At 38.3% G+C, this 72,089-nt stretch overlaps 1 protein-coding gene across 1 annotated transcript; it reads left to right on the forward strand.

Annotated features, from left to right (window-relative positions):
• The first annotated feature begins 35,443 nt into the window (after window positions 1-35,443).
• LOC306662070 (uncharacterized protein) lies at window positions 35,444-45,911 on the forward strand. The gene is made up of 4 exons (XM_079141551.1): window positions 35,444-35,637; window positions 42,225-42,258; window positions 43,186-43,458; window positions 45,829-45,911. The coding sequence occupies exons 1-4, from the start codon at window positions 35,623-35,625 to the stop codon at window positions 45,837-45,839; spliced, it is 333 nt and encodes a 110-aa protein (XP_078997677.1). The 5' UTR covers window positions 35,444-35,622; the 3' UTR covers window positions 45,840-45,911.
• The last annotated feature ends 26,178 nt before the right edge of the window (window positions 45,912-72,089 follow it).

Raw genomic sequence — 72,089 nt, forward strand, 5'->3', positions numbered from 1 at the left:
CCTGTGGTTTAGAAGGGCACACTGCAGAGGGTAAAGGGGAGGGAGGAAAGGTTCTAAGGACAGGGCGGCAGAGGTTTTATGAACACTATGTGAGACTACTTATGGCCCTGTTTTATGTCAGGGTTTTAGAAATTCAGGTAAAATTGGAAAATCCCCCAAATTTTTCAACCAGTAGCATGGAAGATAAATTTCACAATTGAGAAAAGACCACTTTATATTGACAGTGATGTAAGGAAGGTAAGACTGACACAGGGAAGCCAGTTGTGGAGACGTTATTGTACTCCATGCAGACAGGCTGAGGGGTTCCTGGCTGCACAGTTGATGCTGGACAGAGGAAGGAGAAATCCACTCCTAAACTAAAAATCCAGAAACTAAACTGGACTCTGTCTTTACAGAGGAAGGTAAATATCGGGACCCAATTTCTCATTTATTTCTGACTTACATCCAGTACATTATGAGCTGTGTGCATGAGGTTTATCACTGAATGTAAAAGTTCATTGTAGGTTTCCATACTTTAAAAACCATGTGAATAGAAGCAAAGGGTTTAAAAATGAAAGAGATTAAAAATACATAATATTCAAATGCAATATTGAAATACCCAGAATACTTATCAAGTATTAATCATAAGATTTTGGAGATGCTAGTGAGGAAGAAAACAGTTTTCATATTTTCACCTAAGGGGAGAGACTAACCACAGCCTCCACCAGGCCATTTTAACACATCTTCCTCCTTTTTCATCAGCATCACACAGCGTGCCTGGTATTTCACTTGGGGGGTGTCCAGATTGTGGGCAGACACCTTTCCCAATAGGACTTGAGTGAGCCTTGAGATTGGTGACTAACTTTTCACTTCATCCTGTTCTTATTTCCTAGAGGTCATCTATGAGGACCCTTCCTCTGTATCAACAGGTGAGGCCCAGTTCATCCTTAGTGAACCTTCTCCTCCTTTTCCTTAGGAATGCTCATTTCTGCAATGTCTCATTACCATCACTCTTATTGTTAAGAATTGATGAAGGTCAGTTCCCCTACTGATATTAACAAACTACCCCAACCTTGATTCTGGGCAGTATAAGCAGGAATGCCATAATGAGCTTCAATGTTAACAGGAACAGTTTGGTGTAGCCCCAGTGATAGACAGATGCTGAGAGGTGATAGACAAATACAAAGGTCCTAACTCTGACTCCTCAGTGGTAATGAGAGTCATTCAATGGTTTCTTAATCCTCAATATTCCTCTCTCCAATCATATGACTCTTTGGTACAATATGTGTCTGTGGCCAGTTTCTCTGTGTTTCTTCATTTAGCTGAGCCTTGGTAGCTGATAAATACATGCCACAGGTAATGAGTGAATTTCCTGTGGGCCAACACCTTGTTTTCTCTACACACTGTCACATTTTATCAACATGGGTCTAGGACACTGAGCAACTATGCTTGATTCAACATCTTGCTGAGGTGTCTGACTTGGATTCACCTGCAACAAGTTATGACTGGTTCCTCAGATAAAAGTGGTTTTCATGTGGAGAGAGAGGAAATTAGGGTGGTAGGCTATTGAGAAATGAATTTGGCAAAAAAGGGTCTATGTGTGCCAAGGTGAGAGAGGTGCACACTACGGAGGTTCTTCTACCATGCATCCCATCTACTCTTGTGCTGTACCCACACAGAGGCTGAGGACCCAAGTCAGAGCTCTGAACAAGGCCCTCAGAGACCACCTCCTGGAGGACGCCCACCCAGACCCCCTGCTGATGGTGGAGATGAGAATGGAGATGAAGAGGAAGATGATGATTCAGAACAGGGACCACCACAAGGAGGCAATCAGCAGCATCCTCGCCCTCCTCATCCTGGACACCAGCAGGGACCACCCCAACAAGGAGGCCAGCAGCAGCAGTAGCAGAAGTCAAATGGCTCCCCTGGAAATCAACAAGAACCACCCCAGTCAGAAGGTAATTGGGAGCCTCCACCCCATGTGATCATGCAAAACCCTGGGATCCTCAGGAACTTTCCAAGTGGACAAACACATCCTCAGCCTAATCTCCCCCAGTTCTAGAATTCAATAGCAGCTGAGATTTGAGCTCACTCTCCAGCAAAGGCCCTAATTCTTGTGCTTCTCAAAATCAAGGTGCTAACAAATCATCTGGGAACATGTTGAAAGTACATGGTCTTGGAACCCATTTCTAAGTGTTTATGTCCAGGTATTCTTGGTAGTACAGGATGACCCTTCTAGCTCACAAGATTATTCTGACATTCAGTCATTCTACACCAAGTCCTTTTTCCAGTGTTTACTGGGAGTTGTGACTTAGTGGAGGTGAACCAGTGACCCCCACCCCTTGGTCCTATGCCTCCTTGCTCAGATTCAAATGATTTCCCATTCACTATCCCCACCTAACCATGACAAGTCAGTAATATCTCACACTGGGCCTCTCAGTCCATAATCCCTGGATATGATTTAAGATTTGTGCTCCTAAATGTAAACTAGATTTTTATGCCCTCTTTGAAAATTAATTTATTCTTGTGCTCTAAAATTCAACTGAGAAGAAAGTTATGAAACTAAATCAGGAAAGATTTTGTCATTTTCACCCCACATATACCCTGATATAGGTCTATATCATTAACTTTTTGTGTATATTCTTGGACACAAATATACACATATAAACACATTACTCTATTCTACAATTGGTACCATCAATTTGAAGCAAACCACTATATTGTTCACATCAAGTACCATATTTTACAACACCTTCAGATAAGTTCATGAGATCACACATCATTCCACTATCTTCTCTCCTTTCCTTCCTTTCTTCTTCTCTGTAAACAAATTCTCTCTTAATTTTTGTATTTCTTAATCTCTTACTATCTAAAACTCCTCCTCCACTTCCATTCCCTCTGCACCTTCTCTATTATTTTGTAGTTATGAAGTATTCCATGACCTTACTGTTCCAATATTTCTCTCATCAAGCCCTATTAATTCACATGTTGATTTTAAAACCTCTATTATAGTTCAAAGCTGAAGCCATTCTCTTTGTGAATATAATTTTGATTATTTTCAATAGCATTCCCAAAATGCATAATCTAGAAATAATATTTTTAAATATTTATTGAAACATCATAATGTGTTGTTAAAGATCAAACAGCCATACCTCCCCTTCCAGGAAAAATCTTTATTTCCTCATCTATAAGTGATGATGTAGAGCACAGTAGGTGCTACCTGCCTAACCTGAGTGAAGGAGAAAGAAATCAGGAAGGGAAGGGTGGAAGGAGAAGCAGCAGACCAGAGGAGGTGGGCTCTCCCCGCAGGGCTTCAGTGATTCTAGCCAGGTATTAGAAACCTCCTGCATGTCATGTCTTCCCTACACCTTCCCCTCTTTGTTTGTTTCAGAGAGTGAATAAGAAGATGATGTCCTTCAGAAAGTTCTGCCATTGGAACAATACAGTCATAGCCGTGTATTCTCTAGACCAATAAAATAATCAGCATGCATTTCTGATCGCTGTCTCTCTTTTTGGGGTGGGAGAGGGTGGCATCTGAGGGTCAGGCACACAGTGTAAGGACATCCTGGACTCCTCTCAGGGATGCTTCCAGAAAGCTTCCCTTTCTCTTCACCCACAAGTCAGGTGAAATCACTTCAGTGTTCCCAGCATTCTTACATTTTATAAGACAAGTACTAGCTTTAAAACTATTTCAGATATATGTTCTAAGACTTGAAAATTTGTGGAAAGAAGGACTATAGAACAACACTGAGAAATTTGCACAGGCTGAGGAATTCTACACATTTCCAAAATCATTGACCCTGGTTTCCATGGATGTAAATATGGGTTCAGACTTGTTCTCCCTAGAACCCAACGTAATCCCTTCCCTCTCTAGATTCCCACCTTTCTTCATCCAAACTTACGTGAATTTGGTAAATAGGCAGTAGGATCAATTTTCAGAGACATGAAACTTGAAGACCTTCAGACATAATTTCCATTTTTTTTTTTTTGCATTGACTAGACTATCACCAGCTTATAGAATACAACTGTGGCTGATTATAGTGCACTACAATGTATCAGGTGTGTGGGAATTTCATACATTTTCATGAACACATACCAATCATATATATTTATATATTTCTACAAAGTTGAAATGTCATCTTATTTTCTATGAAATAATAACATATTGAAATATCGTAAGTATTTTATATATTTATTTATTTTATACATCTATTTATTATTTAATGTAGGGTCTTGCTATGTTGGCGAGGCTGACCTTGAACTCAAACTCCTCCTACTTCATATTCCCAAGTAGCAGGGATTAAAGTTGTGGGGCCCCAGGCCCTGTCAATCCTAATTGATTTCACCAAACTGGGGGGAGGATGTTTCTTCCAGTTTGTTCGTTTGTTTGTTTGTTTGTTTGAAGAGGAAATAACTTGAGATATTCCAAAGTCCTCTATAATCTCTCAAAATTATATAAAGTTCAAAAGTTCTTGAGTGAGAATTTGATTTTTGGATGCGTTCAAACATATCGAAAGGTTTTAAAACACAAATAAATAGAATCACAGCTCAATTTCAAACTATCCCAAAGTGTCAAAATATTATGCAAATACATTAATGAGGTAGTTCTAAGATGAAAACTGAGGTTGTAATATTGAGAAGACTCACATTTCTTAAGAAGTCAAGGTCCTCATAAATCACAACTTGAAGCATATGGAAAGTATCTTGGTGAGCAAAAATTTTGCTTCCTGGAACTTTCACATGAAAGAAAAGGAATACTCTTTACATTTTAAGATCAATATTCACAGAGAATTTTAACATTTCAACAGAATTCAAACCTGCTTCTTTTTTTCTTCCAATAGCCATATGATATTGAAGTGTAAACCAGTTTAAATTATAAGTCTTGAATAAATGCATTCAAATCTTGAACAGGTTATCTATACATATATTTTGTTTTTCAACATTCCCATTGCAGAGAACTTCTGTGAATCAATTCATATTTTGTCCTATACTTTTTGTTCTCTGATGTGAAGCCATTGAGTAATCCTAATTTGGGACAAGAATTATTCTCATTTTCCTTCACAAAAACAAATCTTTCATAGCCCATAAATTCACTTGGTGGAAACATGATTTATTTTCCAATATACAGAGCTGTTGTTTTCCATATTTTGACTTCTGGACTGAATTTCTTTAATTTTATAAGGTTGTGCTTAGTCCTGTTATAACTATTTAATGTGCCACAGAATGAAATTATTAGCATATTGAGTAGTATTTCATTTTTATATAATAAGCCAAAAGTAGATACATTTCGGTTTGCAGTTAGCAAGTAATATTATCTTATGTAATCTAATTTAGTAAAGATGTAGATATATAAAATATAGTTATTAATAAGAGTTAAAGGTCTGACAACTGGAAAATAATTTAAACAGACATTTTATAAATAAAATAATGACTGAAATTCATTTATGTACTTGTATCTTTCCTGCACATATTCATTTGTTATCAACAATTATGTTTAGATTACTCATGAAAATTTCATCATGCTTGACAAAGCTAGCCATCGTCTCATGTTATTCTGTGTAGCTTTCACCTGTCAGGCCTTCCTCATCAGAGTGAGACTCCTATAAAAGTTAAGTACATGGACTTCTGTTGTTTTAATTTTGCCTTTGAGAATTAAGTTATTGTTTGTATGCTTTTCCCTGAGCATAAACTTCAAGTCTTAGATAACAAGCATGTAGTATTTCCTGACATGAAGGGATGTCTTTCACATGGAAATTTTACAACTTCCTTTAAGGAAAAGAAGGAGGTTCAAAGAGTCTGTTTATAGTTTACACTGGTGTCAACCTCTGTGATGACAGAAGTGTAGATTTATTTTTTTTAATTCATTTTTATTGTAAAAAATGGGATACATCTTGTTTCTCTGTTTCTACATGAAGTAGAGGTACACCATCTGTGTAATCATACATTTGCCTAGGGTAATAGTTTTTGATTCATTCTGCTATTTTTTTTCTCCCCCCACCCCTCCAGCCCCTCTTTTCCCTCTATAGAGTCCCTCCTTCCTCCATTCTTGCCACCTTCCTACCCCCTATATGTGTCATCATTTGCTTATCAGTGAGATCATTCGTCTTTTGGTTTTTTGAGATTGGCTTATCTCACTTAGCATGATATTCTCCAATTTCATCCATTTGCCTAAAAATGCCATAATTTTATTATTCTTTATGGCTGAGTAATATTCCATGGTATATATATACCACAGTTTCTTTATCCATTCATCAATTGAAGGGCATCTAGGTTGGTTCCACAATCTGGCTATTGTGAATTGAGCAGCTGTGAACATTGTTGTGGCTGTATCTCTGTAGTATGCTGATTTTAAGTCCTTTGGGTATAGGCCAAGGAGTGGGATAGCTGGGTCAAATGGTGGTTCCATTTCAAGCTTTCTGAGGAATCTCCATACTGCTTTCCAGAGTGGCTGCACTAATTTGCAACCCCACCAGCAATGTATGAGTGTACCTTTTCCCCCACATCCTCTCCAACACCTATTGTTGCTTGTGTTCTTGATAATTGCCATTCTAATTGGGGTGAGATGGAATCTTAGGGTAGTTTTTATTTGCATTTCTCTTATTACTAAAGATATTGAACATTTTTTCATATGTTTGTTGATTGCTTATAGATCTTCTTCTGTGAAGTGTCTGTTCATATCCTTAGCCCATTTGTTGATTGGGATATTTGTAGAGTTATTTTTAATAAAGAATTACTATTCTGTTTTTGAGCAGAAATTAGGAAGTCAAGGAGGATGCAAGTTATATGCAGCCAATACATAAAGTTGCAGAGTAAACATTTCAATTACAAAAGGGAAGACTAGGGAAACAAGAAGAAGGGTTGGCACAAAAATAAGACTAAACCCCAGCAGGATAGGCATTTGGTTCAGTAATTCCACATTCAGTATTTGGGACATAGGGTGATGAGGTTTGGCTTGGGCAATCCCGCCCCTAAGCCCTTGCCAGTTGCAGTCCACCTGAACCCTCTCTTAAACTGACTCTGTTCACAACCAACAGCTTTCTTTGGCACACATATCATGTTACTGGCATATCTTAAATCTGGTGTTTTCCATCCCAGCTTTAGTTTTACCTCACAGCTTCATACATCACCCTCGTGGGGCTGCATGCAGGAATTCTAACCCTGACACTCTTTGCTTGACCTCTCAGGCCTTCCTTGGAAATCTCCGTGGAAGCATTAATGCCCCTTTAACTCCAGCATGCTGCATTCCTGCAGAATAAGCTCCACATGGAGGACACCAGTATGGTGCCAGTTGAGCACTATCCGGGCCCCCTTGGGACAGGGCTCTAGAAACCTCTTAGTGCCTAGATGATGGAGCATGGGGAAACAAATTCTAGAGAAACAACTTCCTAGAAAAGGGTGTCCCCAAGTTCTCTTAAAAGGTTTTTACTTTTACACCTCTGAGCCTGAGTGGATGAGTTCTTACTGCTTCACGAGATGCTCTCCAGGCATCTTTCTTATTCTCTCAGTACAAAGTACTCAGTTTCTAATTAGTGGTGGTAATCTCAGCAACCATGACATCCTTGGTCCCTGTATTACCATTATTTCGTATTTTTGCCAAAGTGTTATCGTTTTAAGTCTTTTCTCCTTGCTTTTTGCTCCTGATTCTCATAGTAAACCTGAATGAATGTTTTCAACAACACCAATGCCACTACCTGAATGCTATGCTGCCTTGAAATTTCCTCTGCTAGATTAGTCCATCATCTTTAAATTTACCTCACAGAAAGTATCAGGACAAGGGCAAAATGTAGACAACTTCTTTGCCAGATTGTAACATAAACTGCCTCTATTCTAATTTCCAACAGAAAATTGATTCTCCTAAAAATTTCATGAGCACAGTCCTTACTATTCTCATTCCTAACTGCATTCTGATTACCAAAGTCTCAACAGAATCACTCATTAAACTCTGCTTACAACATTTGAAGCCTTCTTCAGCCTTCATCTCCAAACTTTTCCAAACTTCTCCCACCAACTAGCTCCAAAAACTTCTGAACAACCTGGTCAGGTTACTTACAGCTATGATCCCACTTCTTGGTTTCAACTTTGGTGTTACTCAGGTTTTCATCTCTGTGACAGTGACACTAACAAGAGCAACTTAGAGAATAAAAAGTTATTTTGACTCTTGGCTTCTGAGGTTCAGTCCATGGTTGGCTGATGCCTTTTCTTTAGGCATAAATTGACCAGAATTTCATGGCAGAGGGCAAGCTGGATGAAAGCTACTCAGGTCGTTGCAGCTGGGAAATAGCACAAGGACCCTGGCACAAAATATATAATCCTAAAAGTATGACCTAGTGACACACTTTCTCTAGCCACACTCCTCCTGCCTAGAGTTACCACCCAGGAATACATTCAAATTATTTATCCATTAAACAGAGTAATCTACTGATTAGGTTATGGCTCTCATAATCTAATCATTTCACCGCCTGCATGAACACAGAAACTTTTTGGGCATTCCTCAGAGCAAAATCATAACTGGCGTTATCTTCCCATTACTATTTGACATACAAGAAGTAATGATTCTGCCTTTCTAATCACACATGTATTATTGAACACAGAGTTGTGTTATCTTCACATTCATTAGAGATGTAAAATCCAAGGAAGACAAAATGTTTCACTCATATCATCCTAAATTCTGACTGGTTATACCAGTAGACAGTTTTATTAAATCAAAATATCAAGCTTGTCCTATTTGCTAAAGATTTATTTGGTCACATAAACTTGAAAATCCTTCCTGGTCATTTCAAAACTTGTGAGAGACATTATTCAGTTTATATAAGGACTTACTTTTTTAAATAATTGATTAGAGTCATCAGTTCTTTTTTTAACAAAGCAGTCAAAAAATACTGCATATTCAAACAGTTATTTGAATATATATATATCTCCAAGCAGAACTGATATTTTAACATTTTAAAATAACAAGAAACATATCACTTTTATGAGAATTTTGATTTTTTCCAATATATTGAAGAGAAAATCAATATATATGTATATCTTTTTTTCCTTTTCATACTGGAGATTGAACCTAGAGTTGGTCTACTACTGAGTTACAACTCCTGTTCTTTTCATTTTTTTTTAATTTTGACACAGTTCTAGGTTACTTAGGGGCCTTGTTAAGTTGCTTAGGATGACTTTGAACTTGACATCTTTCTGCCTCAGTCTCCCAAGTCACTGGAATTACAAGCATGTACCACCATGGCTGTCTATGATATTTTTTCCTTTTTTAAAAATTTATTCTAATTAGTTATACATTACAGTAGAATGCATTTTGACATGTCATACTTAAATGGAGTATAACTTCTCATTCTTCTGGTTGTCCATGTTGTAGAATCACAATGGTCTTGTAATCATTTATGTACATGGAGTAATAATGCCTGATTCACTCAAGCATCTTCCTACATGCAAACCCCCTCCCCTCCATTCACTGCCCTCTGTGTAATCCAAAATACCTCTATTTTTCCCTATCCAACCCCTTTATTATGAATTAGTATACACATGTCAGAGCAAGCACTCAGCTTTTGGTTTTTGGGAATGGCTTATTTCGCTTAGCATGGTATTCTTCTGTTCCATCCATTTACCTGCAAATGCCATAATTTCATTGTTCTTTAAGACTGAGTAAGAGTCCATTGTTAAATGTACCACTTTCTTTATCCAGTCATCTGTTGATGGACATGTTGGTTGGTTCCATAGTTTGGTTATTGTGAATTAAGCAGAAAGCAGTATGGAGATTCTTCAGAAAACTTGAAATGGCTACGATACTTTTAAGGTTGAAAACTCCTCTCAATGGCCATGGTAGTCTCCATATTTTAATTAGTTTATCAATTCTTTAGAAATTCCAGTTTCTACAATGTAAGAGAAACAGATACCCTGGATTGAAAAGTACCAATTATTTGCTGTCTCTTTGACTTCTCCTACCTGAAGCCTCTTTTTTTTTTTTTGATTTTTTTTTAAATTTTATTGTAAACAAATGGGATACATGTTGTTTCTCTGTTTGTACATGGCATAAAGGCATACCATTTGTGTAATCATAAATTTACATAGAGTAATGTTGTTTGATTCATTCTGTTATTTTTCCCTTCCCCCCACCACTCCCACCCCTCTTTTCCCTCTATACACTGCTTCCTTCCTCCATACTTGCCCCACTCCCTAACCCTAACTCTAACCCTAACACTAACCCTTCCCTCCCCCCATTATGTGTCATCATCCACTTATTAGCGATATCATTCATCCTTTGGCTTTTTGAGATTGGCTTCTCTCACTTAGCATAATATTCTCCAATTTCATTCATTTGCCTGCAAATGCCATAATTTTATCATTCTTTATGGCTGAGTAATATTCCATTGTATATATATACCACAGTTTCTTTATCCACTCATCAATTGAAGGGCATCTAGGTTGGTTCCACAGTCTGGCTATTGTGAATTGTACAGCTATGAACATTGATGTGGCTGTATCTCTGTAGTATGCTGATTTTAAGTCCTTTGGGTATAGGCCAAGGAGTGGGATAGCTGGGTCAAATGGAGGGTCCATTCCAAGTTTTCTAAGGAATCTCCACACTGCTTTCCAGAGTGGCTGCACTAATTTGCAGCCCCACCAGCAATGTATGAGTGTACCTTTCTCCCCACATCCTCGCCAACACCTGTTGTTGCTCGTATTCTTGATAATCGCCATTCTAATTGGGGTGAGATGGAATCTTAGGGTGGTTTTGATTTGCATTTCTCTTATTACTAGAGATGTTGAACATTTTTCCATATGTTTGTTGATTGCTTGTAGATCTTCTTCTGTGAAGTGTCTATTCATTTCCTTAGCCCATTTGTCGACTGGATTATTTGTATTCTTGGAGTAGAGTTTTTTGAGTTCTTTATAGATTCTGGAGATTAGTGCTCTATCTGAAGTATGATTGGCAAAGATATTCTCCCACTCTGTAGGCTCTTTCTTTGCATTGCTGATAGTTTCCTTTGCTGAGAGAAAGCTTTTTAGTTTGAATCTATCCCAGTGGTTGATTCTAGCTTTTATTTCTTGTGCTATGGGAGTCCTGTTAAGGAAGTCTGATCCTAGACCAACAAGGTGAAGATTTGGACCTACTTTTTCTTCTATAATCTGCAGGGTCTCTGGAAAGATCTTCCATGTTCTTGGATAGGAAGAATTAATATTGTCAAAATGGCCATACTACACTAAAGTGCTATACAAATTCAATGCAATTCCAATTAAAATCCCAATGACGTACCTGAAGCCTCTTTAATGACCTAGTTCATTTCCTCTAAAAATTCTGAAGTGGAAACCAGAAACAGAATTTAAAATGGTCAAACGAATACAAGCTACTTGGCAAAAGTGTTGGATTCATACTTGAAAAACATCTCAGTTGCTACCTTTGCTATGGTTGGGTAGGATTAGAGTCTGCCAAGGCTTCATGGGTTGAAATTTAATCCTTCTAATATAGTAAGTGGATGAGATCTTTATCTAAGACCTACCAGTGATGACCTTTAAGTGTTCATGAGAAGCAGTGAGCTCAGGGCTCCACTTGGTTCCTAAGCTTGTTTGTGTATTTCTTGTGGTCATTATTTGGGATCTCCGTGAAATTGCAATTTTGCTATTAAAACAGTTTAAATATAATTTTGACATGAAGTTGTAAAGTGTGCTTTTTTACCTCTAAATCTTAGTCCTATGTGTGTTCATAGAGTTTCTCATAACAAACACATATTTGAGTTGTTTTATTAATCCATTTGATGAGAATGTGTCTTTTAAATGAAGACTTTAACCATTTATAGTCAAGGTAATTTTCAATAGGTAGGACTTAATAAAGCAAATTTTTAAATTTGTTTGTCATTTTTTGTCATTTTTTTGGTTCTTCCTTTTCTTCTTACAGTCTTCTGTTGTGCTTAAGTGACTTCTCTAGTAGTGTCTTTTGATGTTTCATTTATGACTTTGAGTTTGTCAATTATTGACTTTTGCTTGAACCTTTCCAAAATACATATTGACTTCAATAAGCAATTTTGAAATGATAGCACCATAATATTATCTTAAACATAAGATGGAAAAAATAAAATATAATGTATTCTAATGAAACACTCTGGGCTTGCAAGCCCTCCTCCCCACATTTTGAATTTTTGATATCCCATTTAATATCTCCCCATTGTCTTTGATAACATACTGTTTTAGTTATTATTCTTAACTGGTTTTTATTTCAATGTCATAGTAAAGACATGAGTGGCTTACACACTGTGTTTTCAACATCAGAATTTTCTATTTTCCTTTGTAGCTACTCTAACCAGTGAGTTTCATGGCTTCTCATGTTCTCTTCTGACTCATTGAGGTTCCAATCATTCAGTTTGAGGAAATCCATTTAGCGTCTCTTATAGGATGTGTCTGGTAGTGATACATCAGGTGAGCTTTTATTTCTCTTAGAATGTCTTTATTTCTTCTTGAACCTCAGTAGCTAGAATATTTGCTTTTAATTCTGTTCCATATTTCCCACAGGATTTTTTCATTCTGCTTTATTATTTTTCCTTCATTATCCACTAACTTTGCATTTTCAAAGTCCCTATTCAAAATCATTAATTCTCCATTTTGTTTGACATACTGTGGTAGATTCTTCCTGTTCTGTTTTCAGCTCAAGAATTTCAGTGGGAGTTTTAATTGCTTCCATCTTTCTATTTCTGCTATCTTATTAAATCATTTCTCTGTGTTCTCTTGATGCTTCCTGGGTTTCCTTAAATCAGGTGTGTTAATTTCTCTATTCACAAATTTACCCATGCTGGATGTATTCTGGTCAGTATGTTTTACTTTACATTAACCTATAGAATAGGCCCTGATTCCCTGAAAGTTCTTGAAGCTTATTGGTAAGGAAGATACACTGCATATTCAAGGAGAGGTACTTATATTAGTCTACGAGACATGAAAATATTATGTCTGCTTTGCCATAAATCCAAGAAAGCTGTTTTTTTCTCTGAAGCTATATTCACTTCTGCTATTTTAGCACCTAAGTATAGGTGTGCTATGGGTTGGCTTTTGGTGTGTTGTCACTATTGGGGCAGTAGAGGCCAATCCAAGACCAACTTGCCCCTGGTCTGTTTGGTGTGTTTCATACCAACAGGAAGAGCAAATCAGAATGTCACTCTGTCCCTCCAAGCTTCTCCCTGGATCTGGATTTTGAAATGATAGCACCATAATATTATCTTAAACATAAGATGGAAAAGACTCCTCATCAACGGTCACCTGCCTGTGATCCACCACTGCTTAATTCAGTTCTACTCTGTAAAGGATCATCTGGGAGCGATCAGTTCCAGGACTCTGCCAGTCTGTGGCCATACACACTTAATGCTGTTCCATTCAGAGTTCGAGGTCCTCTGAGATTAGTGAAACATTGGGTAGGAAAGACAACTCCCCTGTTGATTGCCACTTACTATGTAATCCTGAGCCAAGACTACTGCAACCAGCTGTAGGTCACATGGGATAGAAGAGAAGTCTGTTAGGTTGGGGTCATTTGTCTCTCCCTTGTACCAGATTTGCTTCAGAGGCTCAAGCATGGGCACTAGTATGGATGTGTGGGTTTTTAGAATCTGCCCACTGTTAGGATGAACCAGACTGGTCCTGAGTTCCAAGTATTATGCCCAGTCCTCTCTCTTATCCTCAGGAAATAAAGTTTTACTCCACACTATGACAACTAAATTTTTAATAATGTTGGTGTAGGCAGTACCTTGGCTTCCAGGTCATGATTAACTAACTCACAACTGAGTGTCAAGGCTGCAGGTTTATGCAGTATCCAGGGTTTGACTATGAGCCAACCCCACTCCAAATTTAGAAATAATGCAGGTCAAAACTCAATTCAGTCCAGCTGGTAAGAGTATATCTTCCTAATGGCAGATAGATCTCAAGGTTCTCTCACACAATACCTGTCCTAGGAATACCAGCCTTTCGTGTCTGCCCAGTCGTGGGTCTCTCCATGATGCACACTTAGCTTCTGGACAGAAGCCTTTCTTATATTTCATGCCCTGTTTTCCAGTAGTGGACTCTTACATGCCCTCTTCCAAGGTGGGTAAGGAGTAGTTCCAGCAGTACCTTGACACCTGTTAATGCAGGTGTAGCGAGTCAGGTTTCTGGTACCAGCTTTATACAGGAATCATAGGGATTTGCCTGGAAGTGGGTTTCACCAAATTATGTCTACTACTGGATTTAAAGACTAAAGCCTGGATTCCATTCCTTCTCTCTCCCACGAGCAGTAGGTGTCCTCCAACTTGGCAGCATGGAGTTGGAAAAAGAGTTACATAAACATCTCTTCCCTCCAGAGTCTCTCAATACTTCTTTTCTTTTATTGTACTAAAACTAAACACAATGGTTTCCTCACATGGCTTTATTAGCTCTTGTGAATATAGTTGGGTGCATGGTTTCCTATTCAAATTTGTATCTTTGGCCAGATGCTGAATAAATTATCTGACTCTGCTGCTACTTGGCTTGTCTCCAATTTGTCAAGAGTGTAAGCATTTCACATTTCCTCATTCAGCAGAGCCAGATCATAAGTAGTTTGTCCAATACACTAAGAAATCAGACCAAAAGGCTGCCAAAAGCTCCTGAAGCAAGATTCTGTCCCCATCAGTCTATTTAAACAGTTTCCATCCAGGTAAACAAAGACTTCCAGGTGGCTGCAACCAATGGATATCTTTTAATTTTTTGAACTAGCTTCTCAGCAGAAATAGATATAACTTATAATTCTGTCTTACTTTGAAATCTCTCTTCCTTCCTTTCCATGATACTATTTTGGTTTTCTTGGTTGCTCCATTCCTTATTTATCTCATGTATTGAAAAAATATTAAGTGACTTTTCTTTTTCTGGAATGATACTGGGAATTTATTATTGATTGTGAATACAAAATTATGTTCCCCATCAGGAAGGAGGTGATGGCTCCATCTTTGTCAATGAAATTAGTTCATTTACAGAAGAAGCTTCAGAGATATCCATGGTATTACTTTTCCTTCTTCCATGTGGAGTCTCATCCTTCCTTCTTTATCTTTTCTCCATGGGTGTAGACCATGAGAAACTGTCTTATAAAAAAGCCTTCACCTGACACCAATTCTAGAAGTACTATCATTTTTGACTTCCAATGCCACAGAAATATGAGAAATAATTTCTTATTATTTAAAATTACTAAATTCTTTTGTTCTTGACCCTGAATTGACCAAGGCAAAAATTGGTACCAGAAGTGGAATGTAGCTGTCAGCAATATCTGTTTTTTTTTAATTGTAAACAAATGGGATACATGTTGTTTCTCTGTTTATACATGGAGTAAAGGCATACCATCTGTGCAATCATAAATTTACATAGGGTAATGTTGTTTGATTCATTCTGTTATTTTTTCCCTTCCCCCCACCCCTCCCACCCTCTTTTGACTCTATACAGTCCTTCCTTCCTCCATTCTTGCCCCCCTTCCTAACACTAACCCTAACCCTAACACTAACACTAACCCCTCCCACCCCCCATTATGTGTCATCATCTGCTTATCAGCGAGATCATTCGTCCTTTGGTTTTTGAGATTGGCTTATCTCACTTAGCATGATATTCTCCAATTTCATCCATTTGTCTGCAAATGCCATAATTTTATCATTCTTTACAGCCGAGTAATATTCCATTGTATATATATACCAAGTTTCTTCATCCATTTATCAATTGAAGAACATCTAGGTTCGTTCCACAATCTGGCTATTGTGAATTGAGCATCAACAATATCTAAAACTGAAAATAGTTTTGGAGAGAGGTAATTGCAGGAAGAATTTGCAAGTGAATGGGAGAAAAAGTCCATTATTCCAGAGTCATTCTGGTAATTTTGGTGATGGCTCAGATGGAAAGTAGAGCTGTAAGGAAAGCTTCAGTGTATATGGAGTTAAAATGGAAGGCAATGATCCCAATTTTGGTAGAAGTAGGAATAGTAAGATCCATTGTGATGAGGAAGCAGATAGAAATGAATAATGCATTATTGGCAACTGTAGCAAAGGAGGTTGTTTGTTAAAATGTGAATGACTTGGCTGAATGGAGTTTCTGTAGTTCCCATTTCAATGAGTTATAGAGACAGAATATAAGAGCAAAGAACTAAGACATTAGGTAGTGTAAACTCCTGGGAATTGTGTTGTGAGTGTAACTTACATTCTGACAACTTTCATAGTTAATGTGGGAGAAGAATAATCAATTTATGACAGAATTAATCATTTAAAGGGAAGCGTAACTTCAGGAGTTGGAAATTCCTTATCCTGGGAAGAATAAGAAAGACCATGGGGGAGAGAACACCAAGAATTTTATCAGCACACTTCCTTCAATAAGGAGGTTAATATGCAGAGAAGGAAGAAGATGCTCTTTCTGAAGACAATGGGAGAATGATCCTAATTGCATTGCACAGTCCCTCGGTGCTGAAAACTCCATCTCAGATGATCAGACCTACCTGGTAAACAATGATGGTCAGAGCAATTCAGTATAAGTTGGCAGAGTATAAAGAGGCCAAGAAAGACTGGTTGGTCGCAGTCGCGGAGCAAGCTGGCAGATGAGTCAGGCCGCTTGCATCGTGGAGGTATAGGCTGGCACCCAACTCGCCTGCTTTGCAGAGCTGGGCAGTGGGTAGCCAACACGCCCAACCACCAGGCCAAATACAGATGCCACCACTGAACAACCCGACCGACCACCACTCCGAGGTTTGTCGCCATTACGGAGTTAGCCAGAGGCTTCTTTATAGGCTGGTGCAGGCATTTTTGAATTACTCCTGAGGGTGTGGCCATTATCATTGGAAGGGCAACTGCCTTCTTGAGACACCTACAGGAGGCTAGAGGACCTTTGAAAAGACCCAGGAGCCAAGAAGAGGAGGTACTGAGAGACTCAGGATCAACTCAGAGCCACTAGGGAATATACCCCACCTGAAGGCCACCACCCTTAGAAGGCCAGCTTCCTAGTGGAGCACTGCATTATCAAGTTCCTCCAAGACTTCAGGTTACGGAAGGCTAAGAGGTTAGTTATTGGAAATCTACACAGACAATATTATTCAGGAGAGGAAAACTGCAATATTCCAGAGTTTCACTACTAGAGGGGCAGATACCTGACAAATATGAGAAAACAAGGGAAGAAAATGTCCCAAACAAACCTAGAGGGTATAGCAATAAAATTCAATGATAGCATGGCAGAAGAAATGTCAGAAAGGGAGTTCAGAATGTACATAATCAAAAAGATCAGGGAAGCAAATGAGGAGTTGAAAGAGCAAATGCACGCATTGAAGGATGAGATGAAAGGGCAAATGCAGGTATTGAATGACCACACCCAATCAACAGTTAAAAGAGAAATGTGGGAAGCAAAAGATCATTTCAATAAAGAGTTAGAGATATTGAAAAAAAAAAACAGAAATCCTTGAAATGAAGGAAACAATAAACCAAATTAAAAACTCCATAGAAAGCATAACAAAAAGGATAGAACACCTGGAAGACAGAACTTCAGATATCAAAGACAAAATATTTAATCTTGAAAACAAAGTTGACCAAACAGAGAAGATGGTAAGAAATCATGAACAGAATCTACAAGAGCTATTGGATATCATGAAAAGGCCAAATTTAAGAATTATCAGGATTGAGGAAGGCTTAGAGAAACAAACCAAAGGAATGAACAATCTATTCAATGAAATAATATCAGATAATTTCCTAAATCTGAAGAATAAAATGGAAAATCAAGTACGAGAGGCTTATAAGGACTCAAAATACACAAAATATCAATAGACCCACACCAAGGCACATTATAATGAAAATATATAACGAACAAAATAAATACAGAATTTTAAAGGCTGTGAGAGGAAAGAATCAAATTACATTCAGGGGGAAATCAATACAGATATCAGCAGATTTTTCAATCCAAACCCTAAAAGCTAGAAGGGACTGGAACAACATTTTTCAAGCTCTGAAAGAAAATGGATGCCAACCAAGAATCTTATACCCAGCAAAACTTACCTTCAGATTTCACGATGAAATAAAATCCTTCCATGGTAAACAAAGGTGAACAGAATTTACAAAAAGAAAGCCGGCATTTCAGAACATTCTCACCAAAACATTCCATGAGGAAGAGATGAAAAACAGTGATGTAAATCGGCAAAGGGAGGAACTAGCTTAAAGGAATAGCCAAATAAAGGAGAAATCAAGTCGTTTCAAAAAAAAAATGAGACAAATGACCTGGAATACAAATCATATCTCAATAATAACCCTTAATGTTAATGGCCTGAACTCATCAATCAAAAGACATAGACTGGTAGATTGGACTAAAGAGAAAGATACAACCATTTGCTCCCTGCAGGAGACTCATCTCATAGAAAGAGATACCCACAGACTAAAGGTGAAAGGATGGGAAAAAACATACCATGCACACGGACACAGCAAAAAAGCTGGAGTATCCATCCTCATATCAGATAATGTGGACTTCAAGCCAAAGTTACTCAGAAGAGATAAAGAAGGACATTTCATATTGCTTAAGGGAAGCATAAATTAGCAAGACATAACAATCATAAATATCTATGCCCCAAACAGTGACTCATCCATATATGTCAAACAAATCCTTTTTGATGCCAGAACAAATAGACCACAACACAATAATATTAGGTGATTTTAACACACCTGTCTCACCCCTGGACAGATCCTCCAAACAAAAATTGAAAAAGAAACCACAGATCTCAAAAACACAATCAATAATTTAGACTTAACGGACATTTATAGAATATACCACCGAACAAAGAGCAAATACACTTCCAACTCAGCAGCATATGGATCCTTCTCTAAAATAGACCATATATTATGCCATAAAGCTACTGTGAGCAAATACAAGAAGATAGAGATAATACCTTGTATTCTATCAGATCATAATGGATTGAAATGAGAAATAAAAGACAGAATAAAGAACAGAAACTACTCCAACACCTGGAAATTAAGTAATATGCTATTGTATGATGAATGGATAACAGAAGATATCAGGAAGGAAATTAAAAAATTCTTAAAGATAAATGAGAACAAAGAAACAATATATCAAAATCACTGTGACACTATGAAAGCAGTTCTTAGAGGAAAATTTATTTCATGGAGCATATTCAATAAAAGAAGAAAAAAATCAACCAATAAATGACCTAACACTACAGTTCAAAGCCCTAGAAAAAGAACAGAGCAACACCAAAAGTAGTAGAAGACAGAAAATAGTTAAAATCAAAGCTGAAATCAATGAAATTGAAACAATAGAAAAAATTGACAAAATAAATAGTTTGTTTTTTGAAAAACATAAACCAAATTGATAAACCAATAGCCACACTAACAAAGAGAAGGAGAGAGAAAACTCAAATTACTAAAATTTGGAATGAGCAAGGAAATATCACAACAGACACGAGTGAAATACAAAACTCTAGCCAGAGCAATTAGACAGATGAAAGAAATTAAAGGGATACGAATAGGAAAAGAAGAACTCAAAACTATCCCTATTTGCTGATGACATGATCATATATCTAGAGGAACCTGGAAGTTCCACCAGAAATTTTTTAGAACTCATAAGTGAATTCAGTAAAGTAGCATTTTTATACATAAGTGATGAATCTTCAGAAAGAGAAGTTAGGAAAACTACCCCATTCACAATACCTTCAAAATATATAAAATACTTGGGAATCAATCTAATAAAAGAGGTGAAAGACCTCTACAATGAGAGCTACAGAACACTAAAGAAAGAAATTAAAGAAAACCTTAGAAGATGGAAAGATCTCCCATGTTCTTGGATAGGCAGAATTAATATTGTCAAAATGGCCATCCTACCAAAAGTGCTATACAGATTCCATGCAATTCCAATTAAAATCCCAATGATGTACCTTACAGAAATAGAGCAAGCAATCATGAAATTCATCTAGAAGAATAAGAAACCCAGAATATCTAAAGCAATCCTTAGCAGGAAGAGTGAAACAGTGGGTATCGCAATACAAGACCTTCAACTCTACTACAAAGCAACAGTAACAAAAACAGCATGGTATTGGCACCAAAATAGACAGGTATATAAGTGGTACAGAATAGGGGACATGGACACAAACCCAAATAAACACGGTTTTCTCATACTAGACAAAGGTACCAAAAATATGCAATGGAGAAAAGACAGCCTCTTCAACAAATGGTCCTGGGAAAACTGGGAATCCACATGCAACAGAATGAAACAAAACCCCTATCTCTCACCCTGCACAAAACTCAACTCACAATGGATCAAGGACCTCGGAATCAGACCAGAGATCCTGCAGATTATAGAAGAAGAAGTAGGTCCAAATCTTCAACTTGTTGGTTTTGGATCATATGGATCTGTGAAAATTGAGAGTGAAATGTAGTTCATTTAAAGGATTAGAACAAAAGGATTACAGAGTTGAGCAGGAATGGTCTGGATTTCACCATGTATTCAGTGTAGCATCATGGTTGTGAACACATCCATCATGTTAGGTACAGTTGGGGACTTGAAAATTTCAGAGATATTGACCATAATCATTTTTGGGAGTAGGATGAGTGCTGACATAAATAATCACACATGAAAAGAATGAAAGACCCTGCAAAAACAGCACAGCATTTAGGACGGATTCATTGTATCATAAAACAGATTGAAATTCAGATAATGATGGACCTTCAGCTCTAATGTCTGTGCTGACAGTATACCAGTTTCCTTCAACACTGTTGCCCTAGTCCTTGGCTGTACCTTTTAGAAAGGAGACTCTGCAACCTCCTACCCACCCCACCCTGCTGGACTGAGCTCCCAAAGAGAAAGCAGCGATGCAGGATGCAAGGCATCACATGTCACATGTGACATGACACAGCATGAAGTTCAAGGCACCTCTCTTCTGTTCCTCCTTACAAAGGGAGCGTCCCCCAGCACAGACTTGGGAACAACTGCAGATCCTCCTCCAACATGCTGGTGGTCCTGCTCACAATGGCCTTGCTGGTCCTGAGCCCAGCGCACAACTCAAGTGAAGGTATAATGAAAATCTGCTGGTGGTGATAGGGAGCGGTGGTTTGTTTCTGCTTGTGACATAGGAGACCCCAGTGCAGGGAGGGAGGTGAGGAAGGAAAGGAGAGATGAGAGAAAGAGTGGAATGCAGAAATCTTACCACAAGGGTAAGGCCACTTACATACTCAAACCACATCCTGTATATTGGTTATACTTTATTTAAAGTATAATGGATCATCATAAAATATTTGGTCAGAGGAATGACAAGGTAAGCTTGGAATGTAGGCTGACCTCTGTGTGCTGTGAAGGACACAATGGTGGATGACAAGACTGAACAGGGCAGTCAGTTGTGAAGACATCATCATAACCAAAGTGGAAGTGGGTCCCAGCAGCCTCGCTGTTTAGAGCCTAGGACAGGAGAAGAAGGTACACGCTCACCCAAGATGCCTCGGAGATGGAGAATTGTACAATAATTTGACTATTTCCACATAGGAAGATAGAAATATCAGGGCCTATTTTCACATTTTACTCCCAAATACATTCAGTATTTTAATATGCTGTAAGTTGTCTCTGTGTGTGTGTGTGTGTGTGTGTGTGTGTGTGTGTGTGTCTGACCTGTGCCCAAACGATTGCTGCTGGTTTCCCCTCTCAAGAAAGCGTCTGAATATAAGCAAAAGATTTAATAAGAAAGGGTAAAATAGTGATAAAATGGGATTTTTCAAATTCCCAGAATACTTAACATATATTCGCATCAAGGTCTGAAGAATTCTATAGAGGACAAAATTTTTGTGTGTTTGTTGTTTTATTATATTATTTTTCTAGTTCAGAGCATGTGGTTGATACTCAGCATGGCAACCACCAGCCATTCCATTGTAGTCTCCCATGCTGCTCACATTCACCTCGACTGACTGACAGTTTCACCTAGGGGGTGTGCAGGTTGTGGTTGGAAGTCCCCTTTCCCTGTGGGATGCCTGTGATCCCTGAGGCTGGGGACTAACATTTCACTTCATCTTGTGCTTCACTTCTTAGAATTTAGTTATGAAAATTCTCCCTCTCTGGAATCATGTAAAATCCAATTCATCCTCAAATTTCTTTTCTTTGTTTTCTTCAGGAATTTTTCAATTTTCCAAAGTCATGTTATAATCATCTTTGTTTTTGGCAATTACTGAATGCTAGTTCTCCCAAAGATATAAATGAACTTTGCCCAACCTAAATTCTGGAGATGACATGCAGGTCCACCGGCTTGAATAACAGGGTTCCCTGGCTTCCATGACAAGACTAGGCTGCCTGCTTCCCCAGGCAGAAATGACTGCGGAGAGATGATGCATGAATGGTAAGGGTCCTGATTCTGGCTCCTCTCTGCTCTGAGAGTCACTCAGTAGCTTCACTCTTCCTCAGTGTTCCCCTCTAGTACTGTAGCGTCAAGATGAAAAAAGCAGAAGTAAACATCTGTATTCTGTTTCTCTGTTTTCTCTGTTCTGTTGTGTCCTGGTTACTGAAAACATCTTCCACAGCTGATTATTGAATCTTGTGGGTCATCACTTATCTTTTCTCTTGTCTCAGTATTTCTCCACATAAGTCTTGGGCCCCGAACAACTAGTCTTCTGTTTCAGTACAGGGCTCAGGTGAAAAGACTTGGATTCAATGGTCAGCCACTTATTATTGTGGCCCAAAACATAACTAGCCACATAAATCACTTCCACAATCCTTTCACTTTGTTTCTCTTCTGTCTGGGATGATAAGGTACACAGGAGATAGTTGTTATTGTTGTTTCCAAACTTAAGGACAAATACTTGTTCTTGGAACTGAATATGAGATGTTCCACATGAGAATACACTGGTAAAAAGGAACTCTTCATGAGGAGGAGGAGGATGTGAGGAAGATTGGCAGCTTAGAGGTACTTCCAAGAAAAAAAGAGTCTGTGTGATAAGATAAGAGATGTAAGTAATAAGGAGTAAGTAGAGTTTTCCAACACTGAATTCATCCATTCTTGGACTGTACCCAAACAGATGCTGAGGAGCAAAGCCAGATCTACCACCAGCAGCATCAAGGAGGACCTAATGGAGGATTCAGACCTAGACCCCCTGCTGATAATGGGAACCATCAAGAGGATCCTCATCAGGGACCACCTCAACAAGGAGATGAGCAGTAGCAGCAACCAAATGGCTGCCCTCGTTCCTGGAAACCAGCAGGGACCACCCCAACAAGGAGACCAGCAGCAGCAGCCAAATGACCCCCCTCATCCTGGTAACCAACAATGACCACCCCAATCACAAGGTAATCATGAGCACACTCCTTAATTTCATCCTAGCTGGTAAAGGAACCACCACCCTCCTCCCAGAGGACTACAAAGACCTTCCATCCTCTGTCATCCCAGTAATCTAAATTCAAAGACATCTAAGATTCTAATTCACTCCCTCGATAGGACTCTAACCACTACACTTATCAAAATTCAGTGTTCCAGAAAATCAATTGGTAAAATGGGGAATATTCACAGTCATGAAATCTCTTTCTAAATATTTCTTTTCAGATAATCTGGGGTAGAGTATGCAGATATTTTAAAAAGTTCTCTCTCCTAGGCAATTATGATTTTAAGGAGTATTACTCTATATTACTTTTTCTCACCAATTATATCTCTTTGCTTCATTCAAGGTGGCTTTAGAAAGCAGAGCACTGTTCTTCCTTTGGTCCCCTGCCTCTTTGCTCAGACTCAGCACCTTCTCATCTCATCTATCCTTAGCTTAGCTTAGTTCTGTGTCATATCACAGCTCTCATGTTCAGCACTCCTGTTAAACGATATTTTAGTCTAGGATCCTAATTTTTATCTAGATTTTAAAGTGCTCACTTTCAAATTAATCTGTGCTCATGCAAAAATGTAATTAGTCTAACTTTAGAGAAAGATATGAATCTATTTCTTAAAGGCATTTCATTCTACCTCCCCATCTCCCTCACCAAAGCCACAATGATAATTTCTTCTGACATCTTCTTAGAAATTTTTACACATATATAAGTACATTATCCTTTTTACTACAAATGAAAGTAAAAATGACATATATATCTGTACGTTGCTCATTCCAAGTGACATACTTGTTTAATTTTTCTTCCCTAATCAGTTTGTATAGATATACAGATGGTGCCTTCCTTCCTTCTCCCCTTCCTTTTTTATTCTTCCTTCCTCTCATTTTCTTTCCTTCTTCCTTTTTTATCCTCTATTCTTTCTGTTCTTCCTTTCCTAATTTTATTGTCTCTTTGTCTCCTCAATTTCTTACTTCCTTCTTCTACCTTTAATATTCTTGCAATTGTGTCATATTTTAGTGTGTAACTTTGTCATAATTTTTAATGAAATCTTACTCATAGACTTTTAGCTTGTTTCAACTTCATCATTATAGATATATTTTTCAGTGACTATTTATTATTATTTTTTAAATTTTGACTCATTGTACACAGACGGGGTACTTTCATTTCTCTGGGTTATATATGAGGTAGAGTTACACCATTCGTGTAATCATACATGTATATAGGGTGATGATTTCAACTATTTTTGAAGATATAGAATTGACCATTTTCAATAGAAACTCAAAGACCAAACAAAGAATAATTACCACTTCTTCATCTTACAATAAAAAATGGCAGGCTATAAATGTGCTAGGTGTCTAACAAGAAAGAATAATGAAATTAGGAGGGAAAGGTGGGGAGGACAGGGGAAGAGGAAGAGGAAGTGGGTGTCACCTGCCTCACTTCTGTGATAACAAGTGATTATCAGTCTCCTGCCTTATCAGTTCTCCCCTGAAACCTTCCATGCTTGCTTATTTCAGACACCAAAAGAGAAGATGGTGCCCTTCATAGTGTTGCCCTATTGGAATAATTTGGTTATCACTGTGTCTTTAATAGTCAAATAAAATAATCAGTATGCCATTTCCAGTTTCTGATCTGCTTCTGGGGACTGGGCAGTCTAGTATTTGGGAGCTATGGACACAATGCCAGGAAAACTGGGACCCTTTCCCATGGCTGCTTCCAACAACCTTCCTACCTCCTTCATCCACAAGCCAGCTGCCTTGGATTCTATAGGAAATATATCATTTTAAAAATTATTTTCAGAATATAATTTTAGAGAATTGAGGAACATATAATGAAGTTAGGAAAGGTATACAGACTGGAAAACTCTTGGAGTTTCCAAAATAATTCAATCAGGTTTTGGGGACATGAATGTGGTTGTAGTTTGAATTCTTCCTTGAACCCACTCTTCCCTCTCCCCCTATTTTATCCTTACTCCATTCTCATCTATGTTCTCTACCATTCTTTATCCTGTTGAATTTCACAAAAGACACAGCCTGAGGTGTTTTAATGAGTATGGAATTTGGAGTCCTTCAGATTTGACTTTAAGATCTTCTTTCTTATAAGCTTTGAGCACCCAGTAAGCTAATATGATAGTCAAAATTATGAATGATAACATCATAGAAGACCATGCTGGGTTGCAGAAATTTCATACAATTTCCAAGGTACTTATTAAACATATTTATCCATGTTTCTCAATAAACATAAACCATCATTTTTTTTCATTTCCAGGCAAATTTAAAGTGTTAATTAGGTTAATATCTCTCTTAGAAGGTATTAGAGGAGAAAAGTAAAATCTTTGGGAATATTCCAAGACTCTCCGGAATCTCCCCAAGTATAAGAACAAAAAGACTTAACTTAATATTGCTTTTGGAAAGTTGTCAAAATGCAAAAAGTTTAAGAACACTGCAATAAATAAAGTAACTTACTGTGAAATAATATTTAAGTGACAAAACACTGTAAGTCAAATGCATAATTTATGTAGTTGCAAGATGAATACAGGCAATTTAACATTGAAAATGCTCACCTTAAGTGATCAGAGACTGCAGAAAAGAACATAAATAAAAAGAATTATTGTATTATAAATTTATTGGTGCATTAAAATTATATGTGATAATGGGATTCTTAGTTACATAATACATACATCAATGTAATAATATGATATAGTCTATATTGTTTCCCTGTATCTCCCTTTTCCCTCTCCTCCTCCTTCACCTTGCTCTCTTTCCTATATTCTACAAGTCTACTTTATTTTTTTTTTTATTGTAAACAAATGGGATACATGTTGTTTCTCTGTTTGTACATGGCGTAAAGGCATACCATTTGTGTAATCATAAATTTACATAGAGTAATGTTGTTTGATTCATTCTGTTATTTTTTCCCTTCCCCCCACCCCTCCCACCCCTCTTTACCCTCTATACAGTAGTTCCTTCCTCCATACTTGCCCCCCCCCAACCCTAACTCTAACCCTAACACTAACCCTTCCCTCCCCCCCATTATGTGTCATCCTCCACTTATTAGTGATATCATTCGTCCTTTGGCTTTTTGAGATTGGCTTATCTCACTTAGCATGATATTCTCCAATTTCATCCATTTGCCTGCAAAGGCCATAATTTTATCATTCTTTATAGCTGAGTAATATTCCATTGTATATATATACCACAGTTTCTTTATCCACTCATCAATTGAAGGGCATCTAGGTTGGTTCCACAGTCTGGCTATTGTGAATTGAGCAGCTATGAACATTGATGTGGCTGTATCTCTGTAGTATGCAGATTTTAAGTCCTTTGGGTATAGGCCAAGGAGTGGGATAGCTGGGTCAAATGGAGGGTCCATTCCAAGTTTTCTAAGGAATCTCCACACTGCTTTCCAGAGTGGCTGCACTAATTTGCAGCCCCACCAGCAGTGTATGAGTGTACCTTTCTCCCCACATCCTCGCCAACACCTGTTGTTGCTCGTATTCTTGATAATCGCCATTCTAATTGGGGTGAGATGGAATCTTAGGGTGGTTTTGATTTGCATTTCTCTTATTACTAGAGATGTTGAACATTTTTCCATATGTTTGTTGATTGCTTGTAGATCTTCTTCTGTGAAGTGTCTATTCATTTCCTTAGCCCATTTGTTGACTGGATTATTTGTATTCTTGGAGTAGAGTTTTTTGAGTTCTTTATAGATTCTGGAGATTAGTGCTCTATCTGAAGTATGATTGGCAAAGATATTCTCCCACTCTGTAGGCTCTTTCTTTGCATTGCTGATAGTTTCCTTTGCTGAGAGAAAGCTTTTTAGTTTGAATCTATCCCAGTGGTTGATTCTAGCTTTTATTTCTTGTGCTATGGGAGTCCTGTTAAGGAAGTCTGGTCCTAGACCAACAAGGTGAAGATTTGGACCTACTTTTTCTTCTATAATCTGCAGGGTCTCTGGTCTGATTCCGAGGTCCTTAATCCATTTTGAGTTTAGTTTCGTGCATGGTGAGAGATACGGGTTTAGTTTCATTCTGTTGCATATGGATTTCCAATTCTCCCAGCACCATTTGTTGAAGAGGCTATCTTTTCTCCATTGCATATTTTTGGCCCCTTTGTCTAGTATGAGAAAATTGTATTTATTTGGGTTTGTGTCCGTGTCCTCTATTCTGTACCATTGATCTACCTTTCTATTTTGGTACCAATACCATGCCGTTTTTGTTACTATTGCTTTGTAGTAGAGTTGAAGATCTGGTATTGCAATACCCCCTGTTTCACTCTTCCTGCTAAGGATTGCTTTAGCTATTCTGGGTTTCTTATTCTTCCAGATGAATTTCAAAATTGCTTGCTCTATTTCTGTAAGGTACGTCATTGGGATTTTAATTGGAATTGCATTGAATTTGTATAGCACTTTAGGTAGTATGGCCATTTTGACAATATTAATTCTTCCTATCCAAGAACATGGAAGATCTTTCCATCTTCTAAGGTGTTCTTTAATTTCTTTCTTTAGTGTTGTATAGTTCTCACTGTAGAGGTCTTTCACCTCTTTTGTGAGATTGATTCCCAAGTATTTTATTTTTTTCGAGGCTATTGTGAATGGGGTGGTTTTCCTAATTTCTCTTTCTGAAGATTCATCACTTATGTATAAAAATGCGTTGGATTTATGGGCATTGATCTTGTAACCTGCTACTTTACTGAAATCACTTATGAGTTCTAAGAGTTTTCTGGTGGAATTTCCAGGTTCCTCTAAATATATAATCATGTCATCAGCGAACAGGGATAGTTTGAGTTCTTCTTTTCCAATTCGTATCCCTTTAATTTCTTTGGTTTGTCTAATTGCTCTGGCCAGAGTCTCAAGAACGATGTTGAATAGAAGTGGTGAAAAAGGATATCCCTGCCTTGTTCCAGTTTTTAGGGGGAATGCTTTCAGTTTTTCACCATTTAGAATGATATTAGCAATGGGCTTAGCATAAACGGCCTTTACAATGTTAAGGAATGTTCCCACTATCCCTATTTTTTCTAGTGTTTTGAGCATGAAGGGGTGCTGTATTTTATCAAATGCTTTTTCTGCATCCATTGAAATAATCATGTGATTCTTGACTTTAAGTCTATTAATATGGTGAATTACGTTTATTGATTTCCTGATGTTGAACCAACCTTGCATCCCTGGGATGAAACCCACTTGATCATGGTGCACTATCTTTTTAATATGTTTTTGTATGCGATTTGCTAAAATTTTGTTGAGAATTTTTGCGTCAATGTTCATTAAGGATATTGGTCTGAAATTTTCTTTCCTTGATGAGTCTCTGTCTGGTTTAGGTATCAGTGTGATATTGGCTTCATAGAATGAGTTTGGGAGGGTTCCCTCCTCTTCTGTTTTATGGAATACTTTGAGAAGTATTGGAATGAGCTCTTCTTTGAAGGTTTTGTAGAACTCGGCTGAGAACCCATCTGGTCCCGGACTTTTCTTTGTTGGTAGGCTTTTGATGACTTCTTCTATTTCAGTACTTGAAATTGGTCTATTTAAATTGTTTATGTCCTCCTCGTTCAATTTAGGCAATTCATATGTCTCTAGAAACCTGTTGATGTCTTCGAAATTTTCTATTTTGTTGGAGTATAGATTTTCAAAATAGCTTCTAATTATGTTTTGTATTTCAATCCTGTCTGTTGTGATATTTCCTTGTTCATTCCGAATTTTAGTGATTTGGGTTTTCTCTCGTTTTCTCTTTGTTAGTGTGGCTAAAGGTTTATCAATTTTGTTTATTTTTTCGAAGAACCAACTGTTTATTTTGTCAATTTTTTGTATTGTTTCTTTTGTTTCAATTTCATTGATTTCAGCTCTGAGTTTAACTATTTCCTGTCTTCTACTACTTTTGGTGCTGGTCTGTTCTTCTTTTTCTAGGGCTTTGAGCTGTAGTGTTAGGTTGTTTATTTGTTGAGTTTTGCTTCTTTTATTAAATGCGCTCCATGAAATAAATTTCCCTCTAAGTACTGCTTTCATAGTGTCCCAGAGATTTTGATATGATGTTTCTTTGTTCTCATTTACCTCTAAGAATTTTTTAATTTCCTTCCTAATATCTTCTGTTATCCATTCATCATATAATAGCATATTGTTTAATCTCCAGATGTTGGAATAGTTTCTGTGTTTTACTCTTTCATTTATTTCTAACTTCAATCCATTATGATCTGATAGAATACATGCTAGTGTCTCTATCTTCTTGTATTTGCTAACATTAGCTTTGTGGCATAATATATGGTCTATTTTAGAGAAGGATCCATGTGCTGCTGAGAAGAAAGTGTGTTCACTCTTGGTTGGATGGTATATTCTATAAATGTCCGTTAAGTCTAAATTATTCATTGTGTTATTGAGATCTATGGTTTCTTTGTTCAATTTTTGTCTGGAAGATCTGTCCAGTGGTGAGAGAGGCGTGTTAAAATCACCTAGTATTATTGTGTTGTGGTCTATTTGGTTTCTGAAATTGAGAAGGATTTGTTTGACATACATAGATGAGCCACTGTTTGGGGCATAGATATTTATGATTGTTATATCTTGCTGATTTATGCTTCCCTTAAGCAGTATGAAATGTCCTTCTTTATCCCTTCTGACTAACTTTGGCTTGAAGTCCACATTATCGGAAATGAGGATGGATACTCCAGCTTTTTTGCTGAGTCCATGTGCATGGTATGTTTTCCCCCATCCTTTCACCTTTAGTCTATGGGTATCTTTTTCTATGAGGTGAGTCTCTTGCAGGCAACATATTGTTGGATCTTTCTTTTTAATCCAGTCTGCCAGTCTATGTCTTTTGATTGATGAATTCAGGCCATTAACATTCAGGGTTATTATAGAGAAATGATTTGGTTTCCCGGTCATTTGGTTCATTTTTAAAATTTTGTTTATTTATTTGTTTGACACAACTTGTTTCCTCCTTTATTTGACAATTCCTTTAGGATAATTCCTCCCTTTGCTGATTTGCTTCTTTGTTTTTCATCTCTTCCTCATGGAATATTTTGTTGAGAATGTTCTGTAATGCTGGCTTTCTTTTTGTAAATTCTTTTAGCTTTTGTTTATCATGGAAGGATTTTATTTCATCGTCAAATTTGAAGGTAAGTTTTGCTGGGTATAAGATTCTTGTTTGGCATCCATTTTCTTTCAGGGCTTGAAAAATGTTGTTCCAGGCCCTTCTAGCTTTTAGGGTCTGGATTGAAAAATCTGCTGAATTGCGTATTGGTTTCCCCCTGAATGTAATTTGGTTCTTTTCTCTCACAGCCTTTAAAATTCTGTCTTTATTTTGTATGTTAGGCATTTTCATTATAATGTGCCTTGGTGTGGGTACAAGTCTACTTTAGATCTCCACACACACATTTTTTTTTCTTCTGTAGCTTCTACATATGAGAGAAAATATAGGGCTTGACTTTCTGAGTTTTGCTTATTTTGTTTATCATAATTCTTTCAAGTTCCATTCATTGTCCTGAAAAATGCCATGATTTCCCTCTTCTTTATGATTAAGTAGAATCCCATTGTGTATATATACCATATTTTCTTTGTTCGTTCATCCAATGAAGGGCAACTAGCTGGTCCCATAATTTGGCAATTGTAAATTGTGCTCCTATAAATAATATGGGTATGCATGTATCACTTGAGTGCAATAACTTTAATGCCTAAGATAACTACTGAGGAGTGGTATAGCTGATTATATGGTGGTTCCATTCCTAGTCCTTCAAGAAACCTCCATACTGATTTTCATAGTAGTTGTACTAATTTGCAAGCCCACCAAAATTGTAAAAGTGTTCCTTTCCCCCACCATCCTCTCTAGCATTTATTTCTGTTTATAGTCTTGTTGTCTAATACTTTAGCTGAAGTGAAATGAAATCTCAGTGTAGTTTTCATCTGCATTTCCTTGATTGCTAAGGATGTCAAACATATTTTCATATATCTGATGAACCATTAAACCCGTTTATTGGATTTTGTCCTTCCTGAGACATTGCTTTTGATCCATTTACCAAATCCATTTCATTTTCTGCAAAGAATTTTTGGAAAATAATCTCACTTTTGAATTGGTGCAGCATTAAAAAGGATCAAATACATTTGGGCAACTTGATATAAGAGTAGCTGGCAGATAATCTTAGTGACTACCTATTCTGTGATTGGATACAGTTTCAGAGTCCATAAAAGCTTCATGTGGTCAGATTTAATGCTCATCATAAGGTAGTAAGAGAACATATTATTAATCTGAGACCACTGGGAGTGCACTTTAAGTGTTCAATTATAAGTAGTGAGCACAAGTGTCTCCACGTGGTTCCTAATGCCTGTTTGTTGCTTCTTATGGTCATTATCTGGGGTCTCATACAGATACTAACCTTGCTATTAAATCACTTTAAAGATAAACATTAGCACACCAAATTTATTGAGTTTACTACATTTCTTCACTCTCAATCTATGTGTGTCCTTAGAGTGCTTTGTAAGTAAAATATAGTTATTTTATCCTTTCAACCTATATATCTTTTAATTGTAGATTAAATCTATTTACATTCAAGATAATTATCTATAGGTAAAGACTTTAAAAAAACCATTTCATTCCTTTCTTTTAGTTTCATTATAGTTCTTTATTCTCTTTCTGTTTTCTATTGTGTTTACATAACTTTCTCTATTTTTTTGGTAACTTTTTTTGCCACTGTGAGCAAAAGAGCTGACAAGAACATTTTTAGAGGAAGAAGTTTATTTGGCACTCACTTTCAGAGGTTGGTGGACAGCCTGCTCCATTGCTCTGGGCCTAAAGTGAAGCAGCACATCATGGTAGAATGGTGGTAGAGAAAAGCAGCTCAGGACATGGCTACCAGGAAGCAGAGAGAGACAGCTCCCCTCACCACAAAAAAATATAAACCCCAAGGGCACACCCCCAGTGACCCACCTACTCCAATCACCCACTACCTGCCCACAGCTACCACCCAGTTAATCCCTATGAGTGCATTAATGAGCTGATTAGGTTAATACTCATAACCCAATCATTTTACCTCTAAATTATCTTGCTCACACATGAGCTTTTGGGGACAACTCATATGTAAACCATAACACTCCAGTAGTATGCTTTGGTTTCTTTATTATTTTCAGTTTTTTTTTCATTATAGACTTTTGCTTGATGGTTACTTTGAGATTTAAAAATCTAAGTTTTTCACTATAACAGTATTTTGACATATTTTGAAATAGCAATATAATACAATCTTAAAGACTAGAAAAGAGAGAAAATATATACTAATGAAAATTTATTATGCTTACCATTTCTTTCTCACCATATTGTGCTTTGTTTTGTTTTGTTTGTGTTTTTGTTACAGGGGATGGAACCTAGGGATGCTTAACCAGTGAGCCAGAGCCACATATTGCCAGCCTCAGCTTCCCAAGCCTGGGATTACAGGCATGCACCACTGCACTTAGCCACATTGACTTTTTTTTTAATGTTACAGTTACATATTGCCTATTTCTTAACATGTTGAAACAGTTATTGTTTTATATTTAGTTTTCATACTAAAAATATGAAAGGTTTATACACCATTTTACAATATCAACACATTTTCAATTGTCTCTCTAGTTATTCTATACTTTATACTTTTTAATGCTTTCCCCTTATTCATTAGGATCTTTTTCTCTCAGTTTCAGGAACTCCCATTAGCATTTCTTGTTGGACAGATCAGTTGGAGATATACCATTTCAAGATTTGTTTCTCTGGAACAGTCTTTAGTTCTTCACTTCTATTTTTCTCCATATTTTATTGGTGCATTATAATAATACATAAAGGTGGGATTCATTGTAACATATTCATATATGCACATGACGTGACAAAATAGTTTGGTCAATATCATTCACCAGTATTTTCTCTTTTTCATTATAGACTTTCCACTACTATTCCCTTTCCTCCACTCTACTGTTCTCTCTTTGATATTCATGAGATTGCCCTACACCTTCAGTTTACTTTTTCATCTCTAGCTTCCTCATATGAGAAAACACATGACATTTGACTTAATGAATTTTACTTATTAATAATGTTAATAAGTAATAATAATAAGTAATTAATAATGTTAATAAGTAAACATAATATTCTTAACTTTCATCTATTTTTCTGCAAATGACATAATTTCATTCATTTCTATGGCTGAAGAAAGAATTTCACTGTGTATATAGACTGTATTTTCTTTATCCATTTATCCATGTAAGGACACCTAAGATGGTTCCATTGGTTGGCTATTGTGAATTGTGCATGAATCTGGGTATGCATGTATCACTAGGGTATGCTGACTTGACTTCTTTAGGGTAAATACTGAAGAGAGTTAAAGCTAGTTCATTTGTTTGCTTCATTCCTAAACTTATGAGTTCCGTAGATGACAGTGTAAAAGTGTTTCTTTTTCTCTACTTCCTCTCCAGCATTTATTATTGATTGTATTCTTTGTTGTTTTTGTTGTAGATGGACACGATACCTTTATATAATTTATTTATTTATTTATGTGGTGCAGAGGATGAAACTCAGGGCCTCACACATGCTACCCAAGTGCTCTACCACTGAGCCACAACCCCAGCCTTGATTGCGTTCTTGATGTCTGCCATTATAACTAGAGTGAAATGAAATCTCAGTGTAGTTTTCATTGCATTTCTCTAATTGATAATGATGTTGAACATCTTTTCATGTATTTGTAAGCTATTTTTATGTCTTCATTTTTGAAGTGTCTTTTTAGAACATTTACCCATCTGTTTACTAGGATGTTTGGGTTTTTGTTTGTTTGGTGTTAACTTTCTGAGTTCTTTATATCTTCTGGATATTAATCTCCTGTTGGAGGAAGAGTGGGCAAAGATTTTCTCCCATTCTGTGATCTCTCTCTTCACTTTTGTAAATATTTCCTTTATTGTGAAGCTTTTTAACTTGATACCATGCCACTTATTAATTTTTAGTATTATTTCCTGAGCTTTTAGGGGTACTATTGAGAAAGTCTTTGCTTGTGTCTATCTTTTGAAGAGCTGGCCCTATATTTTTCTTTTTTAGGAGTTGCATAGATTCTGATGTAATTCTTTGACTTGAAAATCCACTCGGAAGGTGGCTGGTGGCAGGATGGTTTTCACACTTAGAAATGGGGTCGGGGAGAGACCAAGGAAGAGAGAAAAAGGTATTGCCAATAGAAGAAAAGAGAGGCAGGACCGAGAAATTCAGCCCGTTTTCTTCACACTGACTGTGATCTTGGACATAGGACTTAATTTCTTTAGGTTTCCTATCCTTCCTCCCTCTCCTATTGCCTTAGATGAGATAATAACACACTGGGAAGGTTTTCATCCAACATTATGAAATGCTAAGTTTAAAGGATTAAAAAAACATTGTAGCAATATTGAAATTAGACCACCTTGTTTAGAAACCCTAGCTTTTGGAGTTTTTAATTGAATTACACGTTCTATTCGTTATAAAACTTGGTGACTTCTTTCAGTCTGTCCCTCAGGTGAGGTTTCATGGACAAGGTTGGATTCCATATCCAAGGGAGACAGGAAGGAAGGAATGTTGGAAGATTCAAGGAGAGGTTTTGTTTACCCTATGCATATTTAGTGATCAACAATCCAAACTGGTAGAGGTACCACACCTCAGAGAGGAAAGTAATTGTTGTTAAATTAGTCATTATTGTTAAATTAGTCATTAGATTTTAGAGCTATCTCAGTACATGGAATCCTTTTTTACTGGATTAAGACCAGCATCAAAAGGCTCGGGAGGCTGAGGCAGGAGGATGGCAAGTTCAAAGCCAGCCCCAGCAAAAGCGAGATGCTAAGCAACTCATTGAGACCCTGTCTCTAAAAAATATATATACAAAATAGGGCTAGGGATATGGCTCAGTGGTCGAATGCCCCTGAGTTCAATCCCTGGTACTGGAAAATAAATAAATAAATAAAAAGGTATCGAATGGCTAGTAAGAAATTATGGACAAGAGAGAGAATATTTACAAATGTACACTGAGATGGACCCATTGTTTCCTGAGGAGATGCTAGTTTGGTGGGCAGCCAAGTAAAAAAAAATGGTTTTCAAACATTTTTAACATTAGTCACAATGTGTCCAGCATTCTTTGAACACCCTCAAGAAGTTTTAAACAAAGAGTTATTAATCTGGTGATTATTAAAACAGTATGAACTGCTCTCCTGGAAAACAGCTGTGGAAAAGGCAGGGATCTGATACACTAGCAGAAACCTCATAACAAACTTGGACTATGAGACTATTTTGTTGCTCTTGTAATCAAAAATGAGATTTTCCTGATAATTCAGGGGTTATCAAAGAAAGAAAAGAGATCTAACCTTAACCATTCTCTACAGCTGGATGATTGGAGCACTGCAGATAATGACATGGGACACCATTCGGTGAGGGAGGCATATTCTACAAAGACAATTAACAGCAGAGCAAGAAATTAAAGCCATACAACTAATCCCATTTTAATAGAAACCTCAACATTAAAATGCAATTTTGAGATTTCTCAGAATGCAATGCAGTTCCCCAATATACTTAGAACAGTGTTAGAATATAATTTACTATTATCTGGGTATTAAGAATCAGATTTTCTAGAAATTTGCCTTTTTAAGTAAGGACGAAGCCTTCTTGGGACCAAAATCCCAGATACCCCACAAACTACCAAAGTCTGTTCATCAAGCAGAAAGCATTGTAATCTTATAATATCATGGGTAAATAGCAGACATGAAGAGACATGAAGTGAAAAAACAGTTGAAGGCTTGAGAAAAGGAGAGGCAGACATAGAACCACTGCTTATTCAGGGAGATTTTAAATCTCTTCTACTTAGTCTACATCCTGACTTGGCTAAAACCTGCACAGGGAACCCAAAGCGTAAGCTTTAGTAGTTTTTTAGATAATGTTTTTAAAAGGAAGAACTAATGCATATGATTTCTTTGTAAGAAGGGGAGGATAATTAGAATATCAGATATCTGGGTAAATGTGATTATGATTTAAAACAACTAAATTATTCAGGAAGAGATTATTTTTCTCAACTCACTGGTTAATACTTTAGAAATGTTCCTCTTAAATATCTCCAGAAATAAGTACTTCTGCTTGTTCTCTGGATCTCATTCTTTCTCAACTTCTGAGCAAATGAACAGCAGGCAAGCATTGAAATCCAGCAGCAGAAAGGCAGGCTGCCTCCCAGACACTGATGACCTTTGTTTATTTGCAGGGTCAGTATGGGGGATTAAAACCAGGGACCTCTACCACTGATATACATTCACAGCCCTTTCTATTTTTTATTTTGTACTTTGAGACTGAGTCTTGCTAAGTTCCTGAGGATCTTGCTAAGTAACTGAGGTTACTGAGTTAGCCTCAGTTGTGATCCTCCTACTCAACCTCTGGAGTTACTGGGTTTATAGGCGAGTACCACTGTGCCCACCCACCAATGGCATTTATACCACTTTAGCCAGTATCCCACCATCTCATCTGTAACACTGAGGGAATTATGATAATCAGGTTACCTAATAGCATGGTTCTGTCAATGAAATGGAAAATACTATAAGGCTGGATTAATGTTCTTTGTTATACACAGCCATGTAGCGTATTGGTTGGTAGAATGTTAATAGGAAAGAGAGAACCATTGCCTGAACCAAGGACTTAGAGTAGAGATTATGCAAGAGATCACATTTGGGATGTACTTGGAATGTAAAACCAACTGGATTTGGAAATGTATAGTGTCTCTGGAGTAAAAAACAGAGAGACTCCTATGATTTAAATAATTTAGTGAAATAACTGTCATTGAGCATCGGGAGGTATCATGAACTGTGTTTTCTCCCTTCTCAGAGTTCTCTGCTGAAACCCTAATCCCACAATCTCAGAATTGACTATCTGGAGGTAGGGCCTTTAAATAAATACTTAAACTAAAAAGAGACTGTTAGTGTTGATCCTAATCTGAGATGACAGGTGTCCTCATAAGAAGAAACGGTTTGGACACACTGAGGGATAGCTGGGATGCATGTGCACAAGAATGGTCACACCTGAGCACACGACATAGAGGTGACTGATGCTAAGGAGCCAAGTAGAAGTCACTGAAGAAACCAAATCTGCCATCACCTGAGTCTTGGACTTCTAGCTCCAAACTGTGTGAAAACAAAATTTTGCTGCTAATTTCACTCAGTCTCAAAACTTTTTAAGTGTTTGTTTTTATTAATGCATTCTAGTCATATATAATATTGGGGTTCATTTTGACATAATCATACATGGAAGGCATAAAATTTGCTACATTTCAATCCCCAGTACTTTCTCTTTCCCTCCTTTCTTCCCTCCTCCTGTTTTCCTTCTTCTACTGCTGGTCTTCCTTCCATTTGTTTATTATTTAATTGGCACTGTATAGATATACAGATATACACAAAGGTGAAATTCACTGTGATATTTTCATGTATGTTTACAGAATAATTTGACCAGTTTCAGTCCACAGTTCCTCCTTTTTCCCTTCCTTGTTTCCTCCCCCTTTATGCTCTTGTTTTACTCCATTGTTCTCCCTTCTGTTCACCATTGGGTACCCCACACCTGCTTTTCTTCTTTGTGTTTTTGTTCTTGTTTTTTTACTTATTTTGCTCTAGTTTCTGCATACAAGTGAAAACATTTAACTTTCTGAGTCTGGCTTATTTCACTTAGTGAAATAAGTTCTCTAGTTCTTAGTTTCTCTAGTACCAACCATGTACCAGCAATTTCATAATTTCATTCTTTTTTATGAGTGAATAAAAACTCCATTGTGTGTGTGTGTGTGTGTGTGTGTGTGTGTGTATGGTGTGTGTGTGTGTGTGTGTGTATCACATTTTTAAAAATTCATTCATTTGTTGATGGGCACCTGGGCAGTTTCCATAACTTGGCTATTGTGAAGCATACTGCTATAAGCATTGATGTGGCTGTATCACTATAGTATGAAAATTTCAGTTCTTTTGGATAAATATCAAGGAGTGAGATAGTTGAGTCATAAGATGATTCCATTCCTAATCTTTTGAGGAATCTCTACTGTTTTCTAAAGTAGTTGTACTTGTTTACAATTCCATTAACAATTTATGAGTGCACCTTTTTCTCCACATCCTCCCCAGCAGTTATTATTATTTCTATTCTTGATGATTTTCATTCTAATGAGTGAGGTGGAATCTTAATGTAGTTTATATTGGCACTTCCCTGATTGCTAGGGATGATGAGCATTTTTTCATAATTTGTTGGGCATTTATATTCTTCTTTTGATAAATGTCTGTTTAGTTCTTTTGCCCATTTATTAAGTGGGTTACTTGGATTTTTGGTGTTGCTTTTTGAGTTCTTCATATATTCTGAATATCAATCTCCTGTTGGAAGAAGAGTAGCTGGCAAAGATTTTCTGCCATTCTGTAGTTTCCTCTCTTCATTCTCTTACCTGTTTTCTTTGCTGTGAAGAAGCTTTTTAATAGATACCACTGCACTTGGTGAGTCTTAATTTTATTTCCTGAGGTTTAGGGATCTTGGAAAGAAAATCAGTATTGAGTCTCAGTTTCCTTCTAGCAATTGCAAAGTTTCTGGTCTAATTACTAGGTCTTTGAGTCACTTGGAGTTAACTTTTCTGAAAGATGAAAGAAATCTAGTTTCATTTTTCTCCATATGGGTATTAAATTTTCCTAACCCCACTTGTCTTTTATAAGTTATCTTTCTGTAGTAGAAAGGGAGGGGGAAGTCTATAGTAGAATGGGGGGGGCATTGGCCAAATTGTTATATTGTACACATGTACAAATATGTAACAACAAATTCATCATTATGTTCAGCTATAATGTACCAATTAAAAATGTGAAAAGAAGTAAAAGGCTAACTTTTCATTCTGGAAATTTATTAGGCATCCATAACAAACTAAGATGAAATAAAACAAGAATTAAGACATGGAAATCAAGAATTCTACTAATGACAGCTAAGTTTAACACACCCATTCAAGGCAAGTGGGTTGCTTGCAGTCTGTAACTCACCTTAAGGCACCTCACCTGCCTGCCAAGGTGTTATTGGCTGTTTTGACTCCACCCTTCCCACATTACAGACTTCCCTGTTGAATCTTCCTTAACCACTGTTTTGGTTGTGTATTGTGGGTTTGTAGGTAATGTTTTTCTTTCACAATACACTAATTTCTTTCACTCATGACTGATATTGGAGAAGGTCAGGAAAAGGGACAAAACTGAGTAACACTTGGAAGAATTACAAAGCCAGTGAAGAATTGCAATTTCATTTATACTCCCTTTTAGAGTATATACATGATTATACCTGGGAAACACACCATCTGCCTGGTCGCCTGCAAGGTCACATCTGCAACAAACCTCATATTTAGGAAGTCTTCCTAAAATAGTTTCTGCATCCTTGCAGAAAGGGCTAGAACACATGCAGGTGCACAGCATGGGACCCAATTGTCGACACTGGATAGGGGCTTGTCTTCAGGGTTTCCAGTCACATGGCCCTCCCTGCCTTACCAAACTCTGCTCAACTGACCACCAGCCCTGTAATAAGCTGAGCAATCACACAGGACATGCAACTGGCTTAATAATTGATGTAAATTTCTCATGAAAAGGATGATCATGTAACTAACTACTAGATAGTACAAAATGAACAACAAATGAAAGTAGACCAAGGAATGCAGTTTCCTAAAGATGACTTGGTAGAAACACAATAGTTTATTACTAAATTTTGAAATAAAAATGAAATAAAACTAGTGAAGACTGGAATAGACCCTGAATTGGAATGAATACATAAATAAAGGTATTCATAATTTAAATCAAAGAATTCTTTTATATAAATAATGGAATTTTTCCAATATGCAAGAGAATAAAAGCCAGATGAAAAATGTTAAATAAATACAATAAGGGTTGGTTCAGAACATAAAGCTATCAGATTCAGAAGAGGAATGGTAAGAAGGAGCTGCAGTGTGTTACAGACAAATTTTCTCTGGAGACCAAACTGAGAAAATGACAGAGTGTGAATGTAAATCAGAACACAAGCACAAAACAATGAAGACTTTTATGATGATAACACACTTCCTTATTCAAGTGTGTAATTGGGGTCAGTGAATTATCAGTGTGGGTAATTGACAATGTTTCTTGGGAGAAATAAGGTCCCAAATCATCTTACAGAACATTCAGCAAACAGAAATCTAGAGGAAGTCTAAAACACCTGGAATATGATGGTTCATAGGAACTATGTGTTCATGTTGCTCTGCTGTGGAAATTCCATGGGGTTTCTGTGGCCATTTTTGCTAGTAAACTCCAAGGATATTAATAAGAACAGAATAATTCAAACTATTTATTTCTATAATACCGAGGGCTTCTAATGAGAACCAGACCCAGTGACGCTAGACAATTTTTCTGGGTCTCTATAGGCTGAGGGTCAATGTTTAGTTATCATTTGTCCATAAGTCAATACAGAGTTGAGCAGGAATGACCCCCCAAATCATCAAAACTTCAGTTAAATACTGTACACATGGAGACACAAACATCACAACGGATGGAATTTGGGCTACGATAGTATTCAGAGATGTTGACCATCTTCTTTGTTGACTGCAGGATCACTGCTGACAAAATATACACCTTTGCACAATCGAAACCCCTCTGCCTTCCCCACCTGCTTGCAACACACAGAATACACAGTGCAGGACTGAATTACAATCTCATCAAATGGACTGAAGTTCAGATAGAGGTGGAACTTCGGTTCTAATATATAGGCTGATCACTTGGGCAATGTACCTTCAACATTGTTGTCCATGTCACACATTTTTCCTTTAGAAAGGAGACACTAACAAAATCCTGCCCACCCCATCCTGCTGGGTTTAAATCCCAAGAGAAATCAGGAATGCAAGGCATAATCGTGTGCCAGGAGTGAGGTCACCCAGCATGGAGCTCAAAGACACCACTGTTCTGCTCCTCCTTATAAAGGGAGGTGCTGGCTTCCCCCAGCACAGACGTGGGAGCAACTGCAGATCCTCCTCCGAGATGCTGGTGGTCCTGCTCACAGTGACCTTGCTGACCCTGAGCCCAGCTCAGAGCTCAAATGAAGGTATAAGAGTGAGTATTATGATACTCAGGGCCTAAGAGATAACACTGTAGAGACAAGAAGGGGAGGGAGGATAGAAGTTAAGGTGAGAAAAGGAATTGCAGATTTCCTATGATAAAGGTAAGACCAGTAAGTCCTCATTCTAGATCAAAGCTTTAAATATTATTTAAGGTACAACTGTAACTTCATAAAAAATGTCAACCAGCCAAATAACAAGGTATGTTTTTCGTTAATAGAAAAAAACCTGTCTGCATTGTGGAGGATGCATGTGAAGGTGGGAAGGTTGGCACAGGGCAGTTGTGAAGATGGTATCACACTCAAAGCAGACAGTGGGTGTCAACAGTCATGCTGTGCACTGGATGCAGGATGGAGTAAGGAGGAACACACAGATCAGAGCTATGTCAGAGACAGGGGATTTCATAATACATTAGAATCCCCCTAGTTTCTAGTCAGAGAGAAACATTACTGCCCAATTTCCTCATTTTTCTGAAACACGTTCATTATTTCAAAGCATTGTGAGAACTATGTGGAACGTTGTACCCAAATGTTTGTGGCTGGCTGAGAAAGCATGTGACTGTTAGCAAAAGGTTTAATGAAGGAAAAGGGTAAAAGAATACTAAAATGTGACATTGAAATACCCAGAATACCGACTCTAAATTAAGAGTAAGGTTTGAGGGATTCTAGAGAGATGAAAACAAATGTGTGTTTGTTTGTGTCTGAGTAAGCGGTTGACTCAACATGGCAACCAGACACTCCCTCACAGTTTCCTGCCTTGCAGCACAGGGAGAGCCTGATGAGTTCACTTAGGGGATGCACAGGTTGTGGCTGGAAGTCACCTTTCCCTGAAGGACATTTGTGAGCCTTGAAATTGGTGACCCAATCCTGTGACTGAGATTGGTGACTTCATCCTGTGCTTCATTTCCTAGAGGTCAGCTATGAAGACTCTTCCCCTGTAATACCAGGTAAGGCCCAACTCATCCTCAATCACCTTTCTCCTCCTTCTGTTCCTCAGGATTTTCCAGTTCTACAGTGTCTTATTACCATCATTTCTATGTTTAAGAATGAGTGTGTATTATCTCCCCTAACAATATAGGCAAACATTCCCCAACCTTGACACTGGAGAATATGAACAGGGCCATCAATCAGTGTGAATAACAGGGAGGCCTAGCTTCAATGACAAAGGGAGTAGTTTCCATGTTCCTCCAGACAGAAGAGACTTCTGAGAAATAACACAGAAATGTGATGTGCCCTAATTCTGACTCCACCATGGTAGTGGGAGTCACTCAAAGTCTTTCCTTCCCCAGTCTTTCTTACTAGAATTACATGGATACATATAAAATGTCCAGCAATATGTGTCTATGTCTCTTTTCTGTGCTTTCTACTCAGCTTTATCCTTATAGCTGATAAAAATTTGCCCCAGGTATTCAGTGACTACTGTGTAAGCCATCACTTTATCTCCCTCTTCTGTCTCTTACTTATAGCTCTGAGCAACACACTTGAATTACAACATAAGGTTTAGGTGTCCTGACTTGGATTCATTTACATTGAGTTATTACTCTGTCAACTGGCAATATGACTGATATTAGTAATCCTTTCACTCTGTTTCTCTTCTGTCATAATCACTTTCTCTGTGAACTGTTAGGTATCTTGGATCTCCTGTTTTGGTAAATTTAAGGACACACAGTATTAGGAGCCTAGATTGAGATGTTTCATATTATTAATGTACAGATCCTAAGGAGCTCTATATTCAGAGGCAGGAGACACCAGAGAAGTTGGCAGTTGAAAGGCAGGTTCTGAGACAAAGGAGTTATATGATAAGGTCAGAAAGGTAAACATTAAGGAGAGTTTTCCACCACTAAGAGCATCTATTCTGTGCTGGAATTATACAGAGGTTGAGGACCTAAGTCAGAGCACTGAATGGGAGTCTCAGAGACCACCCCCTAGAGGACACCCACCTAGATCCCCTGCTGATAATGGAGATGAAGATGAAGAGGATGATTCACAGCAGAGACCACCACCACCACCACCACAAGGTGGCAATCAGCAGCACCTTCACGGTCCTCGTCCTGGACAACATCAAGGCCCACCACAACAAGGAGGCCAGCAGCTGCATCCTCTCCCTCCTCATCCTAGACACCAAGAAGCACCATCCCAATCAGAAGGTAATCACCAGCAATGCTCCTCCATTTCATCCAGAAAGGCCCCAGGGATCGTCACCATCATTCCAAGAAAGTAGAGTATAAAAATCTCCTCAAAGTCTAACCACCTCTGTAATCCAAAATTCAGTGATAGGTATGATTTAAACTTAATCTCTGATAAAGGACTTGATTCTCACACTTTGAAAAATTTAAGGTGCTAAAAAATCAATTGGGGACACATTGCTATTACCTGGTCATACAGCTCATTTCTGAATATTTCTATTCCGATAGTCTTTGGGAGGGTAGCAACACTCTTTATTTTTTCCCACATTGTTTATTTGTCATTATAATTGTACACATTGACCACCCCTTTGCTATCTTTCCTCTACTGATCTCCCTTTGACTTTTAAGAGATCTACCCTTGCCTTTGCTTTCCTTTTTCCTCCCTAGCTTCCACATGTGAGAGAAAACATATGACCCTTAATCTTCTGAGTCTGACTTATTTTGCTTAACATGATGGTCTCTAGTTCCATTCATTTTCCTATGAATGTCATAATTTTATTTTTCTTTATGGCTGAATAAAACTCCATTGTGTGTATATATACATATACCACATTTTCTTTATCCATTCATCCACTGTTGGACACCTAGGTTGGTTCCTTAGTTTGGCTATTGTGAATTGTGCTGCTATAAACATGGGTATGCATGTATCACTGTAGTGTGATGATTTTAATTCTTCAGGGTAAACACTGAGAAATGCTATAGCTGGGTCATATAATGGTTTCATTCCTAGTCTTTTGACAAACCCCCCTTACTGGTTTCCATAGTGGTTATACTAATTTACAGTTCCACCAGTTATGTAAAAGTGTTTCTTTTTCTCCACATTTTCTCCAGCATTTGTTATGATTTGTATTCTTGATGACTACTATTCTGACTGGCAGGAAATGAGATCTCAGTGCAGTTTTAATTTGCATTTCACAAATTGATGATGTTGAACAGTTTTTTCAATTATTTCTTGGTTGTTTGTATTTCTTCTTTTGAGAATTGTCCTTTTGTTCATTTGTCCATTTATTAATTGGGCTATATGATTTTTTGGTGCAAATTTATTTGAGTTCTTTATATATTGTAGACATTAATCTTCTGTCAGAAGAGTAGCTAGCAAAGATTTTCTCTCATTCTGTAGTTTCTCTCTTCATATTCCTAATTGTTTCCTTAGCTATGCAGAAGCTTTTTAATTTGATGTTGTCTTATTTATTAACTCTTGGCATTACTTCCCAAGCTTTAGGGGTCCTAGTAAACACTCTCTATCTTTAAGAAGCTTGCCAAAGTAATTATGAGTTTGAGGAACTTTGCCCTAAAATATCCTTTGCCCTCTGATGACCTGTGCTAAGTGGTGCTGCTTTGTGGAAGCAGAGTGGCATCCTCCCCTTGGCCTTCTGTCTCTTACCTAGACTCAGGGATTCTTTAAGTGTCTACCTCACCACCCTTCCTTTCCATTTCATACCAGGGCTCTTGGTCCAGTATCCCTGCTAACTGATATTCAAGTCTATGCTCTGAAATGTTACCCAGATTTTTAAATGCTTACTTTCAAATTAATCCACATTCAAGCTGAAGAGTAATCTCTTTGAAGGGAAAAGTATAAAGCTAAATCTTACTGCCATATCTCATCCTCCAGTCCCACATACCCCACTAAAAGTCAGAATCATCATTTTTTTTGAGCATCCTTTTGGAAATAGGTTTGCATATCTAAGGATATCCATTTTTGCCTACAAAGCATGCCCTAATTTATATGGAGTTTTGGGTGTATCGAATAACACATTTCCTAGAAAACTTCAATATTGGTTCATAGAGATATATAGAACTTTGAATGTATTTCTTTTCTTCCTCGTTCCCTCTCCTCCCTACCTCCCTTCCTTCTTTGCTTTCTTGATTGCTGTTTTCTTTTTTCTTGCTTTCATTGCTCCTTACTTCCTTCTTCACCATTATTTTTACAATTACATAAATTTCCATTGTGCAATTGTGCTATAATTTCTTCAGCAAACCTGCTGATTGGCATTTAAATTGGTTTCTATTTCACTATTGTAGATATAGGTTGCATGATCATCTTTGCAAATATATTCTTGAACATTTTCAACAGCAACCAAGAGATAAACAACCTAAGAATAATATTTTTTTTCTTAATCTTATAAGCAACAATTCAGAACTTGCTTTCAGCTAGATGTAGAAAAAGTGTAAACAAAAGAAATTGTGATGAAAGGTTGAAAGAAGAAATGGGGAAAGGAAGAGGAGGTGAGCTTTCACCTGCCTCACTTCAGTGATACCAGCAAGGGATAAGCAACTTCCTACTTTGTCATGACGTTTCTATAACCTTCCCTCCTTGTTTGTTTGTTTCAGAAAATGAATGAGAAGATACTGTCATTCAGAAAATTAGGCCATTGAAACAATATGGTCATAAGTATATCTTCAATATAGCAATAAAATAATCAGCATGCAATTTCTGATTGTCATCTTTCTTTAGGGGTATTGATTAGTCTGGCATTTAAGAGCCATGTACACATAAGGAGAACCTTCAGGACACCTTCTTGTGGTTATTCCAGCATGCTTCCCTCCTTCTTTAGCCACAAGCCAGTTTTCAGTTAAAATAAATATAGTTCTCAGTCTTCCCCAAATTCCATAATAAAAAGAAAAAATTTAAAATTATTTTCAGAAGTTGTAATATTTTTTGCAATTTTATAGAAACAAGAATATATAATAAATGTGGTGAAGTGGCCCAGGATGAAGAATCCTTAAAATTTTCAAAATAATTTAAAAGGTTTGGGGGGACATGTGGTTGTAGGCAGCCTCTCCCTGGAACTGACTCTTTTCTTTCACCTTACTTTATAATTTCTCAGCCTATACTCCCCATTCTTTTTTTAAAAATATCTTTATCTTTTTAAAAAGTTTATTATGTGTTGCTGAGGATCAAACCCTGTGCCTCCCATGGGCAAGGCACTCTGTCACTGAGCCACAACCCCAGCCCCTCTCCATTCTTTATTAAAGACAGAGTAGATTGCATAACATAGCATCATGATGGATTTTAAGAGGTAAGGAATTTGGAGACCTCCAGACATGATTTTTGATTAGTTCAAGAGTCCTCTGGAGTGTCCCAAAGTTAGAGTGCAAAAAATTTAATTTTGCATTTCCCTGAAACAAACAACTCACCTATAAAGATACACAGAGACTCAGAGTCAAAGAATGCAAAACAATATTCCAAGCAAACTGAAACCTACAACAGGATTTTAAGGCAAAAACTGTTTGAAAAGATAAATGTCACTATATAATATTATATATTTGTGTACTGATATAACAAAAATATATAATGATTGTAAATCTACATACATCTAATATTAGAGCACAAACTTTTATAAGATAAATACTCTTATACCTGAAGGGAGAGATAGACTCCAATACAATAATAATGTAAGACTTTGCATTCATGAATGGACAGAATATTGAGACAAAAAAAATCATCAAAGAAATATTGGAGTTTATAGGGCATTCTATCCAACAGCTACAGAATATACTTTCCATTAGTACCTAAAGTACACCATACATTAGGCCACAAAAAAACATTAACAAAGTCAAAAAATTTAAATCATATACTATGTATATTAGTAAAACTATGATAATGAAATAAGACTATAAGTCAATAGCAAAATAAATTTTAGAAATTATACAAATACATGGAGACTGAACAACCCACTTGTAAAGGAACAATCATTCATTTAAAAAACTGATGGGAAGAAAACTGGAAGGAAATTCAAGTTTCTCAAAATAATGAAAATGGAAGCACAGCATATCAAAACTGTATGATATATAGCAAATGTAGTAGTAAGAGCAAAGTTTATAGTAGTAATTACCTACATAAAAAAAGTAGAAAGATTTCAAATAAACAACCTAGTGCTGCATCTCAGGGATGACAAATCAATGAAAAACAAATCCAAAATTAGTAGAAAGGAGAAAATATCAAATATCAGAACATAAATAAATGAAATGGAAGCTAAAATCATATCAATTTTTTATATGATATGACATCATATGAGAATGTCAATTTAAAAGTTGACTAAAAGGGAGAAGATCTTTTGAAATTACAATGAAAATTACAAATGACTGATGAAAGAAATTGAAGAAGACAGAAAAAGATGACAAGACCTCTGACCTCCCATGCTCATGAATGTGACAAATTAATATCATTAAAATGTTAATGCTACCCAAAGAAATATACAGATTCAATGTAGTCTCCATTAAAATGCCAAGGACATTCTTCACAAAACTAGAAAAAGAAATCCTAAAATTCATAGGGAAGCACAAAAAACTCTGAATAACCAAAAAACTCTTGAGCAAAAAATATCAAAGTTGGAGACATCAGAAGATCTGATTTCAAGACTACAGAGTCATCATTATCAAAGCAGCATGATACTGGCACAAAACCAGACACACAGACCAATGGAGCAGAAGATAAACCAGAAATAAATCCACACATCTACAACCAACTCATACTCTACAAAAGTGTGGGGAAAAAAACATATCAGAGACAAAATAGCCTCTTCACTAAATGGTGCTGAGAAAACTGGACATATCCACACAGAAGACTAAATCTTCACTGCTATCTCTTGCCTTGCACGAAAATCAAATCAAGATGGATCAAAGACCTAAATGTAAAACTGAACACTCTAAATCTACTAGAATAAAACATAGGGGAAACACTTCAAGACATTGGTACAAGCAAAGATTTATCTGGATAAGACCTCAAAAGTACAGGAAATAAAAACAAAAATTACAAATGGAATTACATCAAACTAAAAATCTTCTGCACAGCAAAGGAATCAATGAACAGAGTGAAGAGGCAAACTACAAAATGGGAGAAAATAATTGCCTACTATTTGGTCTGACACAGGGTTACTATCCAGATTATATGAAGAAATTAAAGTTAACACAAAAAACCACAGTAACTCAATTTAAAATGGAAAAATAATCTGAGCAGGCAAAAGAAAAAATACCAATGGCCAATAAATATATGAAAAACTGCTCAATATAATTAGTCACCAGGAGAATTTAAATCTAAACTACAGTAGATATAATCTCAACCCAGTTAGAATGGCTATTACAAAAAGGAAAATAACAAATGCTAGTAAAGATGTGGAGAAAAATCAACTCTTAAATATTGTTGGTGGGACTGTAAATTAGTACAGCCATTATGGAGAACAGCATGGAGGTTCCTCAAAAAACTGAAAATATTTCTATCATATGATCCAGTTATCCCACTTCTGGTATACATGCAAAGGAAATGGAATCAGCATATACAAAATAAATACCTATGCTGGGAAAGACAGTGGAATGAATCAGACATTATTACCCTATGTGCATACATGATTACATGACCTGTGTAATTCTACATCATGTACAACCAGAGGAATGAGAAATTATACGCCATTTCTGTACAATATGTCAAAATTAATTCTACTGTCAAGTATAACTAATTACAAAAAATAAATACCTACAGTTCCATGTTTATTGCAGGAGTAATCACAATAGCTAAGATATGGAATCAGCCTAGGCACTCATCGATAGATGAATAGGATTTTAAAATATGTTATATATACATAATGCAGCATTATTTAGCCATAAAGAAAAATAAGACTCTATCATTTGTAGCAAAATGCATGAAACCTGATGTCATTATGTTCAGTGAAATAAGCCAAACACAATCAGATACTGCATATTCTCTCTAATATGTAGAAGTTAAAAAAGTTAAATTGAAAGTAGAATAGAGCCTGGGAAGTGTATTTAGGGGGAGGGTAAAAAAAGGAGATTGGATTTGATCAGTGCATGCTAGATGCAAGTACAAAAATAACAAACTGGACCCCACTAACATGCACTACTAATACATGTTAATTTAAAAAAAAAAAAACTATGGCAACTTAATTTAGCATTTAATTTTAGTAAGTCTCTTCCTTATTGACCATTTCCCACTCTGCACCACTGGAAGTTGAAGTGACTGATTTACAGAGGTTCTCCCTCTGTCATAGAACTTCTAATGGCTTCCTGTGAGCTTTAGAAATGTTTCAAATGCCTCTTCTTAATTTAGAAAGTGGACATGTCATGGGGACTCCTACCAAACACAGTATCCCGGAGCCCAAGGTCTGTAGCCCCATCCCCAGGTGTACACAAATCTGCATATGGTTTCTAAGAAGCAGAAATTAGAAATGCTCAAGGGAAATCATTCTAAAGGTTTAGTTATGGGAAGTCTCATTTCTGTCTGGCTCACTCTCACCTACTTTCCTTTGGTCTGTCTCATCCTCCTTGTAGGAGATGAAGCTGAGACACTATGAGCAGCCCTATGGACAGCCCCAGAGTCATCCATACATGAGTTTCTTGACCAACAGACAGTATGAAGGCTCAGTCACACTGGATTCTGCCAAGAAGACAGGAATGGGCTCAGAGGCAGATTCTCTAGAATGTGCCTTCTGAAGGACAGAGCCCCAGGCTCCTGACCGACCTAGATACACAGGCACCAGCTGAGTTGACATGGGTCCCATTGCTTAGAAACTGTGAAATCATCACTATCCATGGCTATTGGCAGTGGAACACTGACCCACAGCAGTGGACAACTAGTGTGGCTAGTAGGCCCTGGGTTTCCCTTCCTCTCTCACCTTGGCCCAGCCTCTCTAAAGCCACACTGGCCTCCTTTCCCACATCCCACCCTGCCAAAGGCACTTCCCCCTCAGTCTCTGCACTGCTCAGTCCTCCCTATGGCATTTCTTACCCAACTGATCGATCGTGGCTGCTCCCTCTCGTCATTATGGTTTCATCTGAAGTGTCACATCACTGACACTCTCACACCTGCCCCTAGATTCCCTAGCCTCTTTCCCCTCTTGTTCCTCTTTGAAATGGTTGTTGGTAAAAGCTGTCCTGAAACTTCCTCAAGCTTCCCTCTTTCAACAGTTCAGCATGATTAAGCCCTGATTTCAGATTCACAGTCATCTTCCTCTTTGTTGATGCCTGTGTAATTGAAGACCATGGCACACAGGGGATGCTCTTAAGGGCTATCAGGGACATTTAAAGGGGCTCAATGTTATATTACTTAAATATTAGGGAACCCTGAGTGATTCTTCTGCCATGTCACAAAACCCTACACATTCACTAATATTTTAGAATTTGCAGTCTGATACACCCTGCCCCCCATTTTCCATTGGGATTTGTGAAAGTGAAGCATCACATTTGAAGGTTATCTTACCCTTCCTGGGTAGTATCATCAACACTGTGACCCTTAATATCCTGGTTATGTGATAGATGTGCTCCCTGGTTATGGAAAATGGCACATCAACTTCTGCTGATTTTCTGACCTTTTCTTTTGATATCCTTCCTTTCACCTTTGGTAAGCATTATTTTGAAATTCTGTACTTACGTTTGTGACAAGGTGACAACAGCATGTCTTGTCACAGTCATTTTGTGCACCGGTTTTCAGGGAGACCAGGAAGAGGAGGGCTGAAAGGGGTACTGCTGAGATTCTAGACCTTTGGGGGAATGTTGGTATGGGAGCAAGCAGAGACCCAGGACCACAGAAAATGGCAAGGAGGTGGTGTTCCTGGGCTTTCATTTCCAAGTGCCTCATATAGGTGAAAAAAGTTGGGTTGGTTATTAATTCACTGATACACAAAATACATCAAAGAGCAAGGATGGAGTAAATTGTCCATCAGTTTGTCCAAGAACTTGGTCATAACTCTGTGTGGACATCTCATTCTCCATGTCTTTGGGGCAAGCCTGCTTTGCTGCTTTCAGGATGGCAGTAGGCCACTTTCTCTTGTCTTGCACAGGGGTAAAGACAGTTTACTAATTGTCTTCCAGCTAAAAAGAATAAAGTCCACAGTAGTAAAATCAAAGAGGCATCTAGAGGGCAATAATGATTCAGTAGCTAAGGCAACTGGGTAAAAAGAAGGACAGACATTTCAGGTTTCTGTTTTCTTTGTTAGAGCATTATAACTATACATAGTATTTGAATTCATTTTGACAAAATCAAACATGCAACAAATTTGCTTTCAGTACCCCCATCATTTCAGTACCCCCCTCTCCTCCCCTTTCCCCTTTTCTCCCTCCTCTACTCTACTGAACTTCCTTTCTTCTACATACACAAACATCTGAAATTCTTACTTGTTTGCCTTATATGTGACTGTGACAATATTGGGTTGAATTCATTTCCTTTTCTTCCCATTTCTGACATGGCTCGGTGACCAAGTCATGAAGCTATCCCACCAGTCCCCGCAGAGAGGTGGCAGCAGAGCAGCAGAGCAGCAGAGTGAAGCAGAGGCAGAATGGTGGCCATGGCGAATGGAGCCCAGTCAGAGAGCAAGAGCTGTCTTGAGGCAGGACAATCCAGTGCCCAGGTGAGCTATGACCATCCACCTGTCATCCCACTGAGACTAGGAGTAGCCCACTCTACACCAGCTCCATTCAGCGCTGCAGCTCCAGACACACCCCTCCCCACTGCTCATGCGGGATTCCAGACCTCAAGCTCCTGCTTTCTCCCAAGCAGGAAGAAAATGGAAGTAAGGCAGACCTAAATGGGATTGCAGGGCTAACCAGTAGCATTTGTACTTTTCCAAACTCTGATTATCATAGGTTTGGACCAATAGCATGGATTCAGGTGCTATATAAAACCCTACACTAGCAGACTCAGAGGGCAACCCACATCAGGTCATTTTTTCCCTGTAGGTGTTCAGTCCTATTTTTGCATCTATACGTCCTGGTCCCTGGATTTTATTCTTGGAATATGTGAGAAAAGAACTGAAAAGAAAAAAATTGGTGGTAAGCTACTGGGACCTGCTACAACCAGGAGAACTGAGCCCACCATGAAGAACTGCGCACGTTTTTGGTCTACAGAGGCCTACAGGTTAGGTATACACCAGCAGCGGAAAATACAGCTTCATGCTAAAACTCCAGTTTCAGTTCCCTTCCTTCCTCACTGCCCTTGTCCTCCTTCTACTCCACTGATCTTCTTTGTATCTCTATGATATGATACAATAAACACTGAAGTGGTTGTATCATTGTAGTATACTGATTTTATACTTTTTGATAAATACTGAGGAATGGGAGAGGTGGTCATATGGTAGTTCCATTACTAGATTTTAAGAATTTCCACACTACTTTCCAGAGTGGTTATACCATTTTGCATTCTCACCTATTTCCCCACATCCTTGCCAGCATTTATTATTTGTGTTCTTGATAACTATCATTCTGACTGGAGTGAGATGAAGTTTTAGTGTACTTTTGATTTGCATTTACCAAATTGCTAGAGCTGGTGAATATTTTTTCATATATTTAATAGTCATTTGTATTTTTTCTTTTGAGATATTTTGTTTACTTCTTTTGCCCATTCATTTATTAAGCTATTTGTTTTTGGTTTTGTTTTGTTTTGTTTTCATCATTGAGTTTTTCAGTTCTTTATATGATCTGAGTATTAATCCACTGTCAGAGTAATAGCTCACAAACCTTTTCCCATTCCATATGCTCTCTTTCCTCTCTTAGTCATTTTCTTTCCTTTTCAGAAGATTTTTAATTTGATGACATCCCACTATTGATTCTTGGTTTGATTTCTTGAGTGATATGGGTCTTGTTGAGGAGTTGATGCCCACACCAATATGATAGACTGTTGACAATGTTTTCTCTTCTAGCATTTGCAAGGTTTTGGTCTAATTTCTGAGTCTTTAATCCACTTTGAATTTGACTCTTGGTGGAGGATCAAAGACAGGAAATAAGTTCATTATACTACATATAGAAATCCACTTTTCTCAAAACCATTTATTGAAAATGTTGTTTTTGTCTTTGACATATATTTATGACACCTTTGTCAAGTATCAGATGGCTGTGACAATACAGTTTTGAGGAATAGAAATGGAGTAGGAGATCACCCCTCCCTACCAGGGACAATTACTAACGTATGCATGTTTACATAGCACCCTGTGTTCACTGTTCAATGCAACATATGAAGCTGAAGTCTTATCCTTCTCAGGAACTTCAAGCACTAGCTAGCCATCCTAGGTGAATAGGACCATCTTGCTTGTGCACACCTAAGTGACTGTGCATTACCCTCCTACCAAAGGTGACAGACAGACAACAGACCACTGGACTTGAAAGACTGAAGTTTGATACTCATGCAAAATCACCACTGTGGGAGGGGACAAAGGCAGCACATTACTGGCTGCTTCTATGTTCTGTGACAGCTATTGGAGAAGGCAGATGGGGAGGGATGGCTGGAATGAAGACTAGCTAAGGAGAAGGGTGTTGGGCTTGACCTGATGCACCCTTAGGCGCAAGTATATTTAAATAGAGGGGACATCCCTATATTTGAAATTCTAAGCCTGTATTTGTGTTCTAAGGTGGTAGAAGTCAAAGGAATTGAACCTTCTCTTTCTTAACTCCTGCAGCTATGGGCATTTATTTGATATCTTTGGAGTATGGCATTCTCTCTCCCACAGATAAAAGAATCCAAAATTTCTTAATTTTGAAAAAGGATCTCACTAAGTTGCTCAGCATGGCTTGAACTTAGGATACTCCTGCCCCACACCTTCTAGTCACTGGGACTACAGATGTGCTCCTGTGTGCCCAACAAATTTAAATGTATTTTTTATTGTTTTGTTTTACTGTTAAATGTCAGGCACTGCAAACAATGCAGGCACACAGCAGGTGCTCAATAAACAACTACATGGGGCTGGGTTAGGGTCCATTGGTGCAGTGTGTTCTTAGCAGGTGTAAGGCCCTGGGTTCAATCCCTACCACTGCAAAATCAACACAACCAAAATTCCCCAAACAAACCCAAACCCCAATTGCGTGTATGTATAAATAGACCCTAAACCTGACTCCAGGCAAATATTCAGTAATTGCAGCTATTGGGTTTTTTGTTTGTTTGTTTGTTTTTTATCCTCTGAAATCTTATAGTTTTTCCTGTTTATAACTGCCCTCTGAATTCTTATTTATTCAAAATGGAAGACTCATCCCTACCTTAGTCTCTGCTATTTCCACTGCAGTGGATCTCAGTCAGTTGTCAATTCTGCTCTTATAGCTAGATACGACTGGCTCCTACATGCTGCTGCAACCCTGGTTGGGATTCACTCTCAGCTCTCATCTGGATGATGACAACAATCTAAGCCCACTCACTGCCCTTCAATCCATCATTCACAGATCATCTCAGAAGCAGAAGGAGGGCATAGCAGACAGGTTACCTAGGAGGCAGGAATGACGGGGGCAGCGAGAAGATGAATGTGCTTGCCCAACTTTGGGAGTGAGAGGCCCCTTGAATTCTGGGCTCTGGGTTTCATTTGCTCCCTGCAATCTTTTATTTCTTTTCTTTTAATGTGCTAGGATGAGACCCAGGTTTCTTCCCAGACTAGGCAAATGCTCCACTTCTGAGCCACACCCTAGGCCCTCACCATGAACTTCATCTTGATATATGTTGTCGGATAAGACATTGCTTCCCGGTTGTCACTTCTACTTAAGTAAAAAGTCTCACCTGACCTGGTGTTCTCTTTGGCCTAACTTCCACTACTCCCTTTGAATTTTCTGCAAAACTCAACTAATCACTGCAGCTTTTATTCCTCCTAGACTTTTCCATCTTTACACTTTGGCTTCAGCTCTGGCCATTTCCTCTTCCCACTGTTTAAAGAAATACACTGTACCCATCCTTCCAGGCCCAGCTCTTCCTCACAGCCATGAAGTTTATCCTGATTTTCTTCAGGAGAAATGGTCCCTACTTTTCCTTAAAACTCCCTCAGAATTGATGTGTGCCTCACTTTCCTGCAGAAGATTTTCACCTGATTTCCATTACTACCAGAGCATTGGTGAGTTCAGTGTACAGCTTACTTTTGCAAATGCCGTTGGTTCAATCCAGGGTCTGTAGTCTATAGGTGAGGGGTAGTGGAGAGAACAGTAAGAGAAGCATGCAGGGGACAGACACTGCTTGTGGTTACTGCAGGAGCACCTTCTGAGAGCCATTCCTGCCCATTTTTACTTCCAGTATTTCTCAGAAATTTCCAAAAGGAACCAGGTACTTTTACTCAGCTCATGATATTCCATCCAGGTTAAAGGCAGTGACACTGACCGGCTTGTGGAAACACCTGACACATTATCATCCAGTAGATTGAAGATAGCACTGAGAGGCAAGAGACTGAATCAGCTGTTGGGGAAGGGTTCAAGATGGCCGACTAAAGGAAGTCTCTGTAACTCTGGTTTCAAGCAGAGGATAACTGTTTCTCTGTGAGGCAGTCTTTGCTGCTTATTGATCCCCTGCTGTTTACCCCATTTGTTGCTGCAATCACCTGCCATCTGCCAGCATATCGACTACTTTTTGAGTGCAGATCGCTCACTGACTGGTACCTATCATTTGCCATTTTTCTGTTTTCCTGCCTCTTGCCTGCCCATCGCCTACCTTTCACCTGCTCATCATCCACCGGTAGCCTACAGACTGATTGCAGACTGCCAGTGGATCGCCATCTGCCTGCTGTTGCCTGGAAGTTCACTGTCACAGTACCTGCAGGTTTGGTTACACATGGCTGCTGCCATTTTAAGACAAGAGCCAGGACCTGTAGAACCCCCGGCTGGACTGATGGAGGCCCCTATCTAGGACCTCTAAGCCCAACCAACCACACCCTGCCTCCAGGACCCCAGGACCAATTGACCATGCCCCACCACCATAAACCCCAGACTGACTGACTGTGCCCTGCCTCCAGGACCCCTCAACCAGACCGACTACACCTCATCTACAGGACCCCTGCCCAACCAACTGCTCCCCGCCTCCAGGACCCCCAGCTGACCATGGCCATAGCCTAAGCTGTAGCTCTCCATTTACCAACACATTTAGAAGCCAGTGCAGCCATCTTGGATTATCCTAGAAGCAGACACTACCATCTTTAGGTGGGGAAAATCCCATCCTGGAGACTGGAAGCTCATTGTCAGATACTCTCATGTATCAGGCTACTGAAGACTGGGATGTTTGAATACTATATGACTGTTATAGTGTAGATTTTTTTTCTCTTTTTGAAAATTTTAAAGTTTTTATTTCTTTGTTTTTCTTGCTCTCTCTTTTCCTTTTGTTTACCTGTTTACTCAGAGTCTCTCCCTTTTCTCATGCTAACAACAAACTTCTTTTGATTACACTTTCACTCTTTCTACAATCTAGAATATCTATATACCCTTTTCTTATCCCATTAACACTTACATCCTACACCCCTCCCCATCCTCTTTGTTCTCCATTAGAAACTGCAGACCTTATTGCAAATCTATTTGTTATAGTGTAGATAATAATTGAACTCATCCTCTCTGTTTATTATGACAATATTATTAACAACTTCATATGGACTATTTGGTTTAGGGCTGCATATTGTCTGTACTTGGTGCTGCCAATATTGATATCCCCCTTAAAGAAGAGGTTGTGGGATCCTACAGGGTCACTATAATCCTATGGGGGGGAAACTGCAATATCCCAGATCTGCACTGCTAGAGGGGAAGATATGTGAACAACATTAAAACACAAGGGAAGAAAATGTTCCAAACAAAACTAGTTTCTTTATTAATAGAATTCAGTGATGGCATGGTAGAAGAAATGGCAGAAAAGGAGTTCAGAATATACAAAATTAAAATGATTTGTGAAGAAAAGGGATGAGATAAGAGAGCAAATGCAGGTAATGAATGATAACTCCAACAATAGTTGAAAGAGTAAGTGCAGGAAGCAAAACAATCATCTCAACAAAGAGATTTTCTCAAAAATAAACCAAACAATTTCAAATCCTTGAAATGAAGGAAACAATAAACCAAATAAAAAAACTTAATGGAAAACATCACCAACAGACTAGACCACTTGGAAGACAGAACCTCCAGACAATGAAGACAAAATATTTAATCTTGAAAATAAAGTTGAATAAACAGAGAAGATGGTAAGAACTATGGAACATCATGAATCAGCTGTTGGACTTCTGCAGAGCTACCAGATGGCAGTGTAGTGTCAGTGCTAGGAGCTTCAGGACAGTTGGATTTCAGTGCAGATAACAAAGGATTGTTTCCTTTTCTCTTTTTCTTTTTGCAGTGCTGTTGATGGAATCCAGGGTCTTCAGCATGCTAGAGAAGTGCTCCTCCACCGAGCTACATCCCTAGTCCCAGGTAGTGATTCTAACCAAGGCCAAAATCACCTGGGGAGTCTCCTGCCTGAAAACCATGCTGACTTCAGCAGTTTGAACAGGGCCTTAGACCTGTGCACTTTGAAAGAGCTTCTCACATAATGCCACTGTGCTCGCTAGTGAGAACCACTGCCCTGGTCTGAATGCAGGAGTAGTGGAACCTCAACAAGCTGGAACCCCAGCCTTGAGCTCAGGGATCATCCTGCAGAGACACTGGTGGCAAAAAGGAGTCAAAACAAGCTGGGAAAAGAGTACAGGGATTAGAATTAAGACAGGTTAGCATGTGTGAGGCGCTGGACTCAATTCTCAGCAACACATATAAATAAATGAATACAATAAAGGTCTATCAACATCTAAAAAATATTTTTTTAAAAAGGAATTAAGACAGGCTAATAAAGTCTGGAAACATGCAAAAGAGGTTGAGCAATGGAGCCCAACTTCAGAAGGGTCCTGGCCCAAGTCCTATCTGGGATGCCCACCCGTTTCATTCGATTAGAAGTTAGTCATTTACCAGTCTCCAGGCCTCAGTTTCATCATGTAGAAATTAGATTCAAAATACTTTGATGTTCTAGTCTGTGTTTTTCCTACTTTCTTCTCCTAAATCCCTAACCCTGCAGCCCTTGCAGTGCTGGGGTTTAAACCCAGGGCCTCATGTCTGCTGGGCAAGACCTCTACCACTGAGCTACATTCTTAGACCATTTTTCTGATACTGTAAGTGTGCTTTTACCCAAGAAGTATGGTTTCAACTGGATTGCTGATATTTGCAACCCCAGAAGAGTCTCACTAACAAAATAAGCAAGTGTCATGATCCCAGCCACTCAGGATGCTGAAGAAGGATGACTACACATTTAAGGCAAGGCTCAGCAACTGACTCTGTCTCAGAAAGAAAGAGGCTGAGAACATAGCTCAGCAGTAGAGTGCCCCTGGTTTCAATCCCTACTACAAAAAAAAAAAAAAAAAAAAAGTTATTTTCATCCCTCATTAAATCCTTTATAAGGTAGTAAGCATTCATAATTGGGAAAGTATTCTTTAATACTAAAAATGTACAGTACAAAACACTCAAGAGAATTTATTTTTCACTTGATTTTTTCCTAGAAAAAAACAAATGATAAAAACATGAGTCATTGGACATATACAAATATGGCTTCAGCCATATATAGCCCTATAAACCCATATCTTCAACAACATCACTAATATTCAGATAGATGACCCTAAGACACACCAATCTTTTGATTTACAAGAAAAATCCTACTATATTTGCTTGTGTTAACTCTAAGAAATACGGGAAAGCATTTGGCACATTTACAATGCAAATTTATTCTATTTAAAACTTTATAACCAAAGTTTTTTGGTAGCACCTCCTTCACAGATGTTTGAAATTTCACATACTTTCAAATTAGCTGCTTGTAGCTCTATTTAGGAAAGTCTAAAGGAAGTTATATCCTAGGACTGGACCAATATTCCATCAGATGAAAATATTATGCGTGCATTTTATGAATAAATTGTTTCCTGAATCATGATTTTTCAAATTTCAACATTAAAATACTTCATATTTTACTCTAAATTGTTCATCCATAATGATATGTAGTTCAGAAATAGTATCATGAGATAACTCTTTTAAAACTATTTGCTATGGGCTGGGTCGTGGCTCAGTAATAGAATGCTTGATAGTATGTGGGAGGCACTGGGTGTGATTTTCAGCACCACATATAAACAAATGAATAAACTAAAGGTATATATATATATATTATATATATAATATATGTGTGTGTGTGTGTAAATAATCAAAAAAGTATTTGCCACAATAGGTGAGGTCACCAATTATTCCTATTTTAAATATATATATATATACACATGTATAAGTAAATATGTATTATATATGTAAATATACAAGTATGTCTATATGCACATATATATTGTTCATATGCAAATCCAATGAGAGGCAATATGGGTTTATGTATATATATATATATATATACATTATATATATATAATACAAATATGTATATTCATTCAGAGGTTACTATGCTTAAGACATAGGTTTCTAAAACCCAAATTACATTAATATGATCTATAGTAATTTTGCTGTAATTAATTTAACAAAAAACATTAGATTCTAAAGACTGCAGAAATATTTGTTTTTCTTCTGGTAGGTTGCCAGTAACCTACCAGAAGAAAAACAGCTTTCACAGAGATTTTTCTGCATATTTCCTGAAAGAAAATGAGTTTCATTTATAGAAATATACAAATATGTTGCTCTAAAAATGAAACAGTGCAAAAATCATAATGGAAAATGCCCAAATCAATATCTCTAAAGAAAGCCTCAAAACCAGATGTTATGAAATCTCTGAAGAGAGCAGAGAGTGATACCAGTTGAATAATCAAGCAAAAAAATCATGAGACATGAATGTGGTATAAAGTGTCACCATTTAAAATAAAGAGAAAGACACTAGGGAAAAGGGCAGTGGCAGAGGTTTCAAAATTGAGCAAATAGGAGAGAAGAAAGAGATGAAAGTCACAGACAATCCCAGCAATCCTGGGTGTCAGATCCTTCTGAAATACAGAACTCCCATCATCCTCTGGCAGAAGGGAGCCATGGAGACAGACCCGTAGTGGACACGGAAGATGGGTGAGAGCAAGTCTGTTGGGCTATGGACCAGCACGTGGTCCTGTCCCTCTGCTCAAGCCTGTCTCCTAACCATTCGAAATGGCAGGCACCTGCCACTGCTCACAGGCTACACGCCTCAACTCTTCCCTCTGTGAAAGGAAAGTAAAATGCAGACGAGCAGCTCAGAAACCAGGCAAGGAGATCCACACGTAGGGTGTTTTATTTGTCAGTCAGGATCTGACAAAGGCCATCACCCAGAAAAGGTGAGAGAGAGCAGGGAAAATCTAACTCTGGGGTATTTTATAGGGTTGGTTGAGCTGCTTGTGTAAGGGGGCAAGAGCTCCCTATGTAGAAGCTTTCAGTGGGCTGTCAGGACAAATAAGGAGATATTTCAGTTAGGTCGGTTAACAGGTGGTGAGGGGGACAGGGAGCTATTTGTTAACTTTTGTTTCCTCTGCAAGCACCTCTCTAGGGCAGGAAAGCAAAACTTATTTCCAGGGCAGGAAAGTGAAACTTATTTTGTAAAATGGCAGTAAGGATTTAAAATGGTTGCTAGTGGTTTTCTATTTTAAGATAGGGTCTTCTAAATTGATTAGGGCTTCTCTCCTTTGCTGAGGCTGGCATTGCACTGGGGTCCTCCTGCCTCAGACTCCCAAGTAGTTGAACTTAAAGGTGTTCACCACCACGCCTTGCAGAAAATAGTTTTAACAATAAAAAGACATTATCTCATTGAATCTGCTCAATAGCACTTTAGCTATGATCTTTCCATTATTATAAATGATGAAGCTGGAACTGAAGCTGTATGCTCAAGAATACACTTCTGGTAAGCAGAAGAAGAGCAGGTGCAAGACACTAACCACAGAAAAAAGTGAAGAAGAACTCCAGTCCACACATATGCAAACTGATCCATGCCTTGTAACTGATGGGTAAAAGGCAAGGACACAGGAGGAAACAGAGGCTGCTCAGTGTTGCTCTGAACCCGCATTATCTGAACATTGTGCTCCTGCACTACAACCCATGCCTCTCAGTGGCCCCTTCAGGCCCCTGACCCATTGCAACCTAAGCAACATTCCTTGCATTCCTGCTGCCATGACAGTGGACTTTGGTGCTTCCTGGATCCTCTTACTCTCCTGCCTCCTTCTGCTCCTTGAGTTGCCACCAACACCACAGCCTCTTCTTTGGTGGAGAGTGTGAAAGCAGCAGCCTGCAGAACTCCTAAAACTGTTTTGCTGCTCCTGAAGGTGCAGCCCCCAGCCACAGCTGCCTCCCCAGAGTCCACCATCATGACAGTCAACTCAAAGACCCTGAAGGAAAAGTTTGCTGTGCCTGAGAACAGTTTGTTCCAGCATTTCATCCAAGAAATCTCTAAACGTTTCAAATCACACACTGAGCAACTTGGGTTGATATTTGCTGGAATTTTCTTTGAAACATTAAGATGCTTTGAGTCAGCAAGGAATTAATCATAAACTTACTATCTACCTGGTCTTCAAAATAGGAAAAAGGCCTCCAGATCCTTCAGCACCACAAATATCAATGGATACAATGTTACCACCTCATGAACAGTAGTCCACACCTGGTTCTTCTACTACCAATCCTTTTGGTTTAGGTGGACTTGGAGGACTTGCAAGTCTGAGTAGCTTAGATCTGAGTACTACCAACTCCTTTGAACTACAGAGCCAAATGCAGGGACAACTTTTGTCTAATCCTAAAACTTCCAGATACTTCAGATCATGGAAAATCCCTTCATCCAGTGCATGCTCTCCAATCCTGACCCATGAGGCAGTTAAATATGGTCAAATGCAGAAGTGGATATAGAGAAACCCAGAAATGAGTCATATATTGAAAGTCCAGCTAAATGAGACAAACATTGGAACTTGCCAGGAATCCAGAGAGAACACAGGAAATGAGAAACCAGGATCAAGCCTTGAACATCCTAGAAACCATTCCAGGGTATGTGATGCTTAGGGTGCATACACAGGGAGATTGACCAAGAATGCAGAGCTTGTTGCAACAATTAACTGAAAACCTAGGACTTATGCAAAACATGTTGTCTTACTTGAGTACATGAGTAGAATGGTGCAGTCCCTGACCTTGCTACAAAGATGATGCTCAATAACCATATTTGCTGGAAATCCTCAGCTTCAAGGCCAAATGAGACAACAGCTCCTAGCTTTTCTCCAACAAAATGCAGAATCCTGACACTCTGTCAGCAATATCTAAGCAGCCCTAGAGCCTGCCTCACCCCAGGACTGACTCCTGGCCTGGGGGCATTAGGAAACACTGGAGGCTCCTCAGAGACCAGTGGGTCTAGCTCTATGTCTACTGAAAACACAAGCCCCATAGCAGGAACCACTGAACCTAGATTCCAACGGGTAATGCAGTAATGCTGCAGGCTCCTAGTTAAATTGCTGGCGCTAGCCTGGAATTTGTGATCCCCTGCCTCAGCCTCCTGAGTCACTGGGTTCACAGGTATGTGGCACTGCTCCCAGCTTCAGCATGTAGTTTTGCAAACAGAATGCTGTAGGATTTATATTACTGGCAATATTTGCTTCATTTGTATGCAATATGCACATTTGGGACTGCATTTCTAAAAAACATAGTGTAACAAATTATCTGGAAAAAAATACCTGTAACCATAACATATAAAGAAGGAAATACTCTTAAAGTTTAATGTTTTCTAATCTTAGAGAATCTATAGTATCTTTGATTAACATCTCTCAGCCAAAAGTTAGTCACATTTGTTAAAAATATAATCGATAAACTGATTCTGGTTATCCGTTTAGGGACATTTAATTTGCACACAGCATAATGTAACATTGTCTCAACATTCACAGATTCACTGTAAATTACCTTAATCTCTGTGCAGCTGAAGGAGCACCATAGTGCCCCCTACAATGCGCTTGCCTAGGTCTTTTCAGCTTCTTCCACAGGAAGTTGAACAGATGTTGCAATTTGTTAACTAAAAGGTTGCTTTCACTGAACATGTTTCAGTGATTTAAACACCATATAAAAACAGAACAATCTTTGGGTTTTTGTTTTATCGTAGACAGGAAATAGGAGAATTTAAAATGATTAGTAAGTCATTTGTTTCTGAGATGTTTGGATAGTTCTTTTAAGAATTTGTTAAATATTCTGCTTTTCAGAGACATAGAAGGAGGAGTGGAGGAGGGGCGAGGTGGATTCTGTACTGGATTGGGTCAGCCTAAACAAATAGCACTGGCAACTATTAAGATGTCTGTGCATGTAGTGAAATCATGAAATATCATTCAGATTAAAATCAAAGAACACTTTTAGCAACATTGAGTACATTTCGCTGTTCCACAGCCTCATTCTTCCCTCCCCACAGAAGTCCTTTTAGCCTGACTTTCAAACTGTTGGGCTGGTATATACCCTTAGAACTGATTAAAACATAACTTGAGGGTCAGTAAAGTGTTTGGCTGCCTCTGCTTCAGTATACTCTTAGGTCATTCTATTCTCTCACATATAGTTTCTGGAAATTGCAATGTTAAAGTCACCCAAACAGAGGTCAGACCAAGAAATAAAGGGAGACATAAGACAGATTCCACTGCTTATGTAAGTCGCTTGCTATTAAAACAGATCAAGAGGACTGGTTACCCACCAGTCCTTGCACTGGTTGATACTTTCCCAGGAAGAAATCATGCACAGGTTTCAGGTGAGGCTTGCTGCAGAAATTAAGGATGGTGTTCTTGTGTCCTGGTTCATTTTGCCTTAGGCCTCAGCCTGATTTAATCTTCCTACTGGAGAATGGCTGTATGCAGTGTGGGATGGTGACATAACTAATTATATGGTTTATTAATCTCAAAAAAACTCTAGCTTTTAGGGGAAAAAAAGCAATGGCTTGTATCATCATAACCAATTCCCACTTTGAATGATGAAGAGATTCATTTTCCACCAATATATATTAAGTGAGCACCCTGAAGACCATTCTCTGAACTACTCCATCTGTTTTAACTTGGTTTTGTTTTTGTTTTGGGGGTACTGCAGATTGAAACCAGGTGCACTTAATCTCTACATTCCCAGCTCCTCTCTCTCTCTCTCTCTCTCTCTCTCTCTCTCTCTCTCTCTCTCTCTCTCTCTCTCTCTCTCTCTCTCTCCCCCAGCCTTCTTGGTGGCCATACCCTGACCTGCTTTCCTCTGTCACACTCTTCTACCATGATATCCTGCTTTATCTCAAGTCTAGAGTAATAGAGTTGGCTACCTATAGATTGAGACCTCTGAAACCATGAGCCCCCAAATAAACTTTTTTTTCCTGAAATTGTTCTTGTCAGTTCTTTTGGTCACAATAGTGAAAAAGCAAACTAAACAAGTTGGTAGAATGCCAGTAGTCCAAGAGAATTTCATTGCTTGAGCCAGAGTCTTAGAGTAAAGAGTATGCAAGTGCTCATATTTGCAATATAATTTGAAAATATAAACTTTTTTTTGCTTTGCTTATGGCAAGTGCCTTGTGGCAATGAGAAGCCAAAAGAATCCTATATTTTTTAAAAGTTAGGTTGAACAGCTATCATTAACCGAGAAAATATTGGGGGAGTTATGAGCTATATTTCATCCCCTCTCAAGATTCTATGATGAACTCTAATGTCTAATATTTGGATATGCCTGTATTGGTGGCAGGATCTATAAAAAGGTCATTAAGTTAAAGTGAGGCTATTAGTGTATGTCTTAATCCAATCTGATGAGTATCCTTATAAGAGGAGTTCACTGGGACACACAGAGAGCAGGGACGCATATGCACAGCACAAAGGTGCCCCATGTGAGGAGAGCACAAAGGTCACCCTCTGGAAGCCCAGGAGAGACCTCTGAAAAACACTGAAACTGTTGCCACTTTAATCTTGCACTTCTAGTTCCAAAGCTGTGTGAAAATAAATTATGTTGTTAATTCCAATCCTTCTGACTTTTTAGGTTGCCAAAAACAACTAATAGGCAGGCCTTAGGATGTGGAAGTCAAGTAGATTGTTTCAGGGCTTAAACTCACCTGAAGTTCCCCCAAGCTGCCTGCTCAATGCTTCAACCCACCTTTTCTGACAGCACTTCCTTCCTTTCAGTGCTTCCATAATCTCTGTTTTAGTTGTCTGCTGAGTTCACAGGTGATATTGTTCTTTCACAATACACTAGTCTCTTTCATGCATTGCTGACATTGGACAAAGACAGGAAAAGGGCCTGAAGTGAGTGACATGTGGAAGAATCACCTGCTCCATGCCAGGACCCATCAGGCCAAGGGCAAGGCTGACTGCCACCAGGATGCAGCTTCCATAGCCATCCACACAGGTGGGCACCTCTGCCTGGCACTACTTCCCTGCATTCCTTCTCTCTGACCTTCCTTTCCCACCTGAAGGTCAACCATTAGCCATCTGTTGAGGACCACTCATCTTCAGTTTCCCTTCTCATATAGTGTCCAAAGAACCCAGAAACAGTTATGGCAATAAAAAAAGGACCTGCCAGGACCCAGCAACTTCTCAATACCTCCCATAAAGCCCAGAAGCCCAGCTAAAACTGCTCTGCTCTCTATATAACTAGGGAAGACTTGCCAACTGCCAAATATTCTCCCTTCAGAATACATCCATAATTATGCCAGGGAAAAATATATCATTATCCTGGTCACCAGCAAGAGTCACATTATCTGCACCAAATCCCATTGCTTAGGAGGTCCTCCTGCAACATTATCTCTACTCATTCAGAAGAGGCCAGGATATGCAAAGCACAGGAATAGGTTGTCCAAAATAGGTTGTCTTTAGAATTTCCATTCACATGGCCCTCCCCACCTTACCTCCAACCAAATTCTCTTCTAATTTCCACCAGCTCTGCACAAAACTGAGTAATGTGCACAAGACCTAGAAAAGGTCTGAAATGATAAGATGCAGCTGTTCTTACAGATCAATGTAGATCTTCCATGTAAAGGATGATCAGGTAAATACTAGATGGAACAGAATAAACTGCAGGTGAAAAGACAGCAAGCAATGCAAGTTCCCAAAGAAGACCTGGAGGAAACACAATAATGAAAGAGAGGGTAAGCTAGAACAGGCTATGACTTAGAGGATTAGTGGATTCATGCCTAAATTTAAGGGGGGAAACCCAGATATAAAATGATAAGTAAACAAGAGGGAGATCAATTCAGTACACAAAATATCAATAAGTCAGATCCAGGAGTGGAGAGGAATGAGTAGCAGCATGGTGAAGAAAATACTATGATGAAGATCAATCTGAAAAAAAAAAATCACAGAATGTGACTATAAAGCAGAACAGGAGTGCAACAGAACTGAGACTATGATAGTGATATCAGACAATCCCATTCAACTTCATAATTCTGGCCAATCAATCATCAGTAACACTTTAAAAAATCATCTCCTAGAAGAAACAAGGACCTTATAGAATGTTCTAAAAAAAAGAGGAGTCTCAAAGAAGTCTAAGAGACCCAAAGTAGTATGATTCATCTACAAAATGTGCATTCATGTTGTTGTGCTATGGAAATTACATGGAGTTTCTGCAACCTCATTGACTTTAATAACTCCCAAGGATATTCATAAGGATAGAAGGTTGTAGCTACTCATATTCCTCAACACCAAAACTTCCCTGATGAGAATCTTGGATAATCTCTCCTATGTGAGCAGTCTGAGGTCAAACTTTTGTTACCATTTGCTTAAATGTGGTATCCTTATTTATTTCAATGTAATGAACATTGTATTGTCAAAAACAGCTTATATCTTACACATAGGGAAAGTACATCATGATTGGTGGAGTATGAGCTATAAAAAGGTCAGAGATATTGAACATGTTCTCTTTGGCTGTAAGATCACTGATGACATACATAAGCATATACACATACATACAAAACATATGTACATAAACATTTCCCTACAAACAACACAGAGGGAGCAAAGTCAGTCTCATCAAACAGACTAAAATTCACATACTGTTGGAACTTCAATTCTAATATCTGTACTGGTTGGTAGGACAGATTAGTTTCAAGAATGGTGCCCAAGTTACATGTTGTACCTTTTAGAAATAACAACCTGTCAACCTCATCCCCACCCCATCCTGCTAGATTGAAGTCCCAAGGCATCCTAATGAGTTAGGGATTAGGTCACCTCTCTTGGAGCTCAAAGGTGCCATTGTTCTGCTCCTCTTTATATAGGGAGCTGCCCAGCTTCCTCTAGCACAGACCAGGAGCAAATCCAGAGCCTCCTCCAAGATGCTGGTGGTCCTGCTCACAGTGGCTTTGCTGGCCCTGAGCTCAGCTGAGAGCTCAAATGAAGGTATAAGAAAATGGGAGCAGGTATGATGAGAATATGTTTGAGGTTTAGGAGAACACACCACAGAGAGGGAAGGAGAATTGAGAAGAAACACAGGATGTTATGGAGCACAACTTAAGAACAGACTGATCACCATTGAGAAGTCCAAATTAGAGTCTTTATTAAGCTGGGTGGCTGACTGTTTCACACAATGTCGCCAAGAATGACTGTTGGGAGAACAACCCTGACCACAGGATTGCAGGGGTTCTTATACCAAAATCACATCAATCATAAGTATCTGTTGCTATGATTTGAAATTACAAATTAACATCATGAGATCGTCAACAGAGGGCAAAGTGGGTCAAAACAACCCTTACAAACTAAAGAATGGTTACTAACATCCACATAATCACCATTCACATGGTACATTGTTTAGGAGCAATAGGAACCAAAAGAGAGCAATTTTTCATTACATAAGAATTGTCATTTTGTATTTACGGAAAACCACTGCTTCTTTGCCCGGCTTGCTCCAAGTGGCTCCGCGCCGCTTCTTGCTTATGGCCCCACCAGCGGACGAAAGACACGTACACTTCAGAGGTTCATGAAGCAGCTTCCCCTTTATTCAAATAACACCCTCAATATATAAGCAGTCTCATGCATAAGCAATTGTAACCATGTCCATCCAGTCCTGTTAAAGGTCAAGCGATCACTCGCTCAAGCATACATGTAAAGTATATCTGTCCACGCGCTAGGCAGCAGAACTGATTATCATACAGCCAATTGTAAATGCTTCCTGCCTCTCTCCAGGCATAATCAGGACGCTGTTTGCTCTCTGCCAGTCACCATCTTTAGATGCACATGGCGTAACCCTGGGCCCCGGGTTTCGCCCGCCACAGTATTGCTAAACATGTCACACTAAGTAACTGATGATGGGTACAGAGGCGGGGTGTTCCCATGGGAGAAACTTATTTCCTATGTAACATGGAGTCTCAGAGCAAAATGGAGTTTGTTTAGTCATTTCCCTTAGAGTCTGGCCTATAACATTCTCATGGAGTCAGATCTGTCAGCCCATCACAAGGACTGCAGAGTTTTTTATTTTTTTGTTTTTTAAGTATACGTGACATTAGAATCTATATTGGCAGAATATACCTACATAGAATATAACTTATTCTACTTAGGTTCCCACTCTCATGGTTGTACAAGATGTGGAATTACCCTGATCATGTATACAAATGCAGGGCTAGAAAAGTTATGACCAATTAATTCTACTGTCTTTCCTATTCCCCTCCCCCTCCCGTCCCTTTGTCCCTTGGTCTAATCCAATAGACTTCTGTCCTTCCCCTCCCCACCCTCCCTTTGTTGTGGGTTACCATCCACAAATCAGAGAGAATATTCAGCCTTTGGTCTTTTGGGATTGGCTTATTTCACTTCACGTGATAGTCTCTAGTACCACCCATTTACCAACAAATGCCATAATTTCATTCAGTTTTATGGCACAATAATATTCCCTTGTGTATAGATACCACATCTTCTATATCTATTCATCCATGGAAAGATACCGAGTTTGTTTCCATAGCTGGGCTATTGTGAGTTGAGCTACTATAAACATTGATCTGGCTGCATCACTGTGCTGTGCTCATTTTAACTCCTTTGATTATAGACCGAGGAGTGGGATAAGGGTCAAATGGTGGTTCCATTCCAAGTTTTCTGCTCCATACTGACTTCCATAGTGGTTGCACCAATGTGGAATGAAGAGTTCTTATGACAAGGGTAAGACCAGTTATGTACTCATTCCACATCAAAGCTTTCGACTTTATTTATTTAATGTGCAACTGGCACTCCTTACAAAGTTCTAAAGAGAAGAATGACAAAAGACAAGGTAAGTTTTGCATTTTTAGAAAGAGCTCACTGTGTTCTAAGGATGCATGGGAAGGTGGCAAGAATGTTAGAGGGAAGACCAGATGTGAAAACAGTCTCATAATCAGAGCAGAGAGTGGGTGCTGATAGCTTTTCTTTACACTGCACACAGGACAAAAGAAGGAGATATATCCACATTAGAGCTGCTTCAGAGATGGAGAATCAGATAATAAATTTGACTCTCTCTACATAATGAGATAGAAATACCAGGGCCCAATTTTCCATTTTTCTCTGACCTGCATTCAATATTTCAATGTGCTCTGAGCACTATGTGGAACATTGTCTCCAAAACTTTACTCCAGGTTTCCTCTCTTACGAAAGAATATAAGCAAATTATTTACTAAAGAAAAAGGGTAAATGTGATGCTCAAAGTCCTACAATACTTAACCTAAATGACAGTGGATTTGAGGAATTATAGGTAAAACAAAAAAATAGGGGGTTTTATTTGTTTGTTCTCTTTTTAGCTCATGAGTGACACTAGCATCATTGATTGCTATCCATGATTGCCATCTCCTTAAAATTTCTTCCATTTCCAACAGCATCACAGAGAATGGATAATGAGTTCATTCTAGGGGTTGTACAGGCTGTGGCTGGAAAACAGCCTTCCCTGTGAGCCATGAAATACTCCTGACTTGATTTTTCACATTTTGTGCTTTATATCCTAGATATCATCAATAAAGATTCTTCCTCCACAATAACAGATATAAACCACTTCTTCCTCACTTTATTTTCTTTTTCTTTTTTTCCTGAAGGATTTTTCAGTTCTCCCAAGAGTTATTATCATTGTTTCAGTTTTGATAAATTAATGAATTTGGTTCCCCAAAGATATAGGCAAATCTTCCTTAACCCTTATACTGGGGATCATGAGCAGGGACACTAACTTGAATAACATGCAGGCCTGACTTCGATGACAACGGGAATATTTTCCCTGTTCTCCCACAAAGAAGTGACAGCTGAGAGATGACACCCAAATGCACAGTATCCAGATTCTGACTCCGACATTGCACTTAGAATCACTCAACTGCTTCCTTCTTCCCTAATGTTGTTCTCCCTTTTTATACAGCTTCAAGGTGAAATGCACACAAAGGAATATCTGTGTCCCTTTTCTCTGTTTCTTCATTCATCTGTGTTTCTATAGCTGACCAAACAAATTGTCATATGTATTCAGTGAATTCTCTGTGGATCATCATTTTGTCTTTTGCAATCTTGGTTCTTTCTCTGTATGGGTCTAGAGCCCTGAGCAGCTAGCTCTAATTTAAACAAGGGTTTACATGGCCAGACTTGCACTAGCAGGCAGCAAGTTATTACTGGATCTTGAAATACAACTGGCAATGTAACTAACATTTATAATCATTATTTGTTTCTCTTTTGTAGGAGGAGACATTCTCTAGAAATTCTTCTTCTTTTCTAACCTCAGATTATGCCAAATTTAAAGGCAAAAGACTGTCTCAGGAGCCAAGATATGAGATGTTTCGTATCATCAGTGTACAATTTGAGAGAAATCCTTCATTAGAAATCAGTGCATTAGGAGGGAAGCTCCCAGTTGACAGGCAGGTTATGGGAGGAAAAACTATGTGGTAAGGTAGAAATGAAAGGGAGACTTTCACCATTAAACTCATCTACCCTTGGACTGAACCCACACAGATGATGAGGACCCAAGCCAGAGCCCGGATCATGAACCTGAGGGACCACCACTTAAACACCCTGCTGATGATGGAGATGAAGATGAAGGTGATAATTCACAACAGGCACCACCATCACAGGGTGGCAATCAACAGCATCCTCACCTACTTCCTGGACACCAAAAAGGGCCACCATCACAAAGAGGACAGCAGGATCCTCCCGGTCCTCCTCCTAGACACCCACAAATACCATCACAAGGAGGTCTTCAGCTGTATGCTCACCCTGCTCATCCTGGAAGGCCCCAGAGACCACCACCACTTTCCCATGGTGACTGACCACAAAGCCAACCATCCCAGTAATCTAGAATTTGATAACAGGTGTAATGCAAGTCACTACCCAGCAAAGGTTCTCAATGCTATACTTCTCAAACATAAAGGTGCCAATAGATCCACTGTAGACATTTTGAATTTTCAGGTCACAAAACCCATTTCTTAATGTTCTATTCAATTCTTCTGGGCTAGATTAGCAAAACCCATTATTTTAAAGATTCTCTCCAAGGAAATTCTGATTTGGGGAGCATTGCCCCCCCCCCTTTTTTCAAATGACAACCTGTGTTAGGTTGTTTTGCTTTGTAGAAGTAAAGCAGTGTTCTCCCTTTGGTCCTCTATCTCCTTGATCAGACCTAATGTCTCTTGTCTCACAATTCCATCAGACCATTCTTGGCTCAGTTCTTTCTCAACCAGAGCTCTTGTGCTAATATCCCTGTAAATGGCACTTTATGGTGCCAAATATAAGGTAGATCTTTCAATACTTACTTTATATTACTCCACACTCTAACTAATAGATAGATAGATACTAATAGATCTCTCTATATAATTAGTAAATGTGTGTGTGTGTACCTGAAGAGAAAGGTATGAAGCTAAATCTGAAAGGTATATATCATCCTAACTCCCACACCCACATTCCCACCAAAATTCATCATCATCATCAATTCTTTTGAATATTGCTTTGGAAATGGTTACTTGTACATAAGCATAGTATCCCTTTTGTCCCACA

Source organism: Sciurus vulgaris (assembly GCF_902686455.1).
Source record: "Sciurus vulgaris genome assembly, chromosome: 5".
NCBI classification, from domain to species: domain Eukaryota; kingdom Metazoa; phylum Chordata; class Mammalia; order Rodentia; family Sciuridae; genus Sciurus; species Sciurus vulgaris.

What these genes read in the sequence shown, in the direction of transcription:
- LOC306662070 (XM_079141551.1), top strand. An exon ending in CTCTTCCCCTGTAATACCAG is followed by an intron (nt 42,259 to 43,185) that starts GTAAGGCCCAAC and finishes GGAATTATACAG; the next exon opens with AGGTTGAGGACCTAAGTCAG.